The sequence below is a fragment of the Benincasa hispida genome, chromosome 3 (assembly GCF_009727055.1).
Source record: "Benincasa hispida cultivar B227 chromosome 3, ASM972705v1, whole genome shotgun sequence".
Taxonomy (NCBI): Eukaryota; Viridiplantae; Streptophyta; class Magnoliopsida; order Cucurbitales; family Cucurbitaceae; genus Benincasa; species Benincasa hispida.
In genome coordinates this window covers 49,875,344-49,947,432 of record NC_052351.1, presented here as the reverse complement: position 1 = coordinate 49,947,432, position 72,089 = coordinate 49,875,344, and the positions used below count along the sequence as shown (strand labels likewise).

At 34.7% G+C, this 72,089-nt stretch overlaps 2 protein-coding genes across 5 annotated transcripts; one reads left to right on the top strand and one right to left on the bottom strand.

Moving 5' to 3' along the window:
* Positions 1-25,737: 25,737 nt before the first annotated feature.
* LOC120072803 (bifunctional protein FolD 1, mitochondrial) lies at positions 25,738-32,090 on the top strand. Its single transcript, XM_039025314.1, has 6 exons — positions 25,738-26,134; positions 28,407-28,603; positions 28,763-29,079; positions 29,410-29,646; positions 29,752-29,919; positions 31,688-32,090. The coding sequence occupies exons 1-6, from the start codon at positions 26,013-26,015 to the stop codon at positions 31,856-31,858; spliced, it is 1,212 nt and encodes a 403-aa protein (XP_038881242.1). The 5' UTR covers positions 25,738-26,012; the 3' UTR covers positions 31,859-32,090.
* Positions 32,091-33,513: 1,423 nt separating this feature from the next.
* On the bottom strand, positions 33,514-62,186 carry LOC120073287. 4 transcript variants are annotated; one of them, XM_039026036.1, is made up of 15 exons: positions 61,717-62,182; positions 61,015-61,142; positions 60,750-60,879; positions 59,898-60,054; positions 59,729-59,807; positions 57,333-57,373; positions 57,077-57,193; positions 56,817-56,894; positions 56,058-56,120; positions 46,749-46,800; positions 40,189-40,263; positions 36,044-36,091; positions 35,857-35,892; positions 35,709-35,783; positions 33,514-33,869 (listed from the first exon to the last, which is right to left on the bottom strand). In XM_039026036.1, exons 1-15 carry the CDS (start codon positions 61,874-61,876, stop codon positions 33,804-33,806), a joined length of 1,305 nt encoding a protein of 434 aa, XP_038881964.1. In that variant the 5' UTR covers positions 61,877-62,182; the 3' UTR covers positions 33,514-33,803. The 4 variants fall into 4 exon arrangements, 2 of the variants coding, with proteins under 2 accessions (XP_038881964.1, XP_038881965.1); XR_005480715.1 differs by lacking the exon at positions 33,514-33,869 and adding an exon at positions 37,171-37,269 and having other exon boundaries at positions 35,732-35,783; positions 61,717-62,186; XM_039026037.1 differs by lacking the exon at positions 36,044-36,091 and having other exon boundaries at positions 61,717-62,185.
* Positions 62,187-72,089: the final 9,903 nt, after the last annotated feature.

Here is a 72,089-nt window from a genome sequence, read left to right as displayed (position 1 = left end):
CTCTCGCTAGAAGGCTATCGTGTAGTCTCTCGTGAGTAAACGGTTAGTAATCCAATTAATGAAGCGATCTCTTTGTAAAATGTTATTAAAAACGGAAAATAACCTCCCACTTTCACGGTTAATGGAGAAAATAACCAACCACAATTATCATATAATTATTTTTTATTATAAATAAATATAATAACTAACTTGTCATATTATATTTATAACCTATAGTTTTAATATCACATCATATGTAATATTTAAACCATAGTTCTTTTCTCCTTTATTTAATATAAATCATATTTATATCAATTCCTCCAATTAATGTATCTCATACATCAAAACAATTATATCACATATAATTGAACCTCATATATAATCAAATTCCCTCTTGTTAATTTGAACACTTTAAACTAACCCAAAAACTGATTCCAAACTTGAATCCATTGAGCTACCAAGGGGGCCTAATGGACCTGTAACTTGAAGCTCCAATGATACGTGAATAACTGACTAAACTCTTTAATAACGAAATCCACCATTCATTAACTGTCGGGCACTCCACTAAAGACCAGTAGTTGCACTCTTCTCACTACAGATATATTTTTGTGTCCATTGGATATAACCAATCAACAGTACGATTGCCCTTCACAAATCGCTCGTAAGTACAACTGGGCCAATTTATCATTTTGCCCCTGTAGTTACATCTAACTCCTTAAGTACCACTGATTCCTCTAATGAACAATACATCATAGTCCTACTATGAGCAAACACCTCTCGGGCTATGAGAAAGTGTGTAGCGGTACATCGTTCAAGCCCCGAAATCAGCCCCTAAGGGAGCAATCTATCTACTTACCCCTGCTTCGGAGAAGGAGTGAATTCCATCTTGTGTAGCTGAGTTTCCAGCTCCTTAATCAGACGAATTCCCAAAGTGGTAGGTTTGAGTCGGCAATCTGGCCATTCGCACCTATGCAAATCAAAGAACTGCCCTTCTAGGCAGGAGTTCCCAACTCACTCAGGATTAAGGTCGTGTTACTTATAGTCATCCTAGCAAAATGAAAGTCTCTGTCATGAACTGTTGATGATTTTCTTGTAGACACAAGGCTCATGAACGTTTTGGCCAAAGCCGTAAGATTTGATCGCAGTAACAAACCTAATGTTCCAAGATCGAGACACATGTTTTAACCCATAAATGGAACGATTCAGTTTACAAACCTTTTACTCTTGACCTTAGGCTATGAATCCCTTGTGATGCACCATGTTAATGGTCTCCTCAAGATTGCCATTCACAAAGGTAGTCTTGATATCCATTTTCCATATCTCATAGTCATAATATAAGGCAATGGACAAGAGGATGCGGATAGACTTCAACATGGCAACAGGTAAGAAAGTTTCCTCATAGTCAACTCCCTTCACCTGGGTATATGATATGCAAAATTTGTATCCTTAAGCATAAGGACAATGATGAATGTGATGACATGAACAAGTTAAGTCCCCATTACCAGTTCCCCAGCAACGACGCCATAAACTTGATGACATAAAATTAGTCCATAAACTTGTAACGCATAAAATTTATCTTCTTATGTCATACAACACATGGATGATTGCGATGATATACGATACTACTTCTAGATGTATGCATTATTAACGATATGCTTATATTATACTACGCGTTGTCACAAGTTTCCTTGCATTGAAACCAAGTATAATTTCACCGCAAGTTTCTCGGAATGATCGAAGGTCGAACATGGGGATTGTTTTAGGTTAATTGTGTTACATTCGTGATATATGCAACCGGGGGTTTTTCAATTTAATAAAAGTGTGGCTTATACATGCGATAAAGTAAATTGTGCAGTAAAGTAAAGGTAAGCGATAAAAATGCGATAATAAAGTAAATTGCGATAAAAGTAAGGTGCGATAAAATAAACCTAAGCTATGATGATACAAGATACAGGTTACATGATACAAGATACCGAGGTTGAGGCTGACTGTGAAGATTATACAAAGGTCGTGTTATGCGGTGGCAAGGCTTATGTGCGAAATAGAAAGAGAAAGGATAATTAATATAAACATCGCAAGTTCCTTAATTGCGTTAAAGATATAAGTACAGTTCCGCTTTCCCTTGGCATACACCTCTCGGTGATCGGTAGCGTTTCCCACATCTCTGTAGTGAAACAGGGACGAACGTAGTGAACGCAAGGTTGATTCCATCTCTGGAAGTACTTCTTGCTTTAGTTAACGCATTCTTCTAACCTTCTCTCGACAGATCAGAATGGCATCTTTACTTCTGCTCTCACAGGTGAAGTTGACGTCTAGCATACTTTAGCTAAACATCCTTATTTCTTTAGCACAGATTAAATTACTTGCTTAATTCACATTAATCACCAAGATATTAAGAAGACATCGTGGAGAAAGCGATTCATGGAGGAACGGAAATAGATAGAAATGTGGACATGAAAGTGATCATGACAATTAATTATAAAATCAAGCGTCTGATACATGGTTGTGAATGATTTAGACTAAGAAGATGAAGTACAATTGATGAATAAGAGTTAGAAACAGATACAGAAGAGTGCAAACGTCTTGACACCAATCTGGATGGAGAGATTGCTTGCCGGCGTAGATGGAGTGAATGGAAGGATGAGCTTCCCTCTCAGGCTTGCTCAACCGGTAGAATTGATCTAGGTACAGAGCTTCACGGCTGGGATTTGGAATGATTCTGCCCTGAGACTCACCTCTCGGCCTTGTCTCTTTTCTTCCCAGATCTTCTCCGATCAGCATTCAGATCAGTCTCTCTCTCAATAGCCTCGTATCAATTATCCCCCGTATCAAGTATATCTTTTCAACGAATTCTCTGAAGGTATTTATAGATGAATGCTCTGACTATCTACCGTGTGGTCCCCACTTTATTGTTATGGAAATTCTAAAAATGGTGGAATAAATATTCCTTCTGTTATGCAATCAATCCGTCGAAAATGCACAACGGTTAGTTGTACACGTGTCAAAATCCTCCGCGATTGCATTGATCATTTGCATCTTTCGATTGTGTGTCCGCATGCGGTGTTGTTTATTATTACCGCATGCGGTTGAAGTTGCGTTGATCACAAAGCTCTTGATCGATTGTCACATGCGCCATCCCTGCTTTGATCGTCTATTCATTCCTGAATGTTGGGTGTAATGCGACATAGATGCGTTAATCTTTTTCTCTTGAGCCATGAACGCATACGGTGACTTGATTTCCTACAAAACAGACTTGAAATATTCTTTTCTACCATCGTAATGGTGTCAGTGGGTGTATTGACGACAATTTATAATTATTGTACTTCTTAGCCAATTTCCATACAATTGACGTAACTTTCCTTTCTTTTGGTCGCAATATCTAAATAAAGCAGTACAAATAACTTGTATTTCTACAAGTTATCAGTATAACCCTTTGCTACAAGTCTAGCCTTGAAGGTTTGCACCTTCCCATCAGCACCCTATTTCCTCTTGTAGATCCATTTACAACCTATAGGTTTAACCCCATCAGGTTGATCTGCAAGATCCCATACTGAGTTGAAGTATATAGAATCCATCTCGAGATCTATGGCTTTGACCCATTCATCCCAGTCAACATCCTCCATTGCCTTCTGATAAGACAACGGATCCTTAACCTCACCATCGGCTACCATAGCCAAGATTTTAATGAAACCCATACAGCGAACAGATGGGTTCGCAACCTCTCACTACGTCAAGGTTCCCTCAACTCTTGAGATGGATTTGACCTACCAGATGAAATTCCATCAACAACTCTTGTTGATTCAGCAGACTCTTCAACAACTCTTGTTGAAGTTTCAGTAGTTTCATTGGAAAGTTCACGTAACATGATTTTACTACGTGGATTGTGCTCCCTCATATGATCTTCTTCAAGGAAGGTAGCGTTCGTCGACTCAAACACCTTGTTTTCCTTAGGATCATAAAAGTAACCCCCTCGTGTACCTTTGGAGTAGCCTCAAGCACGTGTTGGAAAACCTCATATGCGGAAGTGATGCAAACTAGCTTTATGCCCGTTCCACAACTTCAAAGGTGTTTTAGCAACACTCTTGGAAGGAACACATTTGAGGATATAAGCTATAGTCTCCACTACAAAACCCCAAAATGAGTTCGGTAAGGAAGCATAACTCAGCATCGACCGAACCATGTCCAATAGGGTTTTGTTTCTCCTCTCCAATACACCATTCTACTGAGGTGTACCAAGTGCTGAGAGTTAAGAAACGATTCCATGTTCTATCATATAGTTCTAGAACTCAGAATCTAAAAACTCTCCACCCCGATCTGATCGAAGTGTTTTAATCCACTTATCCAATGCGTTTTCAACTACAACCTTGAACTCTTTGAACTTTTCAAAGGATTCTGACTTCCGTTGCATCAAATAAACATACCCATACTGGGAGTAGTCATCAGTAAAGTGATGAAATATTCATAGCCTCCCCTGGCTCACACATTCATCGGACCACAAAGGTCTGAATGCACTAACTCTAGAGGCTCTTTGGCTTGATAACCTTTTCCAGTAAAAGGTCTTTTTTTCATCTTGCCTTTAAGGCATGACTCGCACACCGGTAAAGAATTTTCCTCTAACTTGCTTAGAAGTCTATTCTTCACCAACCTCTCAATCCTATTGAGCTTGATGTGCCCTAATCAAAGGTGCCAAAAATGGGCATTTTCCTTAGGAGAAACCTTAAGCCATTTATTTTGAGTTATAACAGTTTTAAACATCTCTATGTTATGGAGGGAATTTGTTGTTAACGACCTTAGCACATACAAATTATTTTCCAGTTTTGCTGAACAAATCTCAACACCATCTTTTAGAATAAACACTTTATTCACCGAAAATTTGAGAGTATATTTACATTCAATCAGACATTTGACATAAATTAAGTTTCGCTTTAACTCGGGAACAACATAGACATCATTCAAAATGATAAATTTATTCTGTAAAGTCAACTGGAGTCCTCGCATCGTCATCTCACCAATCTCAAGCTGTCGCAAGGATCTAATCCCATAAATAGAAGAACAAACATGCTTAGTGGCCCCAGAGTCAATAATCCAAGCAGAATCACCATTCTCCACTAAACAAGTTTTCAAAACTAGTAAATCATATTTACCTTGTTTTGCCTTGGCCTTAGCCTTCTTCTTCTCTTTCAACTAGCAAGGACAGTTCTGCTTCCAATGCCCATTCTGGTTGCAATGGAAACATTTTCCTTTTTCAACCGGCACTGGTCGCCTACCTCGTTGTGCGACAGGTTGTGGGTTAGCAGCTTTGCCTTTCCCTTACCACCCTTCTTCTTCTTCCACTTAGAAGTGTTAAAAGTAGAAAGTGCAGACTTTGTTCCTGAGGTCGAACCCCGATGGAACTTCTTTGATGATAAAGCAACATTTGCCTCACCAACCTTTTTCTCCTTACTTTTTAGCAAGGATTGGAATGTCTGCAACTCGTTGAGGAGAGTTGTAAGGGTATAGTCTACTTTGTTCAGCATAGCATTGCTGACAAAGTATAGGAAGCTATCTGACAACGAGTGTAGAATGATGCTAACCTGGCTGCCCTCATCGATGTGGGACCCATTCATCTCCGCCACATTGAAATGGACCATCATGTTCAGAACGTGTTCTCAAACAGATGTACCCTCTTCTATTTTGGAGTTGAAGATGCATTTTAGAGCTTCATGCTTGAGCTGTCCAGACGGTTGTTCGAACATCCCATGCAAGGACTCTATGATCTCACGCACAGAGACCTTATGCTCATACTTCTTGGTCAAAACGTCGTTCAGACTGGCCAAGATGTAAGCTCGGGCCTTCTCATTTTCTCGTATCCATTTCTCATATGCCTTCTGAACATTTCGAGTGGTCGTCTGAGTTGGAATAGAAGGACACTCCTCCGTAAGGACGAACCTGAGTAAACGATTAGTAATCCACTAATGAAGCGATCTCTTTGTAAAATGAAAACTTTTTCCATTTTATCCTTCACTTATTAAAAACTGAAAATAACCTCCCACTTTCACGATTAATGGAGAAAATAACCAACCACAATTATCATATATTTTTTTTTATTATAAATAAATATAATAACTAACTTATGATATTATATTTATAACCTATAGTTTTAATATCACATCAAATGTAATATTTAAACCATAGTTCTTTTCTCCTATATTTAATATAAATCATATTTATATTAATTCCTTCAATTAATGTATCTTATACACAAAAACAATTATATCATATAAAATTGAACCAATTTAATTACATCATATATAATCAAATTCCCTCTTGTTAATTTGAACACTTCAAACTAACCCAAAAACTGATTTTCAACTTGAATCCATTGAGCTACCAAGGGGACCTTATGGACCTGTAGCTTGAAGCTGCAACGGTACGTGAATAACTGACTAAACTCTTTAATCACGAATTTCACCATTTGTTAACTGTCGTGCACCCTACTAAAGACCGACAACTGCACTCTTCTCACTACAGATATATTTTTGTGTCCATTGGATATAACCAATCAACAGTACAATAACCCTTCACAGATCACTCGTAAGTACGTTGGGCCAATTTACCGTTTTGCTCCTGTAGTTACATCTAACTTCTTAAGTACCATTGTTTCCTCTAATGAACAATACATCATAGTCCTACTATGAGCGAACACCTCGTGCCATGAGAAAGTGTGGCACCACATCGTTCAATCCCTAAAATCAACCCTTAAGGGAGCAATCTATCTACTTACCCCTGCTTCGGGGAAGGAGTGAATTCCATCTTATGTAGCTGAGTTTCTAGCTTCTCAATTAGAAGAATCTCCAAAGTGGTAGGTTTGAGTCAGCAATCTGGCCACTTGCACCCATGCAAATCAAAGGACTGCCCTCATAGGCAGAAGTTCCCAACTCAGGATTAAGGTTATGTTATTGATGTCATCCTAGTGAAATGAAAGTCTCTATCATGAATAGGACACCCCCGTTCGCATGTCTCCACATGAATGATCCGGATCAGACCATCTATAGCACTTTACAACACTTGTAATATCTACAAAGTGAGTCGCATCTGTAGTGTCACCAGGATAAGGTTTCCCTCATTTATCCATATACTACAGACCATTTAGGTTATCACTTAAGACATGATCCACTTGTATGTCTCTACATACATGTTTAAGTTATAATTATAACCAGGGATCTTAGTTTATTGGTTTGTGGTTAAAACAAATAAAATATCCCATATTTCATAGACAACAGTGAAGAAAATATCTCATATTATTACATCACAAGCGTTTGTTCATACAGTTGTTTACAAACTATAGGACCCTACGAGATTTAGGATATCAACTAGTTAGGTTCCTATTTCAATTTGATGATCTAGGCAACTTAGTCTTAATCTTGAGTTTATAACTCTTGTTCATGAGGGAATGTCCTTTGACTTGTATAGGTGAGGTTGGCCAGTCGACCCAATATGCCTGCCATCTTGGGGACAAAACCGAGTGAGGAGCTGAGTACATAATGATACAAGATGGAATTCACTCATTCCTACCTTAAGGGTAAATAGATGAATGTTCCCTTAGTGGTGTCTCTGGGACTTGAACAAAGGCCCTACCCTCTCATTGGTTAGACCATAAACAGGTTGTTCATTAGAGAAACATTAGTACTTTAGGACTCAGAGGTAACCCAAGGGTAAAATGATAATTTGACCCAGCTGGTGTTACGAACACTCATAAAAGACTAACTTGCTGGTATTGATCTACATCCATAGACAAAAATTATATTTGTAGTGAGAAGAGTGCAGTTGTCGGTCTTTAGTGGAGTATACCTACAGTTAACAAATATTGATTAATTTGGTTAACGAGTTTAGCCAATTAATCTCATATCGTTAGAGCTTCTGATCTATAGGTCCACCAGGTCCCCTCGTTAAATCACTAAAGGATACTTAAAAGGGATAATTAAATTGTTCAAATTAATTTGAAGAAACTATATACTAATGTGAATAATATATAATTAATTATGGGATATGATCTATAATTAAATTGGACAATTATATTTGAATAAGATTTAAATAAATTAATTCAAGTGAATTAGATTCATAAAGAATTAATTAATAAGAGGTATTACACATATACATGCAATGTATATGATAATTAAATATATACATTAAATTGGATTTAACGTATAATTGGCTATTTAATTATTGTGCAAATTAAAATTAAATAAGTATTATTTAATTGTGTAAATTAGATAAGTATTATTTAATTGGGCTAATTAATTAAATAAGTGTTATTTAATTAATTACAGAAAAGGAAAATATATATTAGAGAAAGGAAAATATATTAGAGAAATGCCTTGGTCCTTCCCCATATAAAGACCTCCCTATGACCATTTGTAGAACACACAATACAGTTTCATTGTAGAGAAACTCTGACAATACACAACTCCTTAGTGTTATTGTACAGAATTTTCTTGAGCCTCTCTACTCTAAATAAAAATACTATTCTCATCTCCCTCTCCCAATAGTTGGATACCACCCATTCTCTATTGGAATCCTAAGATAAAAATGAGGTTTCTGTCGTGGTAGTGTTCGAGATCATTAAAGGAGTTGTTCGTGATCAAGACCTTTTGGAGATCCGTTCGTTGGAACCTTGGAGAGACTTGTTTGTGGCATTGGGTAATCTACAAAGGTAAGAATCATCTAATCCTTTCTATAAAATCATGCTAATTTACGTTCTTATTTATTTTATTTAGTGTAGTGATTTTGTTTAATGTAAAATCGAATTGTGGGATGCAAGGCATTATTCGTCGAAACGCTTCCTCTGTAGGATCCGATCCCTTCAATATCCATACCTTCCTCATGCTTTGACATTGATTGTACTACAGAGGTCTGAATGCACGAGTTCTAAGGGTTCTTTTGCTTTAAGACCTTTTCTTGTAAAATATTTTTTGGTCATTTTACCCTCAAGACAAAATTCACACGGAGGTAAAGAGTTGTCTTCTAACTAACTTAGTAGTCCACTCTTGACCAATTTCCCAATCCTATTAAGATTAATGTGTCCAAGTCTTAACTGTCAAAGAAAGGTATTAGGAGAAACCTTTCGCCTTTTATTTTGAGTTTCAGCTATTTTAAACGTCTCCATATTCAAAATAACTTTTGTCTCGGTTGATTTTAACACATATAAGTTGTTTTCAAGTTTTGTAGAACATGTTTGAACACCTCTTGAAATAATAAATACTTCATTGATTTCAAAAGAAACTTTGTACAATTGTTCTAACATACAAGAAATATCTTCTCATATTAGGTACAAAAAATATACTTTCAAGTAAAATGTGCCTATCTCCGAAAAAATACTTCATATCTCCTTATGCATTGGCTGAGACGATCTCTCCTATTCCAATCTTGAAAGTCATCTCGCCCTCCGCAAACTGTCTCCAAGAACTAGTTTCCTAAATAAAAGTGCAAATGTGGTTAGCAGCGCCCAAATTTATTAATCTAGGTCAGATGGATATTCTCCACTAAATTTGTTTCAAGTACGAAAAAATCATATTTACCTTGTTTTTCCTTTTCATCTTTCTTCTTAACAAGTTATTTTGGGCAGTTTCTCTTCCAGTGCCCATCTTCGTTCCAGTGGTAACATTTACCTTTTGCAACTTTCGCCTTGCCTTTCTTTACAGGAGTCTTCTTTTCCCATTTTCCCTTCTTATTCATCTGAATACTTTTATCCTTAGAAGTTGAAGGTCCAGACTTTTTTCCCGATTAAGATCCCTTTTGGAACTTGTTAAGGATAACAACATTTGCTTCTCCTTCTTGTCCCTTATTCTTCATAAGAGACTAATAAGTCTAGAGCTCTTTCAGAAGAGTAGTTAGATTATATTCGATTTTATTCGTCATTGCATTAGTTTTCAATTGCAGGAAACTCTTCGGAAGAGATTCCATGATGAAATCGACTTGATTTTTCTTATCTATGACAGCTTCGTTTGCCTCTGCTATATTGAAGTGGACCATCATATCCAGGACATGTTCTCTAACAGAGGTCCCTTTCTTCATACGAGAGTTGTAAACATATTTGAAAGTATCATGCCTAATAGATGTAGACGGTTGTCTAAACATCGCTTGCAATGAATCCATGATCGCCTTAGTAGTGACCATGCTCTCATGTTTCTTAGTCAAGACATCAAATATGCTTGCTAAGATGTAGGCTCAAGCCTTTTCATTTACCCTTACCAATTTATTATAAACATTTCGAACATTTCGGTTTGTGGTCAAGCTAAGAACTGGATGACATTCCTCAGTTAAAACGAACCTTAAATCCTCAATCACTAGTATTGTGTTTATATTCGATTTTCACGTTAAGTAGTTATCACCGTTAAATTTATCGAAAGCAAGTAGTTGTATGATAGAGTTCGACATCCTAAAAATATAAACAAATTCTATTAGTGAAAAGCTAATAAATCCAATAAATTTTTAGCAAAAGTATTATTGTGTCCACTTAATTTTATCTCATTATTAATTGCAATAATATTTCAGTGAGTCAGAATAACCACTTCCGAGAGGCAGTCAATTACTCCTTCACTGAATCAAGACATTCTTGACTAAATACTAATACCAGAATAACTCTTATTCTTATAGTATTTTAGTTATCGCTTTTCAGTCAAGAACTTACTAATATTTAGTAATTTTAACTGTAACCCTCCATTTTTAGATCTCAGAGAACGATATCAACAAGCTACCAAAGGGTAGAAAATGTTGAAGACGAAACTAAAAGACCCTATCCATTTCTGGAGTTTGCGGTGCTCAGATCCCTAAGTCACAACCTTCCGAATGGGTGGTCACCTAAAAATGACATGCAGGCAGAACATGGGAATCACACAGTGCAAACTAATGGAGGAGACAGTAGGATGTGTTGACACACTTCTTTCTCCCACTTACTATGAACAACTTCCCCTATTCACCTTTCTATTGACCCATGCAAACACTTTTTGAATGGAGTGATCACCTAAAAATTACACAAAGCCGAGCATGAATCTCACGGTGTGAACTCTTAAAGACGTGAGAGCTAAAAATAATATATTATATATCATTTACTCCTAGTGAAGTGTTCTAGATGGTTTAGGTATACTTTACTTAGGTATATTCCAGATAACTAAAACAACCTAAGTCTAGGTGTTTATCCAAGAATAAACTTTTATACTGGATTTAACCTGCAATGTCTAAGTGATAAACTAATTATTACCTCATATCGCTCACGCATGCTCATAAAACTGGGTTAACAAAACTCAAGAATCGGCTTGATCCCTAGGTAGCAGGTGTTCTGTAAACCATCAACTTAAGTACTTCCTACCTTAGACAGGATCTTGCCAAGTGAGTTTGTAACCGAAGTTTAACAAGATAACGACCTATTTTAACTATTAAAACAAGTTGTTATTTGTCAACCCTAGGTGAGCATGGAATTATCTTTGTTATAGATTTTAACTATCTAATTCTTTTTATAACAATTATAACTTAGATAAATTTATAACATACATCAGCATTTCATAATTTAATATAATAGCTTATATCAAATCTCATGAAATTATATACAAGCATACTATACATTATAACACTTATAACATACTTTAAATGCATGGAACATGCTTTCCTATAGTGGGATTTTAAATCTACATGACATACTTTATGCACATAGAAGATCAATTTAATTAATACATACATTCACAATGCATAATTAATTAAACACACATTAAAATGGACCAGTTTTGGCATCCTTATCAAGCAAACACCTAAAATATTACAATAATAATCCATAAACTGCTCCGAATCGCTCCCGAACCATTCAAACTAGCCCAAACTAGCTAAAAAAAGCTTGAACCAGACCTCAAAGGCTGAAAATACGATGAACCAGACCGTCGAGGCTTAAAACCAGTGGAATCGAACAAAAAAATGGCTGAATTGGTTCAACTGGACCAGATCCTCATGCGCACACGCTTCTGGGTTGGATGAAGAACAATGTTATGGTGCTATTGAAGAGTGTTGTGGTGCCTCTTGATAGAAGGAAAACCAGCTTCATTTTTCTATTTCGCATGCTTCAAATCTTCTCTAGTTACTGCCTAATTTTAACTCTCATGACTTATAGACCCTTCTTCACACATTAAGACCCATAAACAATCAGCCAATTGCAACATAATTGAAGGTAAATCTACATGCCAAAATTGTAATATATCCATTTCAGCAACCATTCCATTCATCTCATGAAAAACACTCACCAAGCTAAAATTAACGTAAATTGAGTGCTTAAATTACGGGTGTACATGGGTTGGGTTGGATTGGGTTGAAGGTGTTTTTAGGATCAACCCGAAATTTCGAGTTGGTTGGGTTGACAACTCAAATGATCCAAATTTCGAGTTGGTTGGGTTGGCAACTCTTAAAATTTGGGTTGGGTTGGGTTGTCGGGTTATAACTTATTTTTTTTCTTTTTAATTTAAAATATGTAAATTTATATAACTAATAACTAAAATCTCATAAAATTCAAATGCTAAACACCAAATATCTATGATATTTATTACAAACTTTAAACAAAGGCAAATATCATAACAATTTTAAAAGAAAAATATTAAAAAATCACAAATTAATTAATACAAACTATTCAAACTTTAGACAAATATGTATATATATTATTAATATATATAAAATTCGAGTTGGGTTGGGTGAATCCAATTTTTTTTTAGCCAACCTACGATCCAACCCAACCCAACAAAAGTAGAAAAAGTCAAACCCAACCCAACCCTAACATTTTGGGTTGGGTAGTTCGGGTTGTTAAAGGAACTCTTATTCAAGAGAACCTATGAGTGGAAGCAAGATCTTTCTAAGCCTATTGACAGAATTAAAAACACAAGATCTTTCTAAGCCCATTGACAAAATTAAAAACATTCACATACATACAAACCAGTTATGCATCTTAGAACAAAATTACAGCATGCTTTCATAATTAAATACAAAAGGAGAGAGGCTTACCTTTACAGAACGTTTCTTCTTAAGATCTCTCGCTGTCGTGAAGAATTGGAACAACAACCTCTCGTTGTCGCTACAATCGTCTAGCCAATCTCTCATTGTTGCTTAGATCACGAACAATCTTCTCCACGAACAAGCAACCCCTTAGACACCACCACTCGGCAACCTTGGTATTCTCGCAGTGAGAATCCAGGAGGTGTGGGCTCTGTTGGATTTGGTAGAGGAATGGAGGAAAGAAACGATCGAACTATACGATCAAGCAAGTGGAAGAATGTACTGTATATCACATAGACTGAGATGCTTGATTGTTTAGTAAATTTCGCTAGGTACACGACGGTTTAGAAAAACACATTTGATCGTTTAGTAAATCTTGCTTGGTACTCGATCGCTTAGTAAATCACGCTGGATCGTTTACATGATCGTTTAGTAAAAGGCGCTTTACACGATCGTTTAGGCTCTCGCTTAAAAGGCTATCGTGTAGTCTCTGGTCAACTAAACAATTAAGAAAAGCACTTAATGAAGTGATCTCTTTCAAAATGAAAACATTTTTCATTTTTATCCTTCAGTTACTCAAAACTGAAAATAACCTCCCATTTTCACGGTTAATGGAGAAAAATAACCAACCACGATTAATTATAAATATAATAACTAACTTGTCATATTATATTTATAACATATAGTCTTAATATCACATCACATCTAATATTTAAACCATATTTCTTTTCTCCTTTATTCAATATAAATCATATTTATATTCAATTCCTCCAATTAATGTATCTCATACATCATGTCAACTATATCACATATAATTGAACCAGTTTAATTATATCATATATAATCAAACTCATTCTTGTTAGTTTGAACACTTCAAACTAACCCAAAAACTAATTCTCGACCCGAATCCATTGAGCTACCAAGGGGACCTTATGAATGTGTAGCTTAAAGCTCCAACAGTACGTGAATAGCTGACTAAACTCTTTAATCACGAGATCCACCATCCATTAACTATTGGGCACTCCACTAAAGACTGACAGTTGCACTCTTCTCACTACAAATATATTTCTATGTCCATTGGATATAACCAGTCAACAGTACGATAACCCTTCACAGATTGCTCGTAAGTACAGCTGGTCCAATTTACCATTTTGTACATGTAGTTACATCTAACTCCTTAAGTACCACTGATTCCTCTAATGAACAATATATCATAGTTCTACTATGAGTGAACACCTCTCGGGCCATGAGAAAGTATATGGCGCCACATCGTTCAAGCCCCGGAATCAGACTTTAAGGGAGCAATCTATCTACTTACCCCTACTTCGAGGAAGGAGTGAATTCCATCTTGTGTAGTTAAGTTTCCAGCTCCCCAATCAAACAAATCCCCAAAATGGTAGGTTTGAGTCGACAATCTAGCCACTCGCACCCATGAAAATCAAAGGACCGCCCTCATAGGCAGGAATTTCCAATTCACTTAGGATTAAGGTCATGTTACCTATGTCATCCTAGTGAAATGAAAGTCTCTGTCATGAACGGCATTATATAACGAGACTAAACACTTCGTGGTCCGATATTATACAAACTCCTTTGTATAGGACACCCCTGCTTGCATGTCTCTACATGAATGATCAGGATCAAACCATCTATAGCATTTTACAACACTTGTAACATCTACAAAGCGAGTCGTATCCGTAATGTCACCAGGATAAGGTTTCCCTACTTTATTCATATACTACAGACCATTTAGGTTATCACTTAAGGCATGATCCACTTGTATGTCTTCACATACATGCTTAAGTTACAACGACAACCAGGGATCTTAGTTTATTGGTTTACGGTAAATGCAAATAAAATATCTCATATTTTATAGACAATAGTGAAGAAAATATCTCATATTATTACATTACAAGTGTTTGTTCATACAGGTGTTTACAAACTAAAGGACTCTACGAGATTTACGACATCAACCTCAACAGTTTGGGTATTCGGGTTGTTTGAACACCCCTAGCTTAAATCATGCTCTGATACCAATTGTAAGTGCTAACAATTATCATGGAGAAGCAATTAGGATCTTAAGCACTCTAACTACATTAATTTTAGAGATCATGCTAGCAAATTCATAAGGGAAATTTAGGGTTTTAGAGCATAACCTTTGTAGAACTCGAAATCAACAACTCCTTTACACAAATCAGAACACAAGCTCATCGTGGACCACCGCTAGAGTCTTCCCTACTATTCTTTGGCCTTACAACGGATTCTGGGATCCCAATTGTGGTGAGATTGAAGAGAATTTTGAGATAGGATGTGTGTTCTAGTGTCAAAGTTGAGAAGAACAAATTCTTCTCTAGAAAAACAAATTGCATGAAGTTTTTCCCTTAATCTTTTCTCTTATTTATAGAATAAATATATGCAATCCAATTGCATGTTTAAATGACACCAAATCCACTCAAACAATAGTGGAAATTTATTTGTTTTCGTAGTGGAAAATGTGGGATCTTCCCACTTTCCAAATTTTCATAAAATTAATTTAAAAGAAATTTTGATTTTTAATTTTGAATTTGATAAAATTCAATTTTAATTTTATATAAAATTAATTCAAATAATTAATTTTAAATAAAATTAATTTTAAATAATTAACTAAACTATTTAATTAATTAAATTAATTTAATATCAAATATTAAACTAATAAAACACCAATCCCGAACGTGAGTCTCCAATCACATGTATAATATTTAAATAAAATTTAAATATTTACAACTTTCCAATTTTTTTAATTCGACAATTAAACATTTTAACTATATCACATATAATTAACATTTTATTTCTTAATCCGAATTTAAACATTTCAAAATTTCTCACCACACTGTTCTAAGGTTTAGTCCATTATGAGCTAGCAGGGGGACCTAATGGACCTAAAAATCATGAGCTCCAATGATCTGAGATTAACCGGCTAATCTCATGATAGAGTAAAGATGCAAAATGCGGAAGCAAACAGAATCATTAACTATTCTAATTACACTTAATTTGAGCTCGAAGCATGCAAAAAACAGTTTTTCAAGTAAAATGGTTTTAAGTATGTATACCTTTTGTAGAATCTCTCTTGATCGTTGAACTCCAAGAAATTGATCTCCAAATCCTTAGTAGACTACCAAGAGGAGCTTCTCTACTATTCTCAACCTTGAAATGAGTGGCGGAAACTTAGATTTGAGAGGAATTAAGAGGGTTTTAGAGAGTTTGAAAGAAAAAACAATTTCTGATTGAAAATCTCAGAAAATTAGGTTGCATGACCTTCAAATTTCTGAAAGATGAAATATTTAATAAGTTTAAACATGCAAACACTCAAACATTTAGCTAATTGAAACGTCAATTAGCACTAAGTGAGTGTACAAGGTGTCCAAATGTGGAAAATCCACTAAAAATCTCAATGTTGGATTTTTTCACTCAACTCAATTTCAATTTAAATTTAATTCAATTTTTTTTCAACTTAATTAAATTAAATTAAATTTAAATTTCTGAAATTAAATTTTCTAGTTTGCATAGGATGCCCCCACTGAAATTAAACTCTTTTACATAGGATGTCTCCACTCCCATGTCTCCACATGAACTATTTTGGGATCACATTGTTTATATCAATATACAAAGTAGGCTACATATATATTGTCCCCAGGACGAGTTACCTAATCTCATCCATATATTTATAGACCTTTTTGGCTATATACTAATATGAATCCAATTAAACAAATGAATACAATTTTAAGTAATAAGTAATTTAAACAATAAACTCATGGAAACAATTTTACTTTGAATTAAACAAGAAAATAAGAATCACACTTTAAAGCACAATGTTTAATTGTAATAAAAAGATTGGTGATGAATATAGAGAATTTAAAACTACCAATCAAAAAAAATAAATATGAACAATTAATTTAAAGAATAAATATTGCAATTAATTTAATGTACTATACTATAATAACACAATAATTGCAAAATTAAAGTAGTATAGAGATAGAGAAATTAACATCGAAGATTTTTATAGTGGTTTGGCACAATCGGCCTACATCCACTTTCTAAGCTCCTATTGGGTATGTGAATATAAATCTTACCGACTCTTTGCGCGGATTAGAACCTAACACGAACATAAATCTTACCGACTCTTTCCATGGATTAGAACCTAACCGGTACACCGCTCTTTTTGCGAGTTTAAGAGCAAACTCAATCGTTTCCACGGGTAACGATCAAACCGTTACAACCACTCTTTTTTCGGGATCAAGAGCAACCTTTACAAAATTTTGGAAATGTTAAAGAATACTCTTACAACTCTCTTAATAAAGTGGATTTACAATATTAAGCTCACAATGAATCAATCCTCACAACATAAAATATCTCTCTCAAGAAGAAAATGAAAAGAAGAAAGTTGAAGCTTGGAGAGAGAGCAACGATGGTGGCTTAATGAGTTATGGAGGATTGAAAATGATAAAAATTGTTATGTTAATTTAGAGGAGAAGATGTGTTTAAATAGAGAAGAAAAATGGTTGAAAACCACATTTAATTAGGGTCATTGGATCTTGGAAAAGAAAAATCAATAGTGAAGGTTTTGAATCCAACTAGCTTTTAGACACAAACAAAAAATAATATAATAATATATATCTTTTAAAATCATTTCTTTTAAAACCCAACAAAAAGCACATGGCCACCATGTGTGCAAAATTAGTCGTTAGATACAAATATAAAATAATATTAAATTCATTTTCCTGTTACATTCATTTTCTTTTTAAAACAATCCAAAGATCAAAAGCCCACCATGCGTCACTCATCCATTACTTCAAGTGGCACCTTTCAATTTATCCACTTTGATGAGAAAACTTATGCCACGTCATCAACTCAGGATTTTTCTGTTAAGCTTGTTTCGCTTATATTTTCTTCGTTTAAGTTCCAATTTGGACAATTCAAATTGCGTTAAAATCGTTCTTCCATATGCAATAGATACTTCAAAATACTAAAATGGTCACTAAATAAAAGCAAGTTTGTTATCATCAAAATATTAGTTAATTAAAATTAATTAATTTGAAGTTAAAGGTAAAAAAGCCAAACCTCTTTTATGTCTCTACATAAAGTCACAGTATTCATACTATAGCCATGGATTCATTTATTGGATTTTATAACATAATGCAATTTCAATTTCAATAATACTTTTATTGAATAAATTTTTTAATAATACTTTTATTGATAAATAGAATATGTTTTCATGATTACGAATGGTGAGTTTTAGGACATTCCCAACAATTTTCCACTTGGACTAAAACTCTAGTGGACTACAAATATATACAAATATATAATATTGAGAAAACAAAAAATACAATAAACTAGGGTATGTTTATACCCTTGATATTCTCCTACTTGCCTTAGATTTATGAAGCTCGTAGTCCCAGTTCGACCAAGTGACCCTTAAACACTTTAGCCGTGAGGGCCTTCGTAAATGGATCGGCAAGATTATCTTCTTTTTGTGACTATCACGTCTCTTCTGTGTACTATCTCTCTTATGAGATGGTACATTCCCTCGATGTGTTTATCACATTTGTGGCTTTTCGGTTCCTTTTAGTTAGCAACTTTTCCACTGTTATCACAATACAGGGTGATATACAGATGCATATTTGGAACCACTTCCAAATTCATCAGAAACTTTCTGAGCCATACTGCTTCTTTAGTTGCTTCATATGCAGCTACATATTTGCCTCCATCGTGGAATCAGCAGTACAACTTTGTTTTATGCTTCTTCACACTATTGCTCGTCCGTTAAGAGTGAATACCGATCCTGAAGTAGATTTCCTAGAATCTACATCAGTCTGAAAATCAGAATCAGTGTATCCCATAAGAATCAAATCCTTAGGATCATATACGAGTATCTAGTCTCTCATTCTCCGAAGATACTTGAGGATGTTCTAAACAACAGTCCAATGGTTATGTCTAAGATTTGACTGAAACCTACTGACGGTTCCTACTACAAAGCATATATCGGGACGTGTACATAACATAGCGTACATCAAGCTCCCGACTGCTGATGCATAAGGAATTCTTTTCATTTCCTCAACTTCTTAAAGTGTCTTAGAACAATATTCCTTAGACAAATGAATTCCGTGTCTAAAAGGTAGCATAACCTTTTTGGAATTACGCATGTTACATCTTGACAACATCTTATCTATATAAGATGTTTGGGATAGCACTAGCGTTTGTTCTTGCAATTCTGAACAATTTGAATTCCAAGAACATATTGGACATCTCCCAAATCTTTCATTTGAAATTGCGATGCTAACCATTTCTTTATGTCAGCAAAGAATCGTGTATCATTCCTAATGAGCAGGATATCATCAACATAAAGGATCAATAAAGTTATAGTCTTGTTGATTATCTTCTAACACAAGATTTGTCAACATTCTGCTCAAAACCATAAGATTTTATCACAGTATCAAACCTTATATTCCAGGATCGAGATGTCTGTTTTAATCCATAAATGGATCTATTAAGCTTGGAAACTTTTTGCTTTTGACCCTATTCAATGAACCCTTCTAGATGAGACATGTAAATACTTTCGTCAAGATGACCATTCAAAAAGGCTGTCTTGACATACATTTGCTAAATTTCATTATCATAGAAAGCAATAGTGGATAAAAGTAATCTTATTAATTTAATCATGGAAATAGGAGAGAAGGTTTCTTCATAGTTTACCCCCTCTCTTTGGGTAAAACCTATTGCCACGAGTCTGGCTTTATAGTTTTGCACCTTACCAATTTGGTCTCGTCTTGTAGATTCACTTACAACTAATAGGTTTTACCTAGGGATGGCAACGAGGTCGGGGCGGGGATGGGGAACCGTGGGGATTTTAATCCCATCCCTATCCCCGCCCCATTCCCCGTTTTGGGGGGTGGAGGTCGAGGTCGGGATTCGGGTTCCCACGGGAAATCCCTACTTTTTATTTTATTATTTCATTATTTAAAATGATAAATTAGTATTTCTATTGAAATTTTGAATTTTATGTAATAAATTAATATTATTGTTAGATATATTTATTTTAAATTAACAATTAAAAATGTATTTTAATGTTTTTTATTATAAAATTTATTATATTAAAAAATTAAAAAAAAAACTAACTGAAACAGTAGCTTAAAGCTACTATTTTAGTGGTTTATATGTGTGTGTATGTTAGTAATTAAAAAAATCGTGGCGGAGGTGTGGATTGAGTTCGGGGTGGGGATGGGGCGGTGATCCCCTCTCCGTCCCCGACTGGGACCCGATTTAAATTCTCGTTTTGACCCCCATACCTGGTCAAATCGGGAACCCGACCCCTCGGGAAATTTTGCCATCCCTAGTTGATCTACAAGTTTCCAGGCATAATTGAAGTACATCGACCCCATTTCGTCATAGTTCATGGCTTCTATCCATCGATCTCTATCTACATCATCCATTACCTGTTTAAAGGTTAATGGATCCTCTCAGCCATCATCAAGTATGATGACATGAGTTTATGTTAAACCTATATAGCGGTCAGGATGTTGAACAATCCTCCTACTACGTCGAGGCATACTCATCTCATGAGAAGTATGTGATGGAGCAACAACTTTTGTTGAAGGACCAGTTTGATCAACAACTCTTGTTGATTTATCTCTCTAGACATCTCATCAAATACTAGTTTGCTACAAGGTTGATGATTTCTTGTGTGATCCTCTTCTAAAAATGTAGCATTTGTCAATACAAATACCTTACCTTCTTGGGGATCATAAATATTCCACATTTTGTATCTTTAGGGTATCCTACAAATAGGCATATCTTTGAACGTCATTCCAACTTCTTAAGGTTTTGCACCAACAAGTGTGTCGGGTATCCCCAAATTTTAAAGTGATGTAAACTACCTTTACGTCCTCTCCATAACTCATACGGTGTCTATGAAACACTTTTTGAGGGAACTATGTTTAGTATATGTATAGCAACTTTATTGCATAACCCGAAAAGGATTGAGGTAACTAGGCATAACTCATCATTGAACGAACCATGTCTAACAAGGTTCAATTTCTTCTTTCTGCTACACCATTCTGTTGTGGTGTATCAGATGTTGTGAGTTGGGATTGAATTCCATGTTCTATTAAATAGTTCTGGAATTGTAAATCCATATACTCACCACCCCGATTTGATCGAAGTGTCTTTATTCTTTTACCTAATAGGTTGTCACACCCCGCTTCAGATTACCCTCTTAACCTGGATGGTGTGGTGCCTGCAGTAGTTACCAACCCTCTTGCTGGCACTTATTGCCTATCTAACCTGTTAAATTTGTTCAAACCCTGAATACGTACATTTCAACAATATACTGAACTAATTCACTCAGAACCTAACACATTTACATTACAGGGTTTTATAGCATTTCATACATAAATATAACAACTTAATGAGCCCCATCTAGGATACTAATCCCTATCTTACAGATACATGTGTACTAACTAATACAGGTCTTCAATTAAGCTTCCTTCGACCTGACTCTTTAAGTGGCAGAGTAGCAGCAGAAAAGTATTTTGGGAACTGACCACTACCTGAAAGGAAAACATTTGAAAACATGAGCTAACAGCCCAGTGAGTGACTAACATTTAAAACATAACGTTCATACATAAATTTGATATTAAAACTGAAAGCTTTAACTGAAAACATAAACTTGGCAACTATTATTCTTGTCATCATCAACATCATATAGCCCTATTTTATGCTTTGTTGGACTATGTCTTAGTCTATTAGTCTAGAGTGGCCCTCTTGCTCACTCTTTATCATCCTTTATTGCATTACTACTTAACTAGGAAGGAACCCTTTTGTTCTCTTCCTAAAAACATAATTTGCAACCTTATTTGAGAGAGAACCTTTACTCAATTCCTCAACGTCAAACCATAGTTAGTGTAGAGTGATCTCTACACTAACGCTAACAACTTTTCTTACACTCATGTGATTCTAGTTTAAGTACTGTCATACCTTAGGTACTACTGCTCAGATACCTTCTCCGTGTATTTCAGTATCGAGCTGCTCGGATACCTTCTCCATATCCTTCAATATCGAGTTATTCAAATTCTAGGACAAAGCTTCAGTATCTTCTCATCTAGTCTTTCAGTACTGAGCTATTCAAATCTAGGACTAAGCTTCAGTACCTTCTCATTTAGTCCTTCAGTACCGAGCTACTCACACTGAACTTTCTTATTCTTATCTCTTAATGACTTAGTTGACCAAAAGTTTTCTATACTAATGCATCCTCTTGTTTATTGAAAAGCATAGCATAAATATAACATTAATGTGAGATGCATTGCTTGGTAACTATTTGAGAATAATTGTCATAAATAGCTTTCAGTAAACATGCATTGCTAAACATTCATAAGCTTTAGCAATTTACTTAAAACATTTAAAGTATTTAGAGTCACTCACAGCTCATCGGGGCTCCTAACAGTTTATATGCCTCTCCTAGCTCCTCTTGACCTGAAAGGACATAATCCCCGATTAGATTCCTTTGAATTCTCACCAAAATGCTTCAGGTAGCTCGCTTACTAATGGAACTTTCACCAACAAAATAGGCATTACTAGTAAGATGATCATCATGAGCGAGATCATCCTCATCAACGAGACTTACCACTTTCCAGCGAGATTTGTGACTTTTCTAGCGAGATTTGTGACTTCTAGCAAGATTTGCATCCTTAGCGAGATCCTCCTCTTCCTAACATTCAACGTCTATCGTCTAACACTTGTCGTGCAGCTCATCGTCTAGCGCTGAGTCGATCGTGCAGTACCAACGCCCATCGCTTAATGCTATCGTCCAACGTATAGCGCTATCGTTTAGCGAGATCCTTCGTATCGTCTAGCGCCCAGCGCCTATCGTCTAGCTCAATCGTTTAGCAAACAATCTCGCTCTCAACGATCTCACTGATCTCGCTCTCAACGATCTCACTGATCTCGCACATAGCCTATCGCTTAGCTAGTGTGAGCATTGTTTACCTCCGCGCAATTACTATACGATCACCCAACGCCCGCCTACACGATCGCCTACCTCATCGTGTAGTGTCGTTCACTTACTAGACGATTGCATACCCAATCGTATAATGTCGCTCATCTGCTACACGATCGTCCAGCACCTTTGCTCGCACACACTTGAGGCTGCCGCAAGCCTTATCAACGCATCATGTCTTTCAACTCATGCGTTCATCCTTAGTACCAACGCATAATTTATCCTTGCCTTCAACACTTAACCTCTACAAGCCTTGATTGCTTCACACGCAACCTCATGCGTCTACACTTCTCCATCAACGCATGCCTACACTTTGCTTCCATACTTAGCCAATTTTCACTTGTTATATTATCTAAAACTCACCTGACTAAGTATTTCTAACACTTAAAATTTTCTTCCTCCATCTTCCTACTTTCTTTACCTCCTTTCATATTTTTACTTAACATGCTTGTTACTCACTTTTGTAGAAAAATAGAGTACGGGGTTTATATAGGTTCTCAACCTCAGTCTTATATTCTTTGAACTTTTCAAGAGTCTCAAACTTACGACGTATTTGGTAAACATAGCTATATCTGGAATAATCATCAATGAAACGACATAATATTCAGATCCTCCTCGAGCTTTAACATTCATCGGACTACAAAGGTCTGAATGTATAAGTTCCAAAGGCTTTTTTGGCTCTAAGACCTTTTTTTGAAAAAGATATTTTAGTGATTTTTCCCTCAAGACATGATTTAGATGGAGGCAAAGGCCTGTCTTCTAACTAATTTAGATGACCATTTTTTACCGACCTCTCAATCCTATTGAGATTTATGTGACCAAGTCTTAAGTGCCAAAGATAGGCGTTAGGAGAAATCTTTCTTTTCTTATTTTGAGTTTCTGTCGTCTTAAACATCTCTATATTTAAAATAACTTTTGCCTCAGTTGGTTTTAACACATATAAGTTATTTTCAAGTTTAGTTGTACACATTTGAACATCTTTTGAACTAATGAACACTTCATTTACATCAAAAGTGACTTTATACATATATTCCAGCAAATAAGATACAGAGATTAAGTTCCTTTTCATTTTAGGTACAAAATATACATTTTCAGGTAAATGTAAGAATCTCCAAAAAAAAAAATAACTTGATGTCTCCCACTACTTCTGCTGAAATGACTCCATCTGTTCCCACCTTGAAAGTCATTTCATTTTCTGATAGCTGCTTCCAGGAACTAGTTTCCTGTAAGAAAGTGCAAATATGATTAGTGGTGCCTGAATCCAGTATCTAGGTTAAGTGAGAACTTTCCATTAAACATATTTCTATGACAAGTAAATCGTATTTACCTTGATTTGCCTTCTCAACTTTCTTATCCCCACTTGTAGTAAAACTCTATAAATAAGAACTTTCCCCTCTTGTATGAAACACATTATTCATTCTAATAAAATATTTACAATCTTGATTTTTTGAGGAATACTCCTTTTAACATTTAGGCTACATCATTGTCGATGTGAACAAAAATATTGAGATCTTAATTTTACTTGATAGGAATATCAATAACATATCGATATCGATGAATATTTATGGATAAATATAAAAACAAAAAAAAATTCAAAGAATATTTAACTTAGTAAGTAAATATTTTAGGATTATTAAATAAGTTGACATATTTATCATTTATGATATTTATATTGGTGACATTTTATGACGATAATCAAATGTGTGGACATGTGAAAATGTAAATATTGATGAAAATATGGAAAATTGCCCAAAAAAAAAAAAAACTTCTCTATGGTTGATCATTTCTTGAAAACATGTTTTTTTATTTGTTTGTTTGTTTTTCTTACCATTTTTAAATGTGAAATACCATCTATACCCTCAATGTTTAATACTTCCCTTCTCTTATTCCTATCTTTCTTTTGCTCTCCCCTTTCAACAACTAAAAGACGAAAACTCAACACAACATGAATACTCCATTCCATTCTCAGTCAGTATTTATTCTAAACCAACATTGTACCATCGACATTCAATATTTTTGATAAAGCACGAGACAAGTAATGGAATATCACTTTCAGTCCATCTCTCTCACTTTTTGCATTGTCTCACTTTCAGTCGATTTAATATTTTCAAGTAAAGGAAGATGTTTGAACATTTTTCTCCATTTTATAAACATGGTTGGAAATAACACAAAAAAACATATGAAAATTAGTGGTCATTTAGCTAAAATGGAGTTTATCAACGAAGATATGACCAAAACAAGATTATAGTTTGCGAAGAAAAAATATGCGATTGCTGACCTTAGGTGTGCGAATGTTGAGTTCTTGCCGACCTCAGATATGAGCCAAACAAAATTGCAAGATGAGACCTTATCAACTGTGCATTTTTTCTATGTGAACAATAATTTTATCTTAAACATATCTTGGTCAATACAACTTCATTTTAGCTAAATGACCACTCCTTTTCATACATTTTTTCGTGTTCTTTCTAATCATGCTTATAAAATAGGAAAAAAAACGTTAAAGCATCTTTGCTTTCAATTGACTTCACAAAATTTAAACTTAGGTCATCCTTTGATATTTGATATCTTGGTAACATAAAAGAAGAGATATAGATAGGAGAAACCAAAAAAAGGAAAGAGAGAAGTGAGAAGAGATTCATTTAAAATTGAGGGCAAAATGGGTATTTTACGGTCAAAAAACAACCATGTTTTCAAAAAAAAAAGTTTTTAGATTTTAGGTCGTTTGGGCAAGTTTCCCAAAATTTGAAAGAAAAGGAAAGAAAGAAACCTGATCGGTGACTGTAGTTCTTCACACAATCTTGGAACTGTCAATTTGACGAAAGGGACAATGCAGCAATGCCCTAACTAAATCCTTTCATTAGCTTCATTTCATTCACTGACCATCACTCCTTTCGATTTTTTGCAATCCATTGAGCTCAAGAAAGGAGATTAAAGCAGTAGCGGAGGCAATGGCGATCACTGGCGGCGGAGGCGGCTATGGAGGAAAGATTTTCAAGTCAAAGATATGACAGCCACGAATTCTTTCACACAAGGTGATGTTATAGTCCGTTGTTTTGTTTGGATTCAATCGAAGGACATTCAAGCTTTTTTAGGCATTTCAACGCTGATCGCCGGAGCTACCTTCAGGTAATTGTTTTCGTTGGCCTTCTCCTATGCTGCGGCATCTTTTCTCTTCCTGTTTCCTGTGGTCTGTTACGTGATGAGAAACTGTTCTTTGTCGCTTCTTGTGTTGAAGATGTTGATAATTTGTGACGATGATTTTTGTGCATGTTATTGTGATGTTTTCTTGTTCAAATTTAGCATTCTAAAGTAGAGGCATCTTGATGATGAAACTGGTATGGTTTGTAGAGTATCTTTAGAGTTAATTATGGCAACAGGAGGATGAATCTTGACAATTATTTAACAGAGCTAAGAGAGAGAATGAAACAGAAAGAAGAATCGTGATTTTATTGACCACTACTTATCAAATCGTAATTACGGACTCGATGCTTTTAGAAATGGAAGCAATTGTAGCTCTTCTTACTTACTCCATTATAGTGTACTATCTTCAGCTTCTCTACTTATGTTTCAACTACAGTTGGGAGCTGTGAGAATTTACTCATTGTCCACACTACAAGTAGAAGATATTCTTTTATGGGTGTTATTATTGTCCTTCCGTGGTGGGCTTCTACTTGAGATTTTGTATGGAACAGCTGAAACATTGCTAGGTACCCTAGCATAGGTGCGAGTCATGTTAAGGGAAGAAAACAAGTTTTCAAGAGATACCGAGTATGAGTCTAGTACAGTACTATGAATTAAGTGAGCTGTAAGTTTTGAACATTGGTTTCTGGATTTTGCCTTCCTTTCTTTGTCAGTATAACATCATGATCTAATAGGTATCCCTGTAGAGCTATTGATGATCTATCCTAATTTCTCTGTACTCCATTTTTTGTCCTTGTATTAATACAATAGTTAACTCTATTCACGACCGGACAGAAGATTTCTTACCTTTCATTAACAACTCATATATAATCTAGATTCAAATAGGATCTGTGAACCTCCAATTAAGTTTATGTTTATGCATGCAACGAGGGAGCATGGATATTCAGCATGCCAAAATAGTTAGTTATATGATAGGAGTGTCTTTTGTTGAAAAGAGTAGTATGTGCCTCTTCAAGATCACAAGATAGTATATAATAGATGAGCTATCTTTTGGACTTTGGAGGCACTAAACTTCTTGGATGGAAATTTAAGTGTTCTTGTAGATGAATTGGTTATCAGAAATAGTGAAAAGGAGACTATAGTTTGGTCTATAGAAAAAGAGGAAATGGTTTGGTTTGGTTAGACATGTATATGGTGATGCAAGAAAAATTGTTGTATGAAAGTGTTAGTTGGACAATTGTTGAATAAACTTGATTTCATTGTGGAGGGAAACTTTGTAAATGGGCTGAAAATGGAGTTACTAGCATTGTTATGTGTGCTCAAATAACTGGGCCAATCAGATAAAATGGAGGCAACCCAATTAGCAGGCCTTAATATTACGTTGGAATAGGGGAGGGTATGAATCATATGATTCAGTAGCATATTTGACTGCAGGGTTGGAAAACCCAATGTCATATTAGTTGGACAAGTGTTGAATAAACTTGATTTCATTGTGGAGGGCAGCTAGATAAATGGGTTGAAAATGGAGTTACAAGGATTGTCATGGGTTCTTAAATCATTGGGCCACCAAATAAAATGGAGACAACTCAATTGATGGACCTTAATATGACGCTGGGAATTGGAATAGAGGGGAGGGTATGATTCTGTAGCATATTGGATCGTGGGGGTGGAAATTTGTTTGGGGAAACTTTGTCTAAATGCTCCCTTCTCTCCCTCATGTTGCCTCGGCTTTTGCAGGCTATTTGAAAGAGTAAAAGTTTAAAGACTTGCGATTTATGGAGGCCATTATAAGTTCTTGGTCATTCTATTTAGCCTTTCCAAAGTACTTTCGACCTTAAGCCTACTGATCAATATAAAGAAATGCAGTTTTTGGATTGAAATTGATTAAGTATGCAGAGTGCATAAAGTGTGGGTTGAGGGGATGCAAAATGCTCTGAAGTCCAAATACTACTAGACGCAATTTGTGATATATCATGTATCTGGTCAAGCTTAATACTTGAAGTTATATTTTCATATTAAAGGTAATTACATTAGCTATACTGCAATTCGATCTACTAACGAATTGATGCTTGATGGCACCATTGGACTCTTGGAGAAGTTGAGTTCAACTTGAAGATCTCAGGGATTAATGCAAAGATAGAGAGTGAAATACCTTGCTAGCTTTTTACATATCAACTTGTACAAGTTTTAACCAAAAGCTATTGTTATTTATGTCATAACTAACAACCATAATGCTAACTATCTTCAATTCTAACAGTGATCATTGTGTGCACATGGCGTTATTGTACAAGAGTCTGAGTAGGAGAGTCCTACATACATCTGCAGCTATGAAAAGAAGAATCACAACAGATGCCCGTCAGATTTTAATGTCTCCACCTCTCATATCCATTGATTTTCCTGATATTTGGACTAGTTCCAGCTGTTCTGATTATTCTTCCATCACAACATCGTATGGTGAGTCACCATTTCACTCTAACCCTTATCGCATGTCATCTCCTTTTCCCCAGTTCAAATTCAGATGGTGTCATTGTATAGGTTTAGTATATTAATTTGTTCATCATTGAACTTTTTCTTATTTGTGTTTGGCGTCTGATGATCTAACGTCACTTGCAGACAACCTACAGAATGCAACAGTAATTGATGGTAGAGTGATTGCTGAGGAAATTACATCAGGAATAACTAGTGAGGTGAAGAGGATGAAGAACTCTACTGGAAACGTTCCTGGCTTGGCTGTAATCATGGTTGGCCAAAGAAGGGACTCACAGACTTATGTTCGTAACAAAATAGCTGCATGTGAAGAAGCTGGGATCAAGTCAGAGATTTCTAATTTGCCTGAAAATTGTACAGAAGATCAAGTTCTTAGTGCTTTGTCACGTTTTCATGAAGATCCATCTATTCATGGTATACTTGTGCAGCTTCCTCTACCGCAAGTAATTTCTAAAACTGGGCCATGATGACATTTAATTTTGCAAATTTCATCCGAATACCACCAACATGATCGCACAACTATCTTCCTTGGTTTCCGGTTTTTGGGGAAGCATTTTTCATCTGTTATCATCTCCTCACTGCTCATATCTGTTCATTGTTTCCATAAAGTACTTCCCAATATCAATTAAACATAGATGTTTTGCAAATCATGATTTGGTAATTGTTGTCTAGCATGGTAGTTTCTATTTCGCTATTAACTCGAATTTAGAACTCATTGTGGGGATTTCTTAAGGATTATGGAGGGAGACTGACAATTCAATGTTGTGGAACAGCATTTGGATGAGGGGAAAATCTTGAACTCTGTGCACCTAGAAAAAGATGTTGACGGATTTCATCCGCTTAACATGGGGAATCTTGCCATGAGGGGTAGGGAACCACTTTTCTTACCCTGCACTCCCAAAGGCTGCATCGAGTTGTTGATCAGATCCGGTGTAGAAATCGCAGGGAAGAGGGCTGTGGTGATTGGAAGAAGTAATATTGTTGGATTACCCACGTCTTTGCTGTTGCAGGTCCACATTCACTTTTATGTCAAAAATTTCTTGTGGGTTGTAGAATTACATTGGTATAGAAAATGAAATATTATTCTCCATTTTTCTGGTTTTGGTTATCTGCAGAGGCACCATGCTACTGTGAGTATTGTGCATGCATTTACTAGAAATCCTGAACAGATTGCTCGAGAAGCTGACATAGTGGTTGCTGCTGCTGGAGTTCCCAATTTGGTTCGTGGTAGTTGGCTTAAACCTGGTGCAGTAGTTATTGACGTGGGGACTAATCCAATTGAGGTAATTGATTTAAGACCTTTATGCATCCTTGATGCCCATTTGGTAACTATTTCCATTTTTTTATTTTTGGTTTTTGAAAATTGAATTTATTTCATTTTATTTTCTTACGTGATTAGTACAAGAGTTGAATTCTTAGTCAAATTCCAAAAACAAAAATAAGTCTTCAAAAAATTTTCCCCAAAAATTGACTTGATTTAAAGGTGGAATGAGTGTTTATAGACTTTATTTTCAAAAACTATTCTCATCCTTTCAACTTTTAAAATTCTTTTTGGCACTTTGTTTGCCAGAATGTCATTAACCGTATTAGATTTTAGACTTTATTGATGATTAAAAATTTTTATATGTCGATGAATATGTAACTTCTCAACATATTTTCCATGCATAATTTTAAATGTCTATTTTTTCCCTCCCATGATAGCAAACATCAATTTATCTCCCTAAATTTTGGGTGTTGTATCAATTTAAACCCTAAACTAATAATTGTAATTTAGGGGATTGTATTAATTTAAATCTCAAACTAATAATTGTATCAATTTAACTCTTATAAGTGTGTCCGTTTAAATCCTAAACTTTCATGATTGTATTAACTTAAACCCTCTATTATGTTTTATTTGTGTTTAGGGTTTAAATTGATGTATTTATGAAAGTGCAGGTTTAAATGAGGTTTAAATTGATATAATTATTAGTTTGGGGTTTAAAATGATACAAATCCCAAAGTTCAGGGTTTAAATTAATACAACCTTCAAAGTTTAGGGTTTAAATTGATACAATTCTTAGTTTAGGGTTTAAATTGATACAATCTCAAAGTTTAGGTGTATAAATTGAAATTGTCCCTAAAATTATAGTTAGAATTATTTTTTACTTTTTTAGCCATAGGGACTAGATTTGTATTCCTAGATTTGTAAGAATACAGCGAACCGTGTCAATTATTAAGGCTCTGTTTAATAATCATTTCGACTCCTTTTGATAATAATTTCTTTTTTAGTTTTCTATGTTTGAAATTTATGTTTTTTCCTTTCCAATTTTTCGATTATGATTTCATATTTATTAAAGAAACACTTCAATTTCTTAGTCTCTACTTTTTTTTAAAAAAAAATAAAAACTTAGTATTTGAAACCTACAGTAGAAAGTAGAAACTTACGAGTCAAAATAATGTTTATTGTTGAGAATTTTACATTGAAAAAAATCAAGGGATTCCATACTCCTTATAAAATAGATGGGTTACTCCTCTCATTATCAATTGGTTTTGAGATGAAATCTCATTTTATCTAATATCTATAAATTTAATTTTTTAAAAATAAAAAATAATCAAATAATTATTAAACGGGACTTTGTTTTTTTTTATTTTAAAAATTAAGTTTATAATCACAACTTTTCCTATGATATTTTCTTTGTTATGTTATCTACATTTGTTTTCATAAATGTTATTAAAATTCAAGTCCATTTTTGAAAATCAAACAAAAGAAGATTTTAGAAACATGTTTTTTGGAATTTGTTTGAGAATTCAAGTGTTACCTTAGAAGCTCGACAAAGAAATTGCAAGGAAAGAAACAAAATTTTAAAAAATAGAAAACGATGAACAAAATCAAAATGGCTATCGTGGTTTAAATTATTCAAATATTAATTTATTTTGAGTTACCTTTAAATTTCATAGATGTAAACAATTTTCTTGAAAGATTCTTTCACAAATTATGCACATGGTTAAAAAACTGGAGATGCATTATTTAGACCAGTTTTTAAGATAACGGATCACACCACGGATTGCCAGGATCCTAGCTGTGAGTATGGGTATCGACTAATAGGAGATGTTTGCTACGAAGAGGCATCAAGGGTTGCATCTGCTATTACACCAGTCCCCGGCGGAGTCGGACCTGTGACGGTTGCTATGCTCTTACTCAACACACTTGAATCCGCCAAACGAGCACTTAACTTTACATAACTCGATGTTTATTTGGACATGATGTGCTCTTTCTGTGGTTTTGGTTTCATTGACACATTCATCTGTTGGTGGTCGTAAATTTTGTAGCATCATGACCTTGTTTCCATGTTGGAATTGTTCAACTGAACCAATCAACCTTAGAGGCTTGACGAGTTGAACTTTTCCCTATACCTTCTTTCTATATTTTTAAGTTTTCCTATGCTCTCTTTCTAAATAAATTGCACTTCTAATCTCTACAGTTTAATTAAATTAATTCTTAAATTTAAAAATTAAAAGTCTTGTTTGATAACCATTTGATTTTTTTAGATTTTTTTTTTTTTTTTTAAAAAAATAAGCATATTTTATTCACATTTCTTACAATGATTTATATTTTCCTTGGGTACAATGGTTGAATTATTAACCAAATTCCAATAACAAAAACTACTTTTTAAAAGCTATTCTTTTTAGTTTTCAAAATTTGACTTGATTTTTAAACAAGTGGTAAAAACTAAATAACAAAAAAACAAATTTGGAAGTGAAAGTAGTGTCTATAGATTTAATTTTTAAAAATAAAAATAAAAAATAAAATGGTTACTAAACATGCCTGAACAACCAAATTTTTAAAGCTGATTTTAATCCAAGTTAATATATTGATTATTTAACTGAAAGGTGACATGATAACTCATTTCTCCTCACTTTGGTTAGGTTTCCGTCTATATTTTTAATTGTCCAATTTTAATCCCTATAATTTTTAACAAACCTTAAATCTAGTCTCCACAAAATGTTTTTTTTAAAAAAAAAAAAAAATTGTTATCTACGCTATTATCATAAATTTTCAAATTATAGTCCTATTTCATTTTCTTCAATGAAAATTGTTGTTATTATTTAACCAATTTTGATCAAATTTAATTTTGAGGAACTAAATTTAAAATTTATTGAAAGTATTGAGATTAAGAATCAAAGTTGAACAAATTTTAAAATTTTGAGGTCAAAATGATATACTAACCTAAATCTTTCTTTATTTTTGGTTTTTTTAAAAATTCTCTATTAATCTTTTTATCATAAATGGTGGAAATATATTTCTCAAATGACTAATTATTATTAACCGACTAATTTTGTAAAAATTACCTTTAAGATATATTTAATGTATAAAATGCGACATAATTTAACCTTAAATACTTTTAATAAGAAAAAACTTTTAATATGTATTGCATATATTTTGTTATGGGTATAATATTATTTATCTAAAATCTAAATGTTTAGAATACTTTATGTTTGTGTTTAAATATGCAGAAAAATTAAGGTTTAAAACTAAAACTTGTATACAGAAACAAAAATTAAAAGATTAGTACGAATTAAATTTAGTACTATAAGATATATTGTCATATAATTAATTATTTAATCACTCAAAATAAAAAATAAAAACAAATGAATATTTTAACTAAAATTAATTTAATTTCTGAAAACAATTAAATAAGTATAGACTATTTAAAATGTTAATGATTAATATTAAAATTTTACGTGAAAAAATTAAAATAATACAAAATACTAATTGTCGATCTATTAATTAATCTATCAAGTATTTAACAATCAGCTGATATTAATTCTACTTAAAATCTCACCTATATGAAAGGCATTAGAAAATTAAATTTTAAAATATAAAATCGTGTAAAACATATGAAACAAACAATTAATTTCGTATTACATTCATGACGAGAGAACAGGCGTTTCACAAGGTGATTGATTCGAAGCATCATACAAGAAAATGACGTATTTTCATAATTACAAATGGCTTCTCTCTTTTTTTCATGGGTTAATTGTATTGCTTACAAGATTCATCATCAGCAAATCTTGCAAAGAATAGGATCTCAACGTGCGATCAAAACTCTCTGAGATGATGAAACTATGAATGTATATGTTACAATCTAAATATTGTTGTCTACAATGGAGTGCCCACCCGAGACACTTATTCTGCAGCGGGTTGCACCGGCTCTACCACGGGAGGTATGCAGTCGACCTTATAGCGCAAAACCTACAGTGCGGCGAGAAATCCACATGTCAAGCTTGTTATCAAGAGCAAATCATCTAAACTAGATTATTGCCAGATCAACAATTGGCCTTATGAATATCATGATCAGATGGACAACACAGAATTTATGTAATTTCGCTTAGAACAGTTTAGGGGAAGGAGCGGAATGCTGTTGAATGGGGAGCGCAATATCGCTCCGCTTAGATAAGTGTAGAACATAACAGAATTTGGGTAGCAAAAGGACTGATACCAGTCAGTGTAGTACAGATGTCAAGTTTCTATTGTTATTAATTAACTTCATTTAGTAACTATTTTATTTCTTGTTTCCTGTTTTTGTTTTTCAAAATTGAGCCTATGGATTCTACTTCCACTTCCAAATTTCTTCCTTTGTTATCTATTTTTCATCAATGGTTTTTTAAACAACCAAACCAAGTCAAATTTTAAGAAACTAAAAAAAAATAGCTTTAAAAAAGTTGTTCTTATTTTTGAAATTTGGCTAAGAATTCAATTATTATACTTAAGAAAAATGCAAATCATTGTAAGAAATATGAATGATATAGGCTAATTTTCAAAAAATAAAATAAAATAAATAAAATGGTTACCAAACGCGACCTTAGTTTTTAGTTTTGGTTTTTAAAAGTTTAGCCAACAAATGCCCCTACCACCTTTACATTTCTTGTTTTGTTATCTACTTTTTATCCATATTTTCAAAAATCAAGTCAAATTTTGAAAACTAAAAAAATAACTTATAAAATCTTGTTTTTCTTCTTAAAATTTGATTAAGAATTGAACTTTTTTACTTAGGAAACATGCAAACTATAGTAAGAAAAATGTGAGAAAATAGGTTTAATTTTTAAAAACTAAAAACAAGAAAAATGATTACCAAATGGGACCTGACAGATGCAAACACAATCTCTAAAGTAGAGATCCTGAACCAACAAACTTCCACACATTTAACTAACAAATAGTTACATGAAAGGAAACCCAATCCTGTAAAATATATAGTCGCTGAGAATGTGATACTAAAAGTGAGTTAAACAAAGTAAATAAACTGCAGCAAGATCAGTGTCCAAGATTTTTACTCCTTTCCTATGGAACTCTGAACATGACCCTAGGAACAAGTTTCTGACCTTTTTGACCAAGAACATATCCATTTCCATGCTTCACTTTTCTCTTTTATTCTCTTAAAATTTTGACTTTAGAAGGAAACCAAATACAAGGAATCTCAAGACTTTTCTTCTTTCTTGTTCATTATTCAAGGGGCTACTCCTCGTCCTAGCACGGGTCCGACTTTTGAACTTGAAATCTTTGTAGTCATTCTCCTGTACTGTTTTTGTTCACATCTTATTTCTTTCTTCATAGGTCTCTCCTCTCGATCTCTCTTTTCCTAAATCGTCAAAGGATGTGTTTTATATAAACAAAAGGTACCATTACTGTCAAAATGAGTCTAGCTCAACTAACATAGTTCAAAGTAGAGGTTTGATTCCCCCATCCACATATTGTCAAAAAAACAAAAGGTACCCATTACCATTCTAAGGCCAAAACCAAAAGCTCAAGGGTAAAAGCTGCCCAAAAATGGGAGGGGTTTGGAAGTTCATGTATTGTTGGAAAGCACAATCACTAATCACTATATACCCAGGTGGCTAAAACTCTGGCATTTCCATGCATGGGGTATAGAAATCTCATCATCGTTTCGATCATAAACTAAAGGTCCATTCAAGGTCTTTCTCTATGAACACTTGTGTATGTCTATTCAAACTTGAGAAATCGCAGGCAAACCAAATAGATTATAGGAGCTTAAAGATAATTTTAAGAAAGAAGTTGGGCTATCGTGTTCATTACCTTCTTAAAAAATGTTGAATATGTATTGTCCCAAACCAGCTTGTAGTCCCCAGCAATGCAAGTGCAGAAGTTTCCCTAAAGATAGTCCCATCAATTTATGTTTGTAATTTCAACACTAAATATAAGCAAGATGTTATCATTAACTCACTTGATCAGACTCGTAGCGTTTGTGAGGCAATATCAGCTGCAAGAAAACAGTTCAAATCCATCATATAAATTGAAGTAAAAGAGTATGAATGCAAAAGACTTCCTATCGGAGATAAATGATCGAAAACAATTAAACACAGGGAAATTACTAGTACGTTTGGAAGTCACAAGGTCACTAATCAACTTACTGTCTTTACCCCTCCAGGACTTTCACACTCCACACTGAATCCAATATCCTGAGCAAGCATAAAGTGCAACTCCATTTTAATAAGAACATGTGAACATTCAACCAAAATGAGGTGGATCTAGACAATGACAAAGAAAATGGCATCGGCTAGAAATGCATAGCATACTTATACCATGTAATATGCATAGCTTTTCAGTATCTATCGAAACTATGTTATATTTGTACTTTGTAAAAGGTACATATATATATACGAGAATGATTACGAGAATGAGAAATCCTAATCTAGAATATACAAAATTACAATAAAGGATGACTCTACAAATTAATTTAAATATATCTTATAACACTCCTCTTAAGCTGGAGCAAATATGTCAATCATGTCCAACTTGTTGCATAAATAGCTTATTCTTGCTCCATTTACAGCTTTGGTAAATATATCACCCAACTGTTCTCCAGTCTTCACATATCCTATAGATATTAACCCTTCTTTCTATTTTCTCGCGAACAAAGTGACAATCCACTTCAATATGTTTAGTTCGTTCATGAAACACTGGATTGGATGCAATGTAAAGTGCAGCTTGATTATCACACCATAATTTAACTGGCACGATAACGTTGAAACCCATCTCAAATAAAAGTTGGTGTATCCACACTATTTCATATACGGATTATGTCATAGCTCTATATTCCGACTCAGCACTCGAATGAGAAAGTATATTCTGTTTCTTACTTTTCCATGACACTAGGTTTCCTCCTACAGAAACACAATATCCAGATGTTGATCTCCTATCCTTGCGAGATGCAGCCCAATCAGCATCTGAAAAACATTCAACCCTTGTATGACCATGATCTTTATATAAGATCCCACGTCCAGGTGTAACTTTTAGATGACATAGAATTTGTTCTACTGCAGACCAATGATCCACCGTAGGAGAAGACATAAACTGACTCACAATGCTCACATAATAAGCAATATCTGATCGTGTCACTGTTAAATAGTTCAACTTTCCAACAATTCTCTAGCAAGTTGCAAATTTGGCATCATCGGAGTACTACATGGTTTGACTCCTAATTTTCCAGTCTCAAACAATAAATCAAGTACATATTTCCATTGTGACAGATACATACCTTTCTTGCCTATTACTTCAATACCCAAGAAATACTTCAATTGTCCCAAATCTTTAGTATGAAATTGACCCCGAAGAAAAGTCTTGAGAGAAGATATACCTGATATATCATTTCCAGATAATGATATCGTCAACATACACAACAAGCAAAATAATAACATTATCAGATCGTCGATAGAATATAGAATGATCAGAAGCACTTTTCTTCATACCAAAACATTTGAGTGCTTGACTAAACTTACCAAACCATGCATGAGGACTTTGTTTCAATCCATACAAAGATTTTTTAATACCACACACCTTATCACTCTCCCCTTGAGCAACAAACCTAGGTGGTTGCTCCCTGGAATTTTCCTTCTGAAGATCACTATGCAGAAAAGCATTCTTAATATCAAGTTGATGCAAAGGCCAATTATGAGTAGTAGTCATGGACAGAAATAGTTGAATAAAAGTGAATTTAGCAATAGGAGAAAATGTATCAGAATAATCAGTCCCATAGATTTGGGCATAACCTTTGGCAACAAGACGAGCTTTCAGGCAAGCCACTGTTCCGTCAGGATTGGCTTTTATAGAAAACACCCATTTACATCCAATAGCCTTCTTTCCTACTAGACACGAGACTAAATTCCAAGTACCATTCTCATCCAATGCAGACACTTCTCAATCATTGCACCTACGCCACCCAAAATGAGATCAAGCTTCATGAACAGCATGACGAATAGAGATGTAATAAAGGAATAAGTAGGAAAAGACAACCGGTTATACGAAACAAACAAAGTAGGGTAAGCACAAGTGCCTCTACCTTTTCGAAGGGCAATGGGTAGATTATCACTCGATTCCGGATCAGATGTTGAAAAAGCTATCGGTGTAGGACATGTGTCTGAAGGTGGCTGTGGAGGACGCCTAGAGTAAACTCGAGTGACCAATGGGCGAGAAGGAAGGGACACAGAAGAAGGTTGAGTAGGAGATACAGAAGAGGTAATCTCATAGATAAAAAGATCATCCTCCTCTCCTTTACAATGACTGAACGGTGAGGGACTAAAAGGTATATCTTCAAAAAACGTAACATCGGGAGAGAAAAAATACCTGTTAAGAATAGGACAATAACAAAGATAACCCTTTTGAACATGCAAATAGCCTTAAAAAATGTATTTAAAAAAATTTGGATCTAATTTGGTACGATGTTGATGAATATTCCGAACGAAACAAACACAGCCAAAGATCTTAGGGGCAATAGGAAACAAAGATTTTGTAGGAAAAGGAGTACGATAAGGAATCTCTCTATTGAGAACAGGGAAGGCATTCTATTAATCAAAAAGCAAGCAGTGGACACCGCATCAGCCCAAACTTGCTTTGGAACATGCACTTGAAAGGATAAGGTGTGGGTTGTTTGAGACACAACTGGACAAAGACCCCAAATATCATAATGAAGTAACTCAAAAGGAGTGTTGGCTCGTTTATGGACTCTAGGACTAGAACTACAACGATGAAATTTAGCAAACTAACATGAATCACAATTCAAAGATGACAAAGAACAAAATTAAGGATAAATTTTCTTCAACATGAACAAAGAAGGATGACCCAGACGACAGTGGACTACAAACGGGGATGTGACGGCAGAGCAAGCTACAACTTTTGTATCTGGTGGTCAAGAATGTAAAGGCCGACTCATGTCCTCTATCAATAATCTTCTTCATCATACGATCCTAAAACAAGCAATAACCAGGAAAAAACGAGACAACAATTAAGGTCGTGTGTAAGTTGGCTAATAAAAATCAAATTAAAAGACAACTGAGACAAATGTAATACAAAGGACAAAGAAAGAGATGGGGTCAGAGGAATGGTGTTGAATCCAAGAACAGAGGAGGTGGATCCATCTGCCAAAGTGACAGATGGAGATGGGGTAGGGGACAAAGGTGTAGAAAATAAGTTAGAATTACTTGTCATATGAACGGTGGCACCTGAATGACCCACTTGGTAGATGATATAAGAAGGCATTTCGAATTACCTGTCATCAGCAATAGTGGCAGTAGGGTTCGATGAAGAAGATGCCTGTAAGGATTCCTAAAATACTTGAAAGCAAAATCGTCAGTAGAGATGGTAACAGACTTTTCGGCCATATCACTGGTGGAAGCTATCCGAGCATGCTGAGATCGTTGAGCCTTGTACAACTACTTTCGACGATCACGTTTCAGATGTCTTGGCTTACGACAATAGTGACAAACAATCTTCTGAAAATCTGATTTTCGATTATCATAACTAGGCTTCTGAAAATTGTTGGTCATCCCTATAGTAACCTGAGAGTTATTATTCTTGCTTATAAGAGCACTACTAGGATGAGAAACAGACAAACCAGATTGAAAGCTCTCAATACGAAGAACACGACTAAAGGTCTCCTCTAACGACAGAATCTTAAAATCAGAAAGAATCTATGTTTTAGCCATTCCAAATTCAGGTGAGAGTCCATTCAGAAATATCATAACCACCATCTTTTCTCTTTGGGATTGTGGAACTTTGACATTTGGGCTAAAAGGTAACAATAAGGCAAGTTCGGCAGCTGTCCTTTTAAGCCTCATAAAGTAGCTTATAACAAATTCTGCTTTCTATTCGACTTCAAAGAATTGCATACAAACTTCAAACATTCGATGGACGTGTTCTTTTCCCGAGTACAAAAATTCTAAGAACTCTAAAAGTTCCTTAACAGAATTACAATGATCTACCAAACCAACAACCTCACTCTATATTAAAAAATCAAGTTTAAGTTTAACAATGACTCAATCCTATTCAAGTACATTGTGGTTTTCAACCGCATCATTAGCAATGTGAACTGGACATAACTTGATGAATACCAGAATGATTTTATAAAGAGAACATAAGTTTCACTTGAGTAGAAACTAGAGAAAAACAAAAAGAACTCTCCATCTACATAAAGCTATAAATATATCTTCGGGATAAAGATGAGACATCTAGAAAGCAGATGCAATCAAGTCAAAGAAGGTTTGGGATTTAGTAGCTGTACCATATTCATCTTGCCTTGAACCAATGAGAAATCCCACGCAATATATGAATTGATAGACTCCACACTTAATGAAACCTATAAAAGAAATCCACAATAAAAATGGCACAAGTAGTAAGTGACAAAAGATTTATCAGCACAATAGAGGTAAGATATGCAAGCACTTTGATAGTTCGATTTAAGATTTAGACCATCCAAACTTGCTAAAAACTGGCAGCACTTTGATTAAAACCAATAACATAACTGTTCCAAAACATAAGCCTTCCATCCATATGGTTCATAATTGACAAGGCTGATTAGAATTTATTGCACAAAAGGACATTAATTAATGTTCTTGCAGTCAACTGTACATAACTATGTATAAATTTTCCATGAATTAATATTTATTATTAATTATTATTAAAAAAAAATCCATCAAAGTAAAAACTCTTTTAGGACATGTTTGTGTTTCACTGATAGAAGAAATTCCACAAAGAGAATCGTAGCCAGAGGGTACAATAAAGATATCAGTTGAAAGTAGTGTATTTTGTCTTAAGGACATTTTAGTTGTTTGTTATTCTATGCTATTTTTAGTGTGTGCCTTAGTTATTTATTTGGCTCTGTTGTACCCTGTAAAGGTGTGAAATTAATAAGAACTCCTATATCATGGTTTTTTCTCCCTGACCTAGGGTTTTCCATGTAAACTGTGCATTTTCCCTTTCTTCCCTTTTCTATTTCAATATGGTATCAGAGCAAGTTGAAGAAACCCTAGCCGTCATTGGTGAAAACCCACTGCAAGGCTCTCAGCCTATACCGACAAACAGAGTCGGCGATTCAATCGTTGGAATGAGTGGAGCCACTGCTGAGGACATCCACGCCTCTGTTGTACAGGCGGCGAATGATCGTTATCCCATGACAGCTCTTCCGATTTTTCTTGGGCAGACGACGTAGCAGACCTTCCCACTTGGCCAGACCTTCCAGCCGCCGACGCACGGTGGTCAGACGGCACCATCGCAACAGCAGCCGCCATTCCAGAGCACCTGCGCCAACTCCACAGTCGTCCGCACCCGCCACAGCTGTCTGCTCCCTGGCCTGCTCTAGCCGCTGTGCGATCGACCTCCATGGCGCCGGATCTGCTCGAAACGGCCACTGGGCAGCTAGTTCCTCGCCCTAATCTGCCGAACTTTGGCCATCTTGATCGGACAGACATGGGTGGCCAGTGGTGCGTTGCTGAGTTAGGGGAATCATTGTCATTCCACAGTGGGCATCGACCGACTCGTTCGGCGACAACCAGCCATGTGCAGCCTACTCCGGCCAACCTTGAGGTTGGCAATTCAGTGGGTCTTTCCCCAATAATGGTTCAGCAGAAATTTAATAGTCTCCAACAGCAAATTGCAGCACTTGGGGCAGCCCTCAGACGTCCACAAACCTCCAGTCGAACTCAGTGAACCCAGAATTATCTTCACATCTTCCAATGTACACAGAAAATCCGGTAAATGCTTTCCCTGCTTTACCCACATCGAATATTTTGTCTGGGTCTGTGGGAAACTCTGCAGGGTGTATTACAGGAGAAAAACTCAATGGTCAGAACTACTTTTCCTAGTCTCAATCAATTAAGATGGCCCATGAAGGGCGTCACAAATTTGGGTATCTAACTAATGAGATACCGAGAACAAGGCCAGGTGATCCTCAAGAGCGTGTTTGGAAGGAGAAGACTCCTTGCTTCGCTCAGTGTTGATTAACAGTATGGAACTGCAAATAGGCAAACCTCTCCTGTATGCTGCAACTGCTCGAGACATTTGGGATGTCGTTGAGAAATTATACTCTAAGCGACATAATGCGTCACGGTTATACACCTTGCCGAAACAGGTCCACGAGTGCAAACAAGGGACCATGGACGTTACATCCTATTTTAACAAGTTGTCTTTGATATGGAAGGAAATGGACTTATGTCAGAAAATCGTCTGGGATTGTCCATGTGGTGGAGTACAACATACAAAATTGGAGGTGATCGATCGTGTCTACGATTTTTTTGTTGGTTTGAACACCAATTTTGATGCAATTCGTAGTAGAATACTGGGACATAGACGGTACCTTCCCTTATGGAAGTCTGTTCGAAAGTTCAATTGGAGGAAGATCGATCGAGTGCCATGAACAATCCCAGTCCCAATTCTACTGATTTTACTGCCTTTGGTGCAAAGTTGTCTAGGTTTGATAGTGATAAGCAAAACAGTAAAACCCCTCCGATCTACAAACATTACAAAAAATCGTGGCACACGAAGGATCAATGTTGGAAGCTACATGGTAGACCACCGAACGGCAAACGTCGCCCACTGAATGACAAGACAAAATCTGGCCAAGCTCTTGTAAGCGACTCCACTGATGTTGCATCGCAGTCTCAGGTGGCTAACCAAACTAATCTAGGTATTATTGCCCAATCAGGTACCTCTCAATCCTTTAGGGTGTGTTTGATACGTGATAAAAGTAGAGAGTTGAGTTGAATTGAGTTGATAATTATTATCTTGAGAGTTATTATCTGGGGAGTTAAATTGTCTGTATTTGTTTGCAGAGTTAAGTTGAGTTGATAATTATTGTTTGTGTTTGTTGTGCAGAGTTGAGTTGAGTTGGAGATCTGATGCAGTTTTTTGTGAATGAGATTAGTTCTATTTTTTCTGTTTGTTTTTTTATTTCATTCTTTTATTTTTTAGTTTTATGTTTTGCTATTGTTGATTAATTTTCAAATATACACGTATTTTCTCAAATCATTTATGACATAAACTGGACAATCTCAATTTTTTTCTTAGAACATAATAGATTATTTTTCATATATTCTTTTAAAAAACTGTAATAATTCTAATTCTCTTCAATCGATAAAACATACCAACAAAGTATATTTCATATTGCTGCTCAATTAATTGGTATATTGTATATTGTATGTATATATATTGAAGGTAATTATCCCAATTACTAATTGGTATATTGTATGTATATATATTGAATCTTGCTAACTTAATTTTATTATTTCACATATCATACAGTTTATTTTTATATAATATGGATAGTATATTTGGAATTGAAATTGTACATAGAATAATTACCTTTCATTTGATTATGATGGTGAGAATGTGATGTAGTACAGTAACATTTTTCATAAGATCACAAAAATAATATGAACTGACCGAACATGTGGCCGTTTTCAAAAAAAAAATCACAAAATATATGTTCTTTTCGATACTAATAATATCTGTTTCATAATACAAATACAAAAATTACATGTCATGATGTATGCAAAAGTTATCGTTCTTTTCGATATGACAGTCCATAGAAAGAAATGAAAATAGAATCCAAAGGTTTGACGATAAACAAAAAAAAAAAATCAGATATGGATCCAAACGGCAAAGATGAGGGAAGAGAGAGAAATGAAAATATATTGATTTTTAGGGTTAGTTTTAAGTGGGTAAAAAAGAGGAGTTTTGAGTGGGTAAAAAAGGGGGTTTTAATAACCCATAGGTTTTCTTTATAGGCTTAACAAACATGGGTAATAAATACCCACCCAACCCAACAACTCATACCCATTTATCAAACACCTCCTTAGTCTCCTTATTGAAGGGAAAGAATCCTGGATATTGGACTCTGGAGCAACAAATCACTTAATTGGTTCATCTAACCAATTTCTCTCTTATTCTCCGCTTGCTGGTAATGAGAGAATTCGAATTGCAGATAGATCCTTTGCCCCCGTTGCAAAGAAAGGTCATCTGTCTCCCTTCCAAGGATTGGTCTTACAAAATGTGTTGCATGTTCCGAAAATTTCCTACAACTTGCTGTCTATCAGTAAAATAACTAGGGATTTAAGCTGCAGAGTTATTTTCTCACAAGATACTATTTTGTTTCAGGACTTGAGCTCGGGGATGACGATTGGCACTGTCCGACATGATAGGAGACACTATTTCCTTTCTGACGATGCTGTCTCTAGGAGTTGTTCTAGTACTAGTTTATTGTCTTCATTTACAACTTCTAAAAAATACTATTTATTATGGCATTTCCGTCTCGGTCATCCAAATTTTCAGTATATGAAATATTTATTTCCCCATTTATTTCATAATATAGATGTTTCTACTTTATCTTGCGATGTATGTATGGGCGAAACAACACCAAGTTACCTTCTTTGTTTCACCTCCCTCTTTTACTACTATCTACGCATCTACTTTGTTTCTTTGTTTGGTCTTTCTTTTTTGCAAATTCTGATTTTTGGTGTATTGGAGGGGGTTCCTTATGAGAGCCCAGCGAACTCATCGGAAGATTCCTTCGAGCTCCAGGTCCTGTTGGAGCCTTGATACTGTTTATGATGATAATGGTTGTGTTGAAGGCGATATAATTGAAAACGATGAGATTGGTCCAGACAAAGGCGAGACTGCAGGTAGTGGTGAGTCGTCAGGGGAAAGGAAGGACTTGCCACAACTAAGCAAAGGTGATCACCAGTCTAATGAGAAACCAGGAAAAACCAGGGAGAGTGATGCTTCTCTTGACATTTCCATTGCTTTACGAAAAGGGACTAGGTCATGTACCAAGTATTCCATGCATAGCTTCCTTTCGTATAGTAACTTGTCGTCTGGGTTTAAGGCCTTCACTACTTACCTAGACACTGTAGTAATACCAACTGATGTGCATATGGCTATGGAAATTTCTGATTGGAAGGCTACCGTTATAGAAGAAATGAGAGCCCTGGAAACTAATAAAATATGGACCATGTAGCTCTACCTAGAGATCATAAAACCGTTGGATGCAAATGGGTGTTCACGGTTAAATACAAAGCTGATGGAACTATGGATCGATACAAGGCCAAACTGGTTGCTAAGGGGTTTACTCAGACTTATGGGGTTGATTACTCGGAAACCTTCTCTCCAGTGACAAAACTGAATACGATTCGAGTGCTCCTCTTAGTGGCAGTTAACAAAGACTGGCCTCTCCATCAACTTGATGTAAAGAACGCATTCTTAAATGGTGAGTTAGAATAAGAGGTTTATATGAGCCCTCCTTGTCTGTAAACTCAAAAAATCCCTATATGAATTAAAGCAGTCTCCAAGGGCGTGGTTTGATAAGTTCACCACCTTTATTAAGTCCAAAGGGATCATTCAGGGGCATTCTGATCATACTTTATTTACAAAAAAGTCAGCATCTGGGAAGGTGGCCGCTTTAATTGTGTATGTTGATGACATCATTCTATCAGGGGATGATAAGGTTGAGATTGTCAAACTAAAGCGGAAAATGGTAGATGAGTTCGAGATTAAAGACCTAGGAAGCTTGAGATATTTCCTTGGAATGGAAGTGGCAAGATCGAAAGAGGAAATATTTGTGTCTCAAGCAAAAATATATTCTGGATCTATTGAAGGAAACCTGGATGACTAGATGTTAACATATTGATACTCCTGTTGAAGTTAATGCTAAGTTGGGAAATTCTGTCAACAAAATTCCTGTTAATAAAGAGAGGTATCAACGTCTAGTGGGAAAATTAATTTACTTGTCTCATACTAGACCGGATATTTCCTATGTTGTTAGTGTGGTTAGTCTATTTATGCAGACTCCTTGTGAGGAACATATGGAGGAGGTCACTCAAATACTGAGGTATTTAAAGTCTACTCCAGGAAAGGGCCTAATATTCAAAAAACATGATGAGAGGTGCATTGAGGCATACACTGACTCAGATTGGGCAGGATCCGTTACAGACAGAAAGTCAACGTCAGGATACTGTACCTTTGTGTGGGGTAATCTAGTTACTTGGCGGTGTAAGAACCAAGGCGTCGTTGCAAGAAGTAGTGTCGAAATGGAATAAAGGACTATGAGTCTGCATATGTGAGGAGATATGGTTGAAGAAAGTCTTGTCTGACCTTCACCAAGATTGTGATGCTCCGATGAAACTCTATTGTAATAATAAGGCAGCTATAAGTATAGCTAACAACCTGGTGCAACACGACAAGACTAAGCCTGTGGAGATAGACAGACACTTCATTAAGGAAAAGTTGGATAATGGTAGTATTTGTATTCCCTACGTTCCTTCAAGTGAACAGGTTGCTGCCATTCTCACCAAAGGGTTACTAAGACAGTTTTGAAGTCTGTGTCAGCAAGTTAGGTCTCATTGATATTTACACCCCAACTTGAGGGGGAGTGTTGAAAGTAGTGTATTTTGCCCTAAGGGCGTTTTAGTCGTTTGTTATTCTCTATTATTTTTAGTGTGCGCCTTAGTTATTTATTTCGCTCTGTTGTTCCCTGTAAAGGGGTGAAATTAATAAAAACTCCTATATCATGGTTTTTTCTCCCTGACCTAGGGTTTTCCACGTAAACTGTGTGTTTTCCCTTTCTTCCCTTTTCTATTTCAATAATATACAATGGTTTTAACAAAAAAAATATCAAGTCTAAGAACAGTGAAATATTTTCATCAGAAACCAAAATGAACAAAACATGTAAATTTAAAATATATTAACCCGTAACCTTTTTCTACTTGTCTCAGGGGATAGGATCCAAAGCTGATGAATCCGATAAATAAGCAAAAAGAGTGGGAATAAAAGAACACTGAAGAAAAAATGAACCTCATAAGTCTTTCCAGCTGGAACACTAATTTCTTTGTAGCTATCACTTTTCCTGCAGAAAGAGATAGTGATGGATAGACAAATAGTTACAGAATGAGAGAGAACAAAGTGTTGCTAGAAAGCAAATAAGTATGAAATTTTAAGGGTGCATTTGTTGGTTTCAGTAAAAGAGTTGGCATTTCACATTTGTGTTTTCGACATGTGCTTGATAGCAGATTAAGAAACTGGATGACAGCTTGAAAAGTTGTTCAAAACGAGTTTGATAATATATATATATATATATATATATATATATTAATGAATGGCAAGTTTGATAGTATATTTATATACAATGAAAATAGTTGTGGTTACAAACTAAATATTTGGTTGAAATTTTTGTATAACTATTATTCACCATATTATATAACTTATAATATATTATATGATACATCTTTTAATTTCAATAAAAGATAAACGAATGTACAACATGACTATTTATTGAAGTTTTTATCTAAATTTAAATTATGAATGCAATAAAATCATAAACACTGTTTTTATGTTTCTATAAATTTCTACCATTTGGACCTCGAAACCCAAATACAATTTTCAAAAACAAATCTATCAAACAAATAGTCATTCAATCCCTCTAATGCAATCTTAAAACAAGAAACAGAAACAAAATTGCATACTAAACATGCCCTAACCTTTTCACATTGATTGATTTAATACAATAATCCTATTTAGGTTGAGTTTATTCTGTGGTTGGTCTTATACAGGGTGTTAACACTATGGATTGGATTCAGAGTCATTTCTCCTTTTGAACTTAAGTCATTCATCGTGGATTTGCCAGTTTTCTAGGTGATTTGAAACCATTTGTTTGTGGCTTTTGGTTTGTATTTGCTGATAACAGGGACAATTGTCTAATGATGGAGGAGATTTTGCTTCATCCTCCTTTCAAGGAGAAGGGTTGGTCTTTTTGCAGCTCTTTGGGGCATTTGCATTGAGGGAGTAATAGAATCTTTAATGGAGTAAGGAGATCAAGTGAGGAGGGTTGGTTTTTAGCTAGATTTAATGCCTTGCTTTAGGTGTCTATAATTAAAATCTTGTAAGTATTCGTTAGGTCATAGTCCCTCAGACTAGAGCCCTTTCCATGCCATGCACTCTCCACTCAAGGAGTAGCCCACCAATGAACATCACCTTTATTTATTATTATTATTATTATTATTATTATTATTTTATATAAACAACTGCTTTCATTGAAAAAAAAAATGAAAGAATACAAGGACGTACAAAAAATAAGCCCACCAAAACACCCCATCTAAAGAAAGGGGTTCCGGCTAAGAAAAATTCCTCTTAGAGAACAGTTACAAAAAAGCTTCAAACCAGAAGCCCAAAGAGACACATTGTCCTTAACTGAATTCCCAAAAACCCATTGCACACCGAAGCAAGAAAATAATTTCCACCAACAATTACTTGAGAAGGAACAATCAAAAAAAAGATAATGCATTTCTTCCCCATTAGCTAAGCAAAGAGGACATATTGAGAGTGAAATAAGTTTGTTCTGTAGCTTGTGTTGCAATGTGGATAAGCAATTGAGGGAACCATATAGAAGAATCCGCACCAAAATATTAATTCTTTTAGGACTCTTTGATCTCCTAAGAGCTTTATAACATGCTTTATCAATTGGAGAAGCAATCAAATATTTTGACAAAGATTTAACCGTGTACCTTCCTGAGGTATCCAAAGACCACAATCTGGAATCCTGTAACCCTCAATCTTGCTTAGCAGTTGTTGAACTTCAATGATCTCCTCTTCCTTTAGTTGCCTTCGAAGTGAGAGGTTCCAAGAACCGATAACTGGGTCCCATTGATCATTACACTGCCTTTTGGAGCAGAAGCTATTCGGAACAGCTTAGAAAAACAGTCTTTAAAAGATATTTTTGTACACCATGAATCTGTCCAAAAGAAAACTTTCCTTCCATTGCCTAGTTTAAACTTAGCGAGGGATCCTAATTTACTCCATGTTCTTGAGATGCTGGTCCAAGGACTTCTCAAGCTTAAACCACATTTGCCTGATGTGTACTAAAGATGTGGGTCAACTCCGTGAATACTTTTCACAACTTTGCACCATAGGGAGTCTTGTTCCTTTAGAAACCTCCAATTCCATTTAAACAACAAAGTTGTATTTCTGTTTTTCAGAATACCAATCCCAAGGCCTCCATCAATTGGAGATTTGGAAGCTAACTCTCATTTTACCAAATGATTCAGCTTTCTGCCTTTATGGCCTTCCTAGAAAAAATTACATAAAATTCTCTCCAATTCATAAATCACCGAGCAAGGCATTAGAAATAAGGAATGTAGTAAGTGGGAAGATTGGCCAAAACCGCATTACATAGAGTTAAACGACCTCCTTTGGACAAGTTATACCTTTTCCATCTATCAGGTTTATGGTAGATCTTATCAATAATAGGGTGCCAAAAAGAGTATTGTTTTGGGTATCCACCAAGAGGTAGGCCGAGATAAGTGAAAGGCAACCTGCCGACTTTACAATTTAGCCTATTAGAAGTAGAGATCAAAGAATCCTCATCAATATTAACTCCATAAAGTGCCCACTTCTCCCAATTAATTTGCTGTCTGGAACACCATTCAAATAAACCTATTGTTTGAATAAGAATATCTAACATTGCTTCATAATACTTGCAAAAGAGAAGAGTATCATCCGCAAAGTGCAAAATTGACAAGTGCACCTTGTCTTTGCCAACTAAAAACCCTAAAAATCCTTCATCCACTGTCATGGGCTCTTTTAACCAATTCACTTAGCACCTCACTAATGATGAGGAAAAGAAATGGAAATAATGGATCCCCTTGTGTAATTCCCCTTGAAGCTTGAATACGTTGTCTAGGTCTTCCATTGATACAAATTGAGAATTTTGGGTTTTGAATGCACCCATTAATCCAATCAATCCACTTTGTATGAAAGCCCAATAGATTAAGGATTCGTTCTAGAAAACTCCAATCAACCCGATCAAAAGCCTTCTCAAGATCTAATTTTAGAATCCACCCGTTCTTCTTGCTTGCTCTATAGTCTTCAACTGCTTCATTTGCAATTAGAATGGAATCTAGAATTTGTCTTCCTCCCATAAATGCACTCTGTGTACTAGAAATGATGCTTGGCATTATCTTTTTAATCCTTTCTACAAGTACTTTAGAAATGATCTTGTAAGTGGAGGTAGTTAGACTTATAGGTCTAAAGTCTTAACCTGTGACGAATCAACCTTCTTAGGAATTAGGCAAATAAAATTTTCCTTCATACAAGCATTCAGCTTTCCATTAGAGTGAAATTCCTCAAATTATTTTTGAAAGACAGCCCTGAAATTCTGCCAAAATTCAATGAAAAACTCTATTGTAAAACCATCCGGCCCGGGAGCTTTGTTTTTGCCAAGAGATTTAATTGCTAGGAGGATCTCCTCGCTTCGAAAAGGGGCAATTAAAGCTGAATTTTGAGCAGCCGACACACGGTTCCAAGTAATATCAGAAGGAATGGCTCGAAAACCTGGGATTTTCAAATACAAAAACGTGAAATAGCATATTATTTTTTATTCAATCTCTCGATAGGATTGAATTGTTGACTCGTTGCTTGAAACTAATTCAGTAATCATATTCTTTCTCTTTTTTGCTGAAAGAAATCTATGGAAAAAGCCAGTATCTTCATATCATCACCCAACTTTAACCAATTCAATTTGCTTTTTTGAATTTTCTCTCCTCTAGAAGGTATAAATTCATAAGATCTCCTTTGATGGCTAATCTAATGTCCATTTCAATAATTGAAAGATCTTCTCTCTCGGCTTTTGAATCAAAAGAGGCAAAACTCAGATAATAAATCTTTCCCTTTTCTTTTTCTTTCTAGCTCATATTCCGCAAACCAGTATTTAACTTTATCTTTTACCTTGCAGCATAAGGCCTATTGTAAAACCTGCCCAACCTTTTGATTGGTCACGATCCAAGACTTTTTGGATGACCTTTGAGCATTCATTAATCCTCATCCAACTATTGCAAAAACGAAAAGGGGAAGGACCCCAAGAAACTGCTCCAACCTCTAAAAGCAATGGAAAATGATCCGAAAATAGCCTTGCTTTTCTGCTAACTCTTGAGTTATCAAATAAATCGTCCCATTATTTATTGATGAGGAATCTATCTAGTAGAGAATGTGATTTTGAGATACCATCCCTAGACCATGTGAAATTTCCCTTAGATAATGGTACTTCTAACAGCCCTACATCTTGAATGAACTTATTAAACTTTTTCATTCCTCTTGTAACTCTTCCAATAGGAAATATTTCGTGACTCCATCTTGTTATGTTGAAGTCTCCTCCAATGCACCAAGCTTCCTCACAATAAGCAAAAATTGAAACAAGTTCTGGCCAAAGATGTCTTTTTTTCCCAACAAGTAGTTTTGCATTGAGTCATGATTTTAACAAAAAGTGAGTATCCTCCCTTTACCAAAAGTGAGTTCCAAAGGCAAAACTTTGCTTTCATCCCACATGGTAAGAATACCTCCAGATTTACCAAAAGCCTCCACAAATGTCCAGTGGATGTCATTAGAGCTCCAAATGGATTTAATAAATTGAACATCAATAAAAGATCGCTTTGTTTCTTGAATCAACACTAAATCAGGATGCTGATTTTGTAAGAAATGATTCAACATTCAACATGGTCTGTTCAGATTTGTCATTAAGTCCCCTCGTGTTCCAAGAAACAATCTTCATGCTTTTGACACCTCCTTAGGAGGGGCTATTTCCTGCAACTGGAAACCACAAGCCGCAACTAAAGAGGAAAATTTGGAAGGAATTTGAGATGGAGAGAGGTATGGAGCACTCACAAGAGATTGTTGTTGCTTAAAAAATTGTGCTCTATATGCTCCCCCACTTGATCAGTATAATAATCTTCAATTTTTTTCAGGCTCTTCATGATCGGATTCTTCACTACTCATACTAACATCTGATTCATCGTCCGACTCTTGAGAAGAGGGCTTCTTATATTCTTGAGAAAATGTGTCGTGGATGAAGGAAACTTTCAACCCTGGTACCCTGAAATTATGATGAATGATTACGGGAGAGGAATGACGTTTTCTTGAAATTTTAGGCTCTTGTGCGATGAGTACTCAAACACATTTATCTTCTAGATCATCTGGATTATGAAAATGATGCACCAAGGAATCTGCTGTCTTTGTAAACTTTTGAGGTGAAGAACATACCGGATCTCTAAGACTCAAAACCTCTTCATTAATGATGTGAAGTTCTTGCTCAAACTCTATTTCTTCTACAACTTTTTTTTGATTAAACAGATTCTGATCTGAAGGCAACACAGAGCAGAAATTAGAGAATGATTGTTAAGCTTCTGAAGCATTCTCGAGGCCTTCTTTTTCTTTTTCTGACGCAACCTTTGAGTTTTCTTTTTGAAGAGTGCAACAAGGAGCCGAATGGACTTCTTGGCCTGCTAAAGAATTTTCAATGAACATATTATTACTAACCTCGTTGTCTGGGTTGGAATTTTCTCTCTCCAAATTAATAGCCGGCTGTAAATCAACAGACAAATTTAATTTTTCAACCTTGCTCACGTTATTTGGTGCAATGTCCTTTGGAATACCTTTTAAAACTTTAATATCCTCCTTCAAAGAGTCTATCAAGAAGCCTTCATCCATCATTGCTTCTTTAATGCGACAGATGTCCAGGGAATTTGAAAAGTCATCTGCCCCAAAACAAGTTTTGGCAAGTCGCTGATTGTTTTGAGCGATCAAAGGATTAAATCTTTCAAAAGTATTCCAAGCAATAAGTCTTCAAATTCCCAAGAAGCGGGAATAAAACCACAAATATTCTCCTTGATCTTAATATAGGCTGATGAACACTCTAAAAAATTTAGTGTTTTTTATGAGATCTCAACTAAACCACCTAAATGATGCCCAATAGCTTCAAAAACCGAATTCTTCCAAATTAGTAATGGAAAATTCTTAATTGAAATCCAACCACCATAGCATGAAGTAGCTTTTGGGATGGAATGAACTTGTTTTGACCAATGTTCAAGCTTCAAATACATCCTTCCACATTCATACCATTTATCTGATAAGAACTCCTCAGCAATCTCCATATGAAACTTGCATCACAAAAGGGATTAATTGAAACGTTTCCTTGGAAAAAATCCTCTATAGTTGTTTTTACTTCAAGCCATGAGCGGTACTCCATTAGTCTTGTTACCACAATTAGAGAAGGTAGATTTAAATCCAACATTTCTTTTTCTTTTCTAATCCAAACTGGAAAGGTGGGAACTTGATCTTTCTTGCAATCTTCAACTCTTTTATTTACTAATGTTGCCTCTCCAGAAGTGGCAACTGCTTTTGCATATGATCTTCTAGAATAATGATCAATCGTAATTGGATTATGAACTTCATGCACAGACTCTGATGGGCAAGATGGCAACTAACCTTCAAACTTGAACTGATCATTTCAGCAAAAGAAAGCCAGCCTTGATCATTCGCACCTGCAGGGATATGAATATTGCGGCTACCTCCTGAGGAAGGCCAAAATGCGATTTCTGCAAACCAAACAGCCTTGGTTCTAAACTTTGCTAATCTTTCAACTCCCTGATCTAGCATAGCCTTTTTAGAGAAGAATGCCTAAGGTTTTTCATTAGAAAGCTTATGCAGCTCCATTTCTAACCATAACATTGTTTGCAGACCGAAAGAAACTTTCTGATTTTTTTAGAAGTCTTCCACTAAAAAACTAGAATCCTCTTGCCAAACGAAAAAAAAAATGGTCATTGATATTACAACTTTTACCTTCCATATTGAGTTAATCCAAAACACGAAGATAATATATGTTGAAAGTGGCCGGAAAAGGGGAAAGAAATGCTGAAAGAGCTTCGGAATTACTGATTGGAGGAAACTGAGGAGAGAGGAGAGAGCAAACTTACCTTTCCATCTACTCCGGAATACCATGCCTTTCTTCAATAGAAATCTTCCTCCCAATCCCAGATTTACAAATCAAGAAGAATTTTCTATCTATTGTTACCTTCCCCATCTCTTAGATTTCCTCACATTTTGAGAGAGAAGTTTGAGAGAAAAAAGTTAGAGAGAGAGTCTATACTGTTTCGTTTTATAGTTTGTTGCCGACATAACGGCATAACTTCTTTTTTAAATGGAGTCTGTTTGGCCAATTTAGCTCACATCCCATGAAGGGACTTCTTCTCCACCGTAACCATAATCAACTACTTTGTAATTTTCTCTCTCCTCTTCCGTTTAGCTTTCACCGTCTCTAGCTCTTCTGCCATTTTCAGCATCCACAAGTTCTCCTCCGCTCGTCTCTCCACTTTTCCAACCATGTGTCTGTCAAAATGTTCTCCTCCTCAGTCCCCCCCCCCCACCGCCTCATTCCTTTTGCATGTGACTGTTAGGCAAGTTCGTCCTTTGTCATTTTCCCATCCGGCCGCCTCTACAGTTTTTCAACCATGTGTTAGCCAATAGGTTTCCCCTCCACTTGCCTTGTCTCCTTTCCGCCAGTACTCTTCTCTTTCTTCCTTTCCTCCCCAACTTCTTCTCCATCTTTTGGTTAAATTTTCACCATATTTGTTCTGCCCCACACCTCGATTTCCATATCCTCTGTTGCCATAAAAAATCGCTACCGCCTCCACTACCCCGCATCGAAGACTCCTCGCAACCAATAACTTCAATGACCTTCGAAAGATTGTCGCATTTTTCCCAATATTTGTCCCATTTCTCATCCTATTGTCGATCACGATCACAAACTAAACATCCTCAACCCATTGTCGCGTTTCTCCCAATATCTGTTGTATTGTTGCCCTATGTTCGTCGTGTTTGGTCAAGCATCTCTATAACTAACACTAACTTCAGCAAACAATTCGCATTTCATGATCTATTCCCAGAATCGATGCTCTGGTACCAATTTGTCATGATACCAAAACACAAAAAGAAAAAAAATAAATATATATGTATATATATATGAAAACACCAAAGGAACTATATTGCAATAACAAGAAGAAATTACAATATCAATAGCTTTTCGAGAGGGCTACACCTCTCCCACAAGCAATCCACTAAGGACCGTCTTACCATAGTATGGCCTCCATGTTCTCCCGACACTCTCTCAATTTCTAACTAATTCACTCCTAACTAATTACTCCTATGCCCGTACTAATATCCTACTACTATTAGTACTCTCATAGCCTCATAATAATTGTGGTGCATCAAAAGGCATGAACTAGGGCAATTTCGATGTTTGAAACCCGGTTAATAAGAATAATACTTTCTTGTCTAAATGGCTTTGCTATTTCCCTCCAAAGCCAAGACTTTGCACATAAATTAATTGTGAGCAAAAATGTGTTCAGGCTTGTAGGTGGGGGACTCCAAGGCAATTTACAGTGACCCTTGGTCCCTTGTAGGAACTCATAGAGAGTATCTCAAAATAGTATCCTTCTGTTCAGACAAGTAGTTTCTTTATCATTGTGGATGAGACTTGTGTTCGGTTATGTGCGGATCATAGCATTGGCTGTGATCCATTGTCTATTTATTTTCCTCGCCTTTACTTTTTTATCTTCCAACAATAATGTCCCCATATACCTTCCTTAGCCTTTTGGCTAAGATCATGTGTAACAATAATGCCCCCATTGCATTGAATTATACTCGAGCCAGTTCCTCATTTGAAGATGAAAATCTCTGTCGACGGACTCTTGATTCTGCTGAAATTTTCTGCTCTGGTTCTATGGTTACCAATTTGGTTTCCTCATCCGTCACAGTCACCTTATCTGTCCAATCACTAGAGGCTGGAAGTTCTAAAAACGGTCTGATTCTTTTCTTGCTTGACGTACATACTTCCAGATAATAGTGAAAACATCACATAATTTATCATTAAGTCTGCTGCAAGACAAGATCAGTCGACATCTTGTGATGAAGGCTCTCTTGCAAGTTGCACAATTTTATTTTTGAGTTAACATCGTTGATGTGATTTGAAGTTCATCTGTTCTCAAGTTAGGTCAAACTAGAGCATACTTGGCAAGAATTTGAATCATTTACTATCAGTTTGTTGTTCTCAACTTCTATGTAGGAAGCTTCCTATATGGCTCTAGATTTTAGTTCTCATCCCTTGAGGAGCATATTTGTAAGTTTCCCTCCCGACCTTCAGTTTTTTTGTTTGTTTTCCTGGTTTTTGGTCCGGTCTGTCCTTGTTTCTTTCTTCAGATGTTGCTGTTAAGCATGTTACCTATCTTAATGAAAGCAATGTCTTTTATCCCACATAATATACACACAAAAATGTCAATGTACCTCTCATCTGCTGCACAGGCCACATCTGCTGAAATAAAGAACGGAGCATTGTTGAAGACCTCGCTGGAAAAATATGAGGACAAAATTAATAAAATGGAGATACTGAGAACCAGAATCAAAATACACCATGGCCTTGATGGGCTTGTGAATTTTTCTCGGAAACAGGCATTTTATTCATAAATGATCAAGAAACACTAATCGAGATACATGATTGCAATTCTCTCTTGAGGAGAAAAGAGACCCCCTTATAACTACTGAATTACAAAACTGCCAAAAAACACAAAATCGACAACCATTACAAAAGAGCCTTCCAACTAAAGCCAATTGCATGGGAAGAGTAATGAAGATGGGAAAAAGAGGACTTAGAAAGAGAACATCACTAGGAGGCATGATTCTTTACAAAATCACATCTATTTTAGTCAACTTGAATTCTGACAAAATATTGTGTCACCATACATTGTAAACAATCATTCTTGTATCTAATTGTTCCAGAATAAACCTTTAAGATACAAACAACCAAGACATATCACTCTACCCCAACACCCCCAAAGTTATATCAATTACATAATTTCAACATATTTATACTTTCATAGAGAAACTAACGTCTAAAGCATGATGAAGTTCCATGTACGATTCAAAATATTCAAATCAATAATAAATCGAAAACTATCCATGGCATGCAACCCATTGTGGGCCTTCAAAGTACCCAAAAGGACTAAACATATTGGAAGCTAGTTATGCTAGAGGCAGAAATATTACCGAATGAACCCGAGGAACCTCTCAAGCTCAGAGGTGTACACATCAACCGCTTGCTCCAATATAACAAGATGCTCCCTTCTGCTCAATATAATTGCAAACATGAACCATCAAGGCAAAAAAAAAACAAAAAAAACAAAAAAAAACAGAGGCAGAATGCCTTTTCCCTCGATGGGGAAAAGAAACAATAAATTACTCCTAATATAAAAAATACTATAATTCAATGAACCACTGTAACATAAAAAGAAGTAAAGATTTCTTACCGTTTCCCAGCATCAAAACGTCTCCATGATAATGAAATACAGAGTCGAATAAGGCGGACCATTGTGGTAAGTTTATACAAAGGTGGTCCATAGCGTTGTCTTTGTTCTTCCATTGGCCTGTTAATTTTCACACATTATCTTAAAATATAGTATACTGAATGGTTCAACAACTCTCAGGAACTGTTCTTACTAGTTATTTACAATAATTGAAATTAAAACTAGATAAAACTTAAAAAACTGTAGCGAAAGAAGTTACCCATCGTCATCATTTATTTTCTGAATGAATTCTAGCAATACCTGCATTAGAAAGTAATGAGATTGCGAATTATGACATATGGTGTTTATAATTTTGATTTGATAGCACCATTCCAAGGTGCTACTTGCAAAATAGATCAAAGAAAAGTCACAGGGCTTCTTCCCTGAATATTCTTTGAAGGGCTGTCAAAACATTCTTCCTTTAGGTTTGTCTTTCCATCCATAAATCCTAAAGAAGAGCTTTGTAGCATTGGTCCACGGGATTCTTTTTTCCCTCTGAATGAATTAGCGCACAAAAATTGCTCCATAGTTTCTTTGATTGTTTTAGGAAAGCTACATTAAATGCCTATAATTTTTTTACCAGAAAACATCGCCACTTACAACCAAATTTACAATTGAAGAAAATATAATCCACTGTTTCATTCTCCACACACAAAATATACCCGACAGACAAGATGGATAAAATGGTGAAATTTATATGACCGATCACTGGCATTAACTCCTCCCGACCAGAGTCAGAGTGACTAAACAGTTAACAGTTTGCCTTCATAAAAATATTAACAAAGTGAACACTGTTAAATAGAATAGCCTCTCACAATAGTTTCCCCCTTATCAAATAATGTTGTCACTCCCGCAGAAGTGGCCTAACTATCTGCTATTAAATCTCCAAGTCCCCTTTATTACATCCTTCTCCTCCTCAAATAAGTGAACCTGCGAGGTTGCTTATCACTCATCAGAGAGCACAATGACTAGCAAGAAGATTGATTGGTGCTCCAGCACAAAAAAATGCCCTTCTATAACCAATTTCATCACCTCAATTATCTTCTGCACCTTTACAGTGCTGCTACTTCCAAAGACCGTGTTAAGGAGTTGCATGAAACACACTCAGAAAGTACGTTTTTAGAGTTAGAATTTTATTAGTTTTATTGTTAATTTGCATTCGTTGATGCACTTTCATATTTAACTGGTAGGAATCAAGCATTTGGACCGGAACGGGTTATTTTTAGATTAAAAATGATGAAAATACCTCTATAATAGGTCAAAGTTTGACCTAAGACAAGAGAAGGGATCAAAGTTGATGAAAAGTTGCGAACTAGGCAAAAAGAGGCGTCAAAACCACGTGGGTGGCGCTGTTCCGCTGCTTTAAAGCCCACAGTTCATATTAAACTTTTTATTTGGATGGTCGTTATAGGCGAATGACCACTTATTTTCTTCGTCTTTTTGTTCTCTATCCATCTATAATATTAGATTTTAGAGTTTCTTTCATCTATTTTCGGTAATCAAGTCAAGTAGTGACAGATTTTATCTTTTATTTATCCAATTCCTACACAATTTGGGAAAACATTTGCCTATATAAAGGAGGGTCTTCAGCAGCTCTCATCATCGATTTAGAGCTTTTGAAGCCAAGAGAGGGAGTTCTGAGTAGAATACATAGGCTCCTCAGTGCCGAAGCCGATTGGAGAGCATTGGAGGGTCAATTCCATCACAGAAAGATATCGAAACGCTGGATAATTCTTCCTTTCCCTTTATTATCTTGGATTATTTTCTGTATTTTCATATTCCTGCTATGGTTCAGTCCATGAAAGCCACGTTAGGCTAGATTTCTCATAGTTTTAGGGATAGATGAATTATTTGGCTTAGTTATTAAACACTTTGCTTCTTGAATGTCAATTTACATTTATGTTTTCTAGCAGGACCTTTTTTAATGCTTTCGAATGTCTGATCAATGTTGGAATGGCTTTATGATTTGAATCTTGCTTGAGAGAGTAAGCTTTAGATCAAATCATGCATGCTAGACTATCATTTGAAAACACGAGAGTAGTCAGATAACGGTAGAGGTTATTGACGAAGAGTCTTAATCCTTTGCTTAATTATTTAGTTTCAAGAGATTAATAATTAGTAATTAGGTTAAAAGAAAAGATCGATCTTGAGAGGGACAATCCAAAAAAAAGACTTCTTAATCTAGATGTTATGTTAATTGGTTCAAGAGTAAAAGCAATTGTAATTAATAATGTCTTGGATTAACTCTATTCCCTAAAATGTCTCTTGTTGATTAACTTCATATTTGATCACTTTTATTGCTTTCTTAGATTAACTTAGTTGAGTTTACAACGCAAGTCGGTCCCCAAATAAAATTGGAACGATCTCTGAATAGCTAAAAGATTATCAATCCGATTCTCTAAGGACGATACTCTGTCTTGGACTAAACTGGTAATTTAACTTAAAATAAAATAAACACAATCAAAAAACAAACAAACAACAGATGGAAGTAAGCTTTTCTACCGGAAGGGGGAGGACTAATTCTCTCACTTCTTTCTTTATCAACAAACGCAGGAGGTATAGTCATTGGCCAGGGAGTAAACATAGGTGTATTTACAGTAACCCAGAATATTGTACCTCTGGAACTCCAACCAAATATTTCACAAGGGTTTTGTAGACACCTGTTGCAGAACCAAGCTGTGCTAACTGTCTCCTCCTGAAAAGGTAATCAATAACTACCGACTACATTATAAACCCACATACAAGCTCAGCCAAAATAAAGGCACCTAAATCTAACAAAAAATACCTTTCCATCTGTTGGTTCCATAAGAGAGCATATCGATCACGTATACTTCCTCCAGAATTAATCAAAGCATCAACCTCTGCTTGCTTATTTCTCTCTGATCGTTCTCTTTGCTGTCTAATTATCGTTCCTCGAAAATCTTGAGGCATGTAAGTCATAACTGCAGATATATTTTTCTTCATAAGAAACTATCAAACATATAGAATATAGAATACAAATGAACCATACAAAAAAGATGCAAGAATTGTAAGAAAAGGGAATCATCACAAATACAACAGCCATCCAAGAAGCACTCTGGAAAAAATCAACGGTTAACTCCCACTGAAAGGCTAAAAAATGGAAAATTGAAGACTCAAAAGCCAAACGTGAAGTGTGATACTAAACAATACTTCCACATCTTTCGCAACCCAATAGCATCATATCACAAATTTAGAAGTCTTTTTTTTTTTTTTTTTTTTTGGGGGGGGGGGGGTGTGGAACACCAAATTTTTGGGATCTCAAGGACAATGAATGAAACTGAGGTCTATAATTTTCTTTTTCGCTTCTAGATAGCCCACTCTTCATAAATAGTTTCTCCAAGTGATCCCCATTTTTTGTTCAAACAAATTGGATATCCTCCTTAATATCTCCTTTAGTTGGCTACAATCCTTCTCTTGTTTATTCATTTCTTCTAATACAACGGTTCTTTATTAGCCAGAACAAATATAGAAATCAAACAATCTTCAACCAAACTACATTGTTTCATAATAAGAGTACATATCGAACCATCAACCAAATGACAGGTGAAAAGTTTTGAGACAAGATACACTTTCAAAAGAACGTCCTCTTCAAGAATAATGATCTGTGAATAGTAACCTGTGTTGAACACGTGCTCAGAATTTTTAGATTGGAAAGCCACCAAAGCATGTAAGGTATTCCGAACTTTTTCTTCTAACTTTCCAATAATATTAGCAAGTTCAGATTCACCAGTTGCAGACTCCTGAACCTGCAGTTTAAATGCGTAGATAAGTTTGGGCTCAGCTTCTAAAACTAAAACAGCTCAAGATGCCACCACAACGTTAGGACTTCTATCGATAATATATACGCTTCTTCCTAAACATGATTGACCCACAAATCTTACCTCTTGAGGCCAACGAGATTTTTCAAGCAGAAAGAGAATTTCTTCCACATTTTCCCGATTCTTCCACATATTCTCATCAATTTTATGAGGAGGATGTTGGTTTGCTTCATCAAGAAGGATGCTTTCCTCTGAAATGATGATGATCCCCACAAGAAAAGCAACCAACATCAGTAATCAAAGATTAAAATGAAGTGGTTCACAGCAAGTGTGAGAAAGCACAATTCAGAGCACAATAATAGGTGTTAAATCATCCATTATGATGACAAATTCAAAGGAAAAACAAGAAGGCGAAAAAAATTGAACTGATCTCAAAATAGATCTAGAGATAATTTCGTATTAAAACCAACTTCTGTGACACAATGACAACAAATGCAATAATAAAAATTAAAAATTCCAGTTATCTCTTTATATCACGTCTTTGAATGGTTGCTCAGAAACATAATTTAAAAGTTTTAAATCACAATAGCCCAACTTGAACGGTGAAGATCATGAGATTAACATATATTAAGTAAAGTACTAAATGCATGACATTCCAAAGACATGCGAGAACTGCAAACAAGCTCTCGAATCACACTATAGGAACACTCCAGGGGCGAAGATCTAAAAGCAAACAAGCTCAAAGCTTCAAATGATCAGCAACCAGTGAGATCATGCCCGAGACCGCAAGCAAAAATTCGTTAAGAAACAAGTCAATGGTGAAACCTGAAGTAGGCGGGAGTTCATCAAGCAAACTGTTCGCCAGAGCGAGCATCTCAGTCGAAAGGCGAGAGACATGGTCAGGTAGAGGCGTAAATGGGTACTTGTCATAATACGAAGCAAGAAAATGCCTGGTTATCGGCACCAGACCCTCCATGGAAGCCATTTTTCGCCGTTACCTTGGTTGTCTTCACCGAATCAAAATCTTTCAGTATAACTGCTACACTCTGAAATTTCCTCCTCAGATCGTTTGAAGCCGAAGAAGATATCGTCAAAGCAAATTAGCAAACGAAGATATTCCACCGTCGAGAAATTCTCCAAGTTCTTCTGGTAAGCCTTTGATCGATCGTCAAAATACTCGTAGAGGTAGAGCAACAAGAAGACGGCTCTACGCCGCTACCCACGGTTCTTCGATCGACTTGTCGTCATCAATCGTCCATTCTGATATGTATGATCTATCCTCTTATCGACTTGTCGTTTACTTTTCTCCCTTTTTTTCGTGCAGTTTTTTTTCTTTTTATGTGTTAGTATATTGCCACGTGCCCTTTACGTGGGAGGGTAAGTCAAATTGTTTTCCCAACCTAGGTACAAGGGGCACAGGATTGGGTTTGGGGGATTGACGATTGGCAACCCAGATAAATCTCCAATTCAACCTTTAAAATTCGATTTGGATTGGGTTATTGGATTATTTTTTTATTTTTTTATTGACTTAAAATATTTAAATTTGTGTACAACACATATTAATAATTAAAATTTCATAAAACTTAAATATCAAATATCAAAATCCAACTATTACAAACATCATAAAAATATATATAAGTTATAATACTTATAAATTATAATATATATTTTTATTAATATTAGAAATTCGAGTTGGGTTAGGTTAACCCGAATTTTTAAAAGTGCAACCTAAACCCAACCCAACTCAAAAAACATAAAAAATTCAATGTACCCCAAAATTAAAACTAACATAATCCAACCCTTACAATTTGGTTGGATAGTCTGGATTGTTCGGGTTGTCGGGTCATTTGAACACCCTACAAGTTTAATCCTCTCTGTAAAGAAAAATTAAATTGGTTCCTATGATTTTAAAAAATGTATTTTAGCCCTTCTTATGTTTTGATAAAACTTTATAAACAATTTTTATAATTTGATAAAATTCTTATAGGTTGTTTGGAGTGTTGAATTGGTTATTAGAGTCTCAAAGTATTGTAGTCGATGGGTTATAATAATCTTTATTAGGGTGTAGGATATTTTAGTTTAGATTATAATAGTCTATTTTTGGGTTACATAATATTTTAATTTGAGTCATACACGAAGAGGGATGATGGTTACAAATTAGTAAATACGGTAGGCAATGAGGGTTTTTATAATAATTGAGAACTTTAACTATTATAATGGGAAGTATAAATATTGTAGATAGACTATTTTTGTTTGGGTTATAATAGTCTGTATTCGAGATGTATATTAATTTTAATATGGATTATAATAGTCTGCCTATATGTGTGAGAAAGAAAAACCTCATATGAGATTGATATCATGATATAAAGATAGAGAATTATTTTTTATTCACATTATGTTTATGAACGTATATAGCAAATAATGTCAAATGGGTCAAGTGAGTGATTGTCAGATTTAATTAAATTTTAATATTACCAATGTGACTCATGCTCTTTTATCTTTTGGTCTATTATTTTTATTAGGTTAATTAAGTAAAAGATAATTTCCTAATAATATTGAATGGGTTATTAGCCCAGAGGACAAGTTGAGAGCTAAACACCCCATGAACTATTTTATGAGTTTTATCAAACTACAAAGATTAAATTCTGATTACATGTTATAGGGGTTAAATTCTAATTTTCTCTAAATCATAAGGATCAAATTTGTAATTTAACCCAACATTTTTTTAAAATTCAAATTCAACATGTGTCATTAAGATTCAAGCCTTTCATTTCCTACACTTTGAATCATGAAATAGAGTCGAGTTAAGTAACTAAATTTATAAACGTTATGTTAATCTATTTGTTATTTGGTTACAAAAGAAGTAGATCTCGTTTGATAATCATTCAAGTCCTATTTAGTAAATATTTTATTTTTCGTTTTAGCTTTTGAGAATCAAGCCTAATTTTTATAAATTTTTTTACTATGGTTTGCATATTTTTCATGTACAATAGTTGAATTTTTAGCCAAATTTCAAGAACAAAAACAAAAATTTAAAAACTATTTAAAAAATTCAAAAGTTGGCTTAGTCTTAAAAACATATGAAAAAAAGTTGACAACAAAGCAATAAATTCTGAGGTGGAAGAGTATTTGGTTTTTAATTTGTAACTTTTTAACAAATAGGGCAAGTTATACAGGAAAATTAAAAAGATATTGTCCTTTTAGAAACTATTTAGGAAAATATTGTTATTTTCAAACTATTTGTAAAAATATTGTTTTTTTTAAAAGAAAAATAAGTCGATGGTTGAAAATTCGACCTAGATAGGTCGAATTTTGAACCCTCGACCTTCCTTTCACTTGTACGTCGAACTTTGAACCCTCGACCTTGCCCTTCCTTAATATTATTATTGAGTTTGTTTAATTATCATTCCAGAGACCTTCCTCTATCAAAAGATCGTATTTCTAAATTTTCATAAGGTCTCCCTGAAATTCCTTCCAAAGCTTGTTGAATAATTTTTACGGATTTTGTCATCTCAGCAAGTCTCTAAATAACGAGCTAATGAATCACTTTCTTTTTGCCACTGAACTTCCCAATCAAATTCGAGAGCGAGATTATGAGAGAAAGCGAGATTTTGAAAGCGAGAGCGAGAGCGAAATAGCGAGATTTTGATAGAGAGCGAGAATACCATACAAATTTCCCTTTTTTTCCTTTTTAATTATTACACATTCCACTTCTTCTTTCTAATCTTTTTTTTTTTTAATTTTCCATTTTATAAAAACAATTTCTAAAAATATTTTTATTATTTTTATTTAAACTCTAAAATTAATAAATTAGAAAACAATAACTCATAAAAATAAAAAAAATGTAAATTAAATATCTCATTTATATAAAAATAATTACAAAAAATCAATGTGTCCCGCAAGGCGGACGTCGTCGATTTCGAGTTGGTTGTAGTCGTCGACTTCGAACTTGAGGTTGCTCGGGTTCTTCTTGATGTTGCTCTGGTACCTCTGCAGGCGCTTCATAATATAAATATTCATTATGCTCTCCACGACCCGACCATGTCCATGCACATATGAAGACGAAGAACCAGCCTCTGAGTCATATTGTCCTGACCAAATGCTGGCATCATCATCATCGGACTAACATAATTAGTTTGACTCTGCGTTTGCGTCATATGGGGCAACTCTTCCACATTATGTGCAACCTCATCAAACTCATCCTCTTCCCGAACAAGTCCTCTACGTCTAAGAGCTTGGTGGAGGAACAATAGGTATATCGTACATATAATGAATTTCCTCCATATAGCTTTGGTTGTCACTACATATAGTAAGAACCTGGTTCGGATCATTCGCAACCTCACGGAGTCTACTGTTATTCAATCTCTGTGAATTATAAAACAATTAGATAATATTTAAAATAAATTTAAATTAAAAAAAATAGATAATATTCATTCATTTACCAGATGACCCACAGCTGCTCTCGGACGAGTGACGTAGCGCCTTGTGATATTATTATACCAATGAATATATTATGGAGTGACATCTGTGTCAAACTATTCAAGAGAAACCCTCACTGTAATAAACTTGCACGATAGTGCCATCGCACAATCAAATGTGCAACTTTTTCGAACCAATCTCCAGTCCTTAGGTCAATATCATGCAGTACGGGTTCAGTTATTACAAGGCGATGGACATCCTACTGAAAACCGAATTGTCTCATCACCCTGTCAGGAAGATGCCACTCACCAATGTGAAAACATATGAGAGGACTCATCGTCCGCCATATGTTTTGACTATTCGTACAAAAATTAGGCAAAGTATGCATAATAATTTTGTACGGTTCCCAAATAACCTGAAACAAAAATATTATATTAGAGAATATTAAAGACAGATACAATAAAAATGTGTATAAATAATCAATTAGGTTCAGTACAATGTACCTGTTTAGGTTGAAGCATATCAAACATGTATCTATACTGGCTGACTACATGTGTGGTTGTCCTAGTCACGCAAAATTTGTCTCTCCGCTAAATTTTTAATTAATAATTTAGAATTTAAATTAACTAGATCAGTGATATAAAAATTAAATTGAATTAAAAAAACATACCGAGAACCGTATGTCGGTTCAACTAACTGAGCGTCATTAACATGTTGTAGTTGTGGAGCCATTGTTGGAAATCGCTTCCAAGCCCATAGTTGCAAAAGTATGAGAGGCCCAGCCATCTCTCGAACCTCAGGTCTTGTTGCTTTGCATAGTTGTCTATACAACCATGCCAAACATGCTCCCACCCACGAATACCGCCCCGCATCATGGAGGTTAGCTAACAGTGACAGGAACATCAAGTGAACAAAATGACTTGATTTATCTGAAAACAGACTTCCACCCATCATTTGTAGTATAATGCTCGCGCATATCTTATGACGGTTTCCTAGTCTGCATCATCTGTGAGCTCACGAAATTTGTTTCCTAACCATATTAAACTTAACCTTTATCCTTTAATCTTGTCGGCAGGTGAGGTCGCACCGAGGTTATCTAAGCAAGAGCATTTATAGGCAACATTCGAGCTCCTTTAAGGACTCCATTTGTGCACTCTGATAGATTTGTCGTCATCCACCCATATATGAATCCTCCATCATGTGCTTGAGTCCATTGCTCTAAACTAATGTTGTCAAAAAATTTAGACAGCTCCGATTTATCCTTTGATATCTTCAATTGCTTTGTTGAACTTTTGAATTTGAAACTGAACACCGACACGATAAACATAATTTTTCAATGAATTAAATTTATACTTTTTATTGAAATTGCTGACGATATGTCGTAAGCAGAAACGATGGTGACATTTCGGTCCCGTCCAACTATTTGCTGGGCTGTTCACTGCTGCAATTATACTAGCATGTCGATATGAAATTAAACACACATTTTCATGTGTTACAATTTCTCTAAGGTGTTTCATACTTAGTGATCTCGAACAAGTCATCAATATCGTTCATGTAACAAGTGGCAAGCATTCGGCATTCCATGCTCCTTTTTCTCTTTTTTTTTATATATATTTCTATTATTATTTTTTTTAGTATAATAATCTAATATATTCAATTTGCTGTCTAATGATTATTCAATTATAGTATAATAATCTAATATATTCAATTTGTTGTCTAATGATTATTCAATTATAGTATAATAATCTAATATATTCAATTTATTGTCTAATGATTATTCAATTATAGTCTAATGATTATTAGCTCTTTTTTCTCTTTTTTTTATATATATTTCTATGGAAAGTTCAAATAAAGTGAAGACTCTCGCTCTCTCCTAAAATCTTGCACTCTTACTCTCGCTCTCTTCTAAGATCTCGCTCTCTTTCAATATCTCGCTCTTTCTGTTATTGTTGTTATCTTTCCATTAATGATTACTAGTTTTCATTTCTTCTGGAACAATCATAAACACTTTTTTTTATTATGGATCTACTACCAGAAACTCAATGCGTAATCTTAGCATTCAATGTGTATTCCTGAAATAATCTCATTTTTCAATTATTCAACCATTTCATTTTACCAAGTTCAATGTTAGTCAGATTAGTCAATATAACTAAATCTTGCTCTCTCCAACATCCACGCTTTGAATCTCGCTCTCTTCTAAAATCTCGCTTTGAATCTCGCTCTCTCTTGAAATCTCGTTCAACATCTCGCTCTCTCCTACTATCTCGCTTTGAATCTCGCTCTATCCTTAATCTGCTTCAGCTCACTTATCTCCTTAATCGCTTTGAAGTTCGACATGTGTGTAACCTTGGACAACCTAATATACAAAATTTTGTTCGTAGACAAAGCTAATTCGGATTGTCTTTCATTCCAAGGCATAACTTGTATCCATGCGCTTCGTATTCGCCTGGAGTTCACTCCCAGAAATATAGTCATTCCCACCCCCTCACATCAATCCCACAAGCCTCCGTCTAATTCGAAATGATAAAAAAATGCATAGGTTGTTAGAAGCAACTTGATACACACAGATAATATAGTATACCATCTCATTACTTTATTTCCTCTATGAGGGAAAAAGAAAAGTAATAAACCTGCAATCTCGAGGGTGGATGTGTGTCGAAACTTCAACCTTCGACAACCTAAGCGAAATTCACGAGATTTCCCTTGTCGAGGGTTGAAGTTTCGGCCTATATATTGTTTTCAAGTTTTTCTTTGTTCGTCGAGTTCTCAACATTCGACCTCCACATTAGTCGAGTTCTCAACGTTCGACCTCTAGCCTCGAACTCCCAAAACAACAATATTTCTCTAATAAATTTCAAAACAACAATATTTCTCTAATAAGTTTTGAAAACAACAATATTAATATTAAAGGTCCCAAGTTATACTCTGAATTTCGTTGTTTTGTGATCTACTTCTTAAAAGTGCTTGAAATTATGGCAAGTTTTGAACAATAAAAAATGTTTATAAAAAACATGTTTTTGTTTTTTAAATTTGACTAATAATTTGAATTTTTTTTATGAAAATTTGAAAATTGTAGTAAATAGTTTGTGGTAAGAGTGCAAGGAAAAATAAAAAAATCGAAAAAAATTGCTTAAGCCAACCGAATGGTTCAAACGACACGGGTTTTCACTAGGTCCAGTTTGATTTTGGCTTTGATATTTCCTTGACCCATTAATCACTTCGGTTTCGATTTTCTACACAAATCACTTCGGTTTCGATTTTCTACACAAATCGAGTCGAATCAAATTGTTTATACTCTTAGTTCGAGAAAAAAAATATAAATTTTAAAAATAGAGAAATGGTTATGAAACCACAATTTTTTTTTTTTTAAAATAATTATTATTCGACTCGACATGAGGAATAGTTAAAATTAAATAGTCAAACTTTAAAAAATGACTAAACTTTTATATTTTGGAAATATGATTCATACCCTTGGTTCAGCTAAAAGAATGCCTTTATAAACGATGAGTGTCTTAGGGAAGAATTTATACGTATTTGGTAAATCAATTTAAATTAGTTGTTTGGTATAGATACTTTGAAATTAACTAAAAAGATGAATACGTTAAATCAATTCAAAATGAGAAATTAATGCATAAATAACGTTGATTGCCATTTTTTTTTATCGAATCCTAGGAGTGTTCATGTGTTGGGTTGGGTCGAAATACTTTTTAGACCCAACTTCGGGTTGTAATTTTTTTCAACTCAAATAACCCTTATTAAAAAATGAACCAAACCCAACCCAACCATGAAAATATTTGGGTTGGGTTGGTTTGGGTTAATCGGGTTATGCATTTAAAATTTTGTTCTAAAAAAAAAAGCAAAACGTAAATATATAAAAATCTAATTTAATTATTTTTATATATTAAATTAAGATTAACAACTCAATTTCAATTTATATAGTGAAAATTTTCTTTCTATAATGCAAATAAACTATTTTTAAGAGTTGTTGAAGAATAAATTATTCAAAAAAATTAGAATTAAATAAAATTAAAATCAATATATATAAATAATTGTGTTATAAATAATAAAAAAATTATTTTAAAGTTAATAATAAATTCGGGTTGGTTCGAGTTATATTAAGTGAACCCATCTACCAACCCAACCCATAAAATTTTCATTTATTTGAACCCAACTCAACCCAAATGAGTTGATAACACAACTCAAACCGCACGGATTGGGTTGAGTTGAACGGTTTTTTCGGGTCATCGAGTTTTTTGAACACCCCTATCGAATCCTACAATAAAATCATGTCATATATGGACTTGAAGAAAGATGTCAAGATTCAACCCATTGTTAGATTTTATTTGAATATAGTATTATCATTAATGTGGTCACGTGTATTATCTGCTATTTTATTTTTTAGGTCTATTATTTTATTGGATCAATTAAGTAAAAGATAATTTCTAAATTAAATAAAAGAAGATTCCCTAATTAAACATGGAGGTGTCTATATAAATATCAAACTCTAGAAATTGATCCTTTCTCCGTCTCATTGAGTAGTTTTTTTCTCCTCCTCAGAAAACCTAACTAAGTTCTAGAGAAAGAAACACAAATCCTTTAAAGACTATATCATGGATCAAGGTATGTTATGGTAATAACAATATAGTTCTAAGATCTTGACATTTATTGTTTTATACGATATTGAGGTTTTATTATATAATCATGAGGTAAAAACTCACATGTGGTATCAAAGCTTTGATTGATAACTTGTGATTAATGGTTTATGATATGTTTTTATATTTCCGTTGCAAATAATTGTATTTCATTAATTAAGATGTTTTTACCAATTCTTGTGAGTTGTTATGGCCGACATTTGAGAATATTGAAGTATAGTGGTTTTTCTTTCTTTTGTAAGTGGTTGGCTTTAATCTAAAGAAAGATTAAGTAAAATTAGAGTTGGCAACAATGTGAGGCAGAGTCGGGGATACACTCCACATCCTCATTTCTGTGGGGATTTGTAATCTTCTTCCCTGCCCCATTCCCTATTTTGAAGTATCGGGGTCAGGTTGAAGAATCCTCGTTCGGAGATCGGGTGATGTGGAAAAAAATCTCCGCATTTTATTTTTTATTGTTAATTATTTTTTAAAATGATACATTTTTTAAGTAATAAGTTAGTATTATTATTGTTCAATAATAAACAAAATTTAACATTTCTTTAATTTAAAATTTCATAAAAAGTTAAAGTTAATTATAGCATGAAATGAAATTAAAAAAAAGAAAAAAAAAAAAACAAAAATGGTAGTTAAAGCTACTGTTTTAAATATATGTATTAAAAAAAATATTCGAAGCGGGGCTTCGGAGACCTGTTTTGTGTTTTCGATTTGATCTTATCTCTGATCGCATCAAAGATTTTTTGCTTCGATCAAGATGGGTACTTGCGAGAATCTAATCCCGTGATAATTTTTGCCAATCCTAAGTAAAATCCAAATTGATTTATGCCATCGAAACTGATTTCCATATGAAACCTATGCACACACTCAATTGATTTTAGGCCATCCATAATTGATATATGAAATCTAAAAAAAATAAACATGCACTAATAATTATTCTTAATTATGAAGGCTTTGATAATAGTGTTTATGGAGAGTTGGATACTTAACTCCATCATGATTAGTAAATTAAATAATGTAATTTGTTTATATTCAAATGTATCATGTACAATTAATGATATTTGTGAAAATTTGAGTTTAATGTTCATGTATTATTCATAATTAAGTTTAGTAAAGTAAATTATGTATTTCTTTTATCCTTATGCCATTAAGGATATCGTGAATAAAGTATGTTTTTATCTTTGGATTTTAAATTACACAATGGAATGTGTAAAGGTTTACATTTCATTGACAAAATTACTGGCAATATTAATATTTTGTAAATTGTATGATATAAATTATTTGGGATTATGTTATTTCGATATCAATTATTTGTTAGTCATCAAAGTGGCCAAATTAATAAGATTTATATAGATATCAAAATGAAAGTTAATTCATGAAAACAAATAAATTTTAAAATTCAACGAAAAATCTTTTTATTTTATTTTTTTTTTTATAAAAAAGATGATTACACTGTCAATTATTTATGTTAGTGATTGTTTTATTGTGATATATCTATATTATGAATAATTTGTTAGTCACCAATGTGAACAAATTAGTAAGCCTTACAGATGTTCTATTGATAATATTTTGTGAATTAAGGTGATAAATTATTTATGAAATTTTATTGCAATATCTATATTATGAATAATTTGTTAGTCACCAAAGTGGTTAAATTAGTAAGTTCAATAGATATCAAATTAAAGTTTATGCGAATTAGTGGTCAAATTAATATGAATCTATGTTATATATTCAAGTTTATTTCTCAAAACAATAATGTATAAGCATATTTGTCATGTATTTGCAAGTATTTGCTTCCGCTTCTCTTCATTCATAAGCTATGTCTATAATCAAGTTTAATGGACTTAATTTCTCTGATTAGTACGGACAAATCCGATTCCATCTTTGTATCTTGGATCTTGATTTAACATTTTGAGTGATAACATGTTGCACTTACTAATGCTAGCAGTATTGTGGAAAGATCTTTCATAAGTTTGGGAAAAGATCAAATAGATTGAGCCTAATGTTTTTGCGAATGACTGTAGAAAGCAACATCAAGTCCATAATTACAAAACTGAAAATGCTAAGGATTTTATTTATGAAATTTGTGGAAAATTGTTCTCAATCTGAGTCGGTTGATAAGTCTTTGCT

Excerpts from the sequence above, each read along its gene's own strand:
- LOC120072803 (XM_039025314.1), top strand. The coding sequence starts at position 26,013 with ATGACAGCCACGAATTCTTTCACACAAGGTGATGTTATAGTCCGTTGT. Across the intron at positions 28,604-28,762 it reads TTCCATCACAACATCGTATG|ACAACCTACAGAATGCAACA; the intron begins GTGAGTCACCAT and ends CGTCACTTGCAG. Across the intron at positions 29,080-29,409 it reads TGCAGCTTCCTCTACCGCAA|CATTTGGATGAGGGGAAAAT; the intron begins GTAATTTCTAAA and ends GTTGTGGAACAG.
- LOC120073287 (XM_039026036.1), bottom strand. The coding sequence starts at position 61,876 with ATGGCTTCCATGGAGGGTCTGGTGCCGATAACCAGGCATTTTCTTGCT. Across the intron at positions 60,880-61,014 it reads AATCTCGTTGGCCTCAAGAG|GTTCAGGAGTCTGCAACTGG; the intron begins GTAAGATTTGTG and ends TTTAAACTGCAG. Across the intron at positions 35,893-36,043 it reads GTCCTGGAGGGGTAAAGACA|CTGATATTGCCTCACAAACG; the intron begins GTAAGTTGATTA and ends GTTTTCTTGCAG.